This window comes from Lissotriton vulgaris, chromosome 12 (assembly GCF_964263255.1).
Source record: "Lissotriton vulgaris chromosome 12, aLisVul1.2, whole genome shotgun sequence".
In the NCBI taxonomy this organism is placed as follows: domain Eukaryota; kingdom Metazoa; phylum Chordata; class Amphibia; order Caudata; family Salamandridae; genus Lissotriton; species Lissotriton vulgaris.
Genome location: NC_141700.1, coordinates 192,053,470 through 192,125,558, shown reverse-complemented (window position 1 = coordinate 192,125,558; position 72,089 = coordinate 192,053,470).

The following is a 72,089-nucleotide window of genomic DNA, read 5'->3' as shown; positions in this document are numbered from 1 at the left end:
GCTAGAAAGATCTGTGGCAACTTGAACTAAGTAATTTGGAACCGATATTTGAAAGTCGTTAACTGTATTCACAAGCCTGCTTAAAACCTATATAAAGATATATATTTTTACAGAATACAGTTTGGTCTCGTTGTGTGGTGGGTTGGTTGTGAAGGTGTAATATTGCAAGTGTTTAACCCTATGTGCCCCAAAGATTAGCCTACGACTGCTTAAGCCACACTACCTAGAGGGTAAGCAGAGGTTGTCTGGAAGGTAACCCTCAGCCCTGACGAGGAAGAGGAGAGTCCCTGCTTGTCGCTAGTGTTGCACTGCGCCAACTAGAGACTCCCCCTTCCTACATTGGACGCAGCGGTGAGGATTTTCGAATTTACACTTGCGATATCTATACCTGAGCTTCTGACCACTGCACAGTGATTACAGTCCAGTTACTTAGCCACAGACTTTGCTTTTGAATTTTGCCGAAAAGAAGATTCCGAGTGTGGAAGCCATGCCGGGCACGAAGAGCCTGGATGGAGCGGAGTCCACGACCTCTGAGGTGTTGGAGGTGGAGTGGGACGCCGCAAAGCTGGACAAATACTCCAAAACTGAACTGAAGTTTTTCTGTGAGAAACTCAAGGTTCCGCACGCTGGTTGCCGGAATAAGCCAGAATTCTACAAGGCCCTGAAAGCCTGGGTAGAGTCCAGAAAGACCCCAGAGGATCAAGACGCCCTCGCGGAGCAAGATGCGACTGAGGAGCAGAATGCGCTTGGGGATCTGATTGACCTCGAAAGGCAGGACAGCGTGCACAGCTTTGGTAAAGGCCTGTCGCCAGAGGAGCTGGCGGACAGAAAGGAAACGAGGAATCATGAAAGGAAGCTGGCAGAATTGAAAATCCAACTGGAGCTTGAAACAAAAAGAATGGCGCTGGAAGAGCGAAAGCACCAAATGGATTACGAAGTGAAAATGAGGGAGATAAGCCTGAAAGAAAGAGGCTTGGATCATCCTCCCTCTGGTGGCAGCACATCGCCAGTGCAGGTAGAGTCAAGAGTGCACATCCCGAAGGACGTAGTTAAGGAGTTCTTTAAGGGGGATGACATAGGACAGTGGTTTAGGGCATACGAGGTAGCCATGTCCTCCCACCGGGTCCCTGACAAGGATTGGGGAGCGGGGTTGTGGGGAAGGTTCCTTAGCGAAGGGCGAGATACCTTGCTAGATTTGCCCGTTGAAAATCAGAGATCCTATTCCCACATGAAAGAAGCTTTAATGAACAGGTACAGGCTTACCCCTGAGATGTATAGACAGAAGTTTAGGGGATGTACTAAGCAGCCTGGGAATACGTATGTGGAGTATGTGACTTACTTTTGCAGAGCACTGGATGGTTGGGTGAAGGGTAACAAAGTGAATGATTTTCAAGGTCTCTTTGATTTGATTGCATGGGAGCACTTGTCTGATCACTGTTTTCCTGAGTTACGCCAACACCTGATCGATAGCAAGCTGTCCAACCCGAGGAAGCTTGCTGAGGAGGCGGACCGCTGGCTCAGCACCAGGGTCCACAAGGGTCCCGTGGGAGACTCCGCCAAGAGTGGGCAGGGTCCCCAGCAGAAGAGTGGGGGGGACAAGGGGGGACAAGGGGGGAAAACAGAAAGGGTTCCAAAAAGGCCCCCAAAGTAATTCCCAAGGGAACCAGCAGCAAGGTTCTCAGCCTCCCCCACCCCCGAAGCAGAATGGGGACCCGACAGGTAAGCCTGTTCCAAAGGGGCCCTTCAATTGTTACAAATGTGGCGAGCCTGGGCACATATCCAGTGACCCCAAGTGTCGCCTGTTTGGAAAACCCGCACCCACTGGGGCTCCGCCCCGACAAGTGACTAGCGTTCACTTGGGAGAAGAAATGATGGTCCCGGGGGGTGGAGATCCCGTTCACATGACCCTGGTCTCGCTAGGAGACAGTGAGATGATCCCTACGAACTACCTGCCCTCTAACACTAAGAAATATGGGCAGGTGGTGATCATCAATGGCAAGGAAGCTGAGGCTCTTAGAGACACAGGAGCCAGTGTGACTGCAGTGAGGCAGCACCTGGTGTCTCGAGAGCAGGTTGTACCCCATGCCTACTGTAGGGTTATCAACGCTGATAATTCTGAGAGTCAGTGTCCGATGGCTCAAGTTCCCTTCGAGTGGGGGGGGGTCTCTGGTACTCTGCAGGTCTGTGTGAGAAAAACCATGCCTGTTGACTGTTTGCTAGGGAATGACTTGGAGCACTCCCGTTGGGAAAAGGTGGAGAAAACGACTCACCTACGGATGGTGGGTCTGCCTGACGGGGCGTGCGTGACCACCCGGTCAATGGCAGCCAGTAGGGGTGATCAAGAGGTCCTGGGGCCTGAAGGAGAGGCCCAGGAACCGGCCTTAGGGAGAAGGTGCAGGGGGCGCGGGAAACCGGTCCCTGAAGTTCCCACGGTCCAGGAGGAAGCAGACCTTGAGGGGGATGCCCTGGAGCCTACAGGGGAACAGATCGCCGAACTGGGGGACCTGCCTGAGCTGACCCATTGGCAGCAAGAAGGAGGACCCTCCAGGGAGGAATTCTGCAAGGAGCAGAAAGAATGCCCTTCTCTCGTGGGTATGCGGCAGCAGGCTGCAGACCAGGCCAATGGTGTTCAGGCCAAAACACATTATGTGTACTGGGAGAACAACCTCCTGTATTCGGAGCCTAAGGCTGCTGAACCTGGGTCAGCCCGTGTGCTGGTGGTACCCCAGAAGTTCAGAGCCTTCCTACTGGGTCTGGCTCATGATGTGCCTTTAGCAGGACATTTGGGGATGGACAAGACCTATGACAGGCTTGTCACCCACTTTTACTGGCCCCAAATGCACAAGAGCTCAGACGCTCATTGTAGAACTTGTCCGACTTGCCAGGCAAGTGGGAAGACCGGAGGGAAGAACAAGGCTCCCCTCCAACCCTTCCCTGTGGTCGGTACGCCATTCCAGCGAGTGGGTATTGACATCGTTGGGCCTCTGGACCCCAAGACAGCCATGGGCAACAGGTTCATCCTGGTCTTGGTGGACCATGCCACCCGGTACCCTGAAGCCATCCCTCTGAGGACAGTGACGGCCCCGTGGTGGGACGTGCACTGATGGGAATTTTCTCACGAGTAGGATTCCCTCTAGAGGTGGTGAGCGACAGGGGGACCAACTTCATATCCAAGTATATGAAGTCCCTTTGGCAAGAGTGTGGCGTAACGTATAAGTTCACCACGCCTTACCATCCCCAAGGTAACGGGTTGGTTGAGAGATTCAACCGAACCCTGAAAGGCATGATCATGGGCCTAGAAGGTCCAATGAGGCGTAAGTGGGACGTCCTCTTACCATGCCTGCTCTTTGCATATCGCGAGGTACCACAGAAGTCTCTAGGGTTCAGCCCCTTTGAACTGCTGTACGGTCACCCCGTGAGAGGACCGCTGAGTTTGGTAAAGGAAGGCTGGGAGCAATCTCCCAGGAAACCTCCCCAGAATGTATATAGCTACATGCTGGCCTTCAGAAATCAGACCAGACGCTTCAGACAACTTGCCGAGGCAAATCTGGAAGCGAGCCAGGAGGAAATGAAGCGGTGGTACGATCAGAATGCCACTCTGGTCGAGCTTCAGCCTGGACAAGAGGTGTATGTCCTGGCCCCAGTGGAGCCCTGTGCCCTTCAAGATAAGTGGACAGGCCCATTTGAGGTTGTGGAGCGCAAGAGCCCCGTGACATACTTGGTGGACATGAAGACGCCCAGGAACCCTTTGAGGGTCCTACATGTCAACCGCCTCAAGCCCCACTTACGAAGGTCCGAAGTGGGCATGTTGTTGGCAACTGATGACGGAATGGAAGAGGAGTCGGAGCCTCTTCCTGACCTCTTAGTGGCCTGTGAGAAGGACGGCTCAGTGGATGGAGTTAACCTCTCACCCACCCTGACCCCCGAACAACAGGAGGACTGCCGCCAGTTGCTGGGGCAGTTTCTAGACCTGTTCTCCCTGGTTCCGAGTGTCACGGATTGGTGCGTCCATGACGTAGACACTGGAGACAGCTTACCTGTGAAGCATAAGGCTTACAGGGTGACTGACAGGGTCCGGGCCTGCATCAAGGAGGAGGTCTCCAAGGTAAGCATGAGCGAATTTTGCGGATCTCGCGTTCGCGAATTTTGCGGATTTGCGGATTCGCAATCCGCAAAATCCGCGAATTCCCGCGAATTTGCGGATTTTTTTTTTTTTTGTGTTCGCCCGTGTTTCTGCCAGTTCGCGAGGGTTTTGTACACTTTCGCAAATTGCGAACTTACCTGTCGGGTCGCAAGTTTCGCGAACTTGTTGTTTCTACGTGTCCAGCCTGTTTGGGACACTCTTCTTCATCACTGCCACTCTCTGTCACCACTGCCACTCTCTGACTACTCATGCCACCCTCTGGCCCACCCATGCCACCCTCTGTTTCATCACCACACCCTCTGGTTGTCCAGTGTACATTATTTTCGGCAAAGCAAAGCACACCTTCCCTGCCTCAAGTGACCTGAATTAATTTGGGGCTGATTCATGTGTCACAGAATATTTTTTTAGCTGGCACCTGCTTCCTTAGTGCGCCCTGATTAGTGATCTTTTGCACTTGCTAAGTGCTTTCATTGTTGCAAAATTAGTTACAACACCTGCCCTGCCCCAACTGACAATAATGAATTAGGGGCTGATTAATGGATTTTAACTTCCAGCCTGGCTCCTGCTTGTCTCCCTTAGCTGTAATTCAGGACCTTTGTGGCATATGTGTAACTATTCTGAGGTTCAGAGCAGGGTCACATACTAGTTTCAACTGGCAACTGAACTCTGGAGGGGCCCCTCAGGAAGCACTCCATGAAATGGCTACTAATGATGAGCCTGAACTTTTGAACCTGGTAAGTAGTTACTTTCAGTTTTGCTAAGATCGTATTTCTGCAATTTTGCACTTATTCGCGGGGCGCGAACTCACGCGAACAGTGCGAGCAGTGCGAGCAAAATCCGCTGCTCGCGGATTTGCGGATTTTGCGGGAAATTCGCAAATCTCGCGGATTGCGGATTTCCCGAAAATCCGCAAAATCCGCGAGCGGAACGGATTTTCCGCCCACGCCTACTCCAAGATGCTTGCCCTCGGGGTGGTTGAGTCTTCCAGCAGTCCTTGGTCCAGCCCCGTGGTCTTGGTCCCAAAGGCTGCTGCGCCGGGAGCCACACCCGAACTACGGTTCTGTGTGGACTACAGAGGACTCAATTCAGTCACGAAGACTGATGCACACCCCATCCCCAGAGCTGATGAGCTCATTGATCGGCTAGGGGCTGCTCGGTTCCTCAGTACGTTTGATTTGACGTCTGGGTACTGGCAGATCGCCTTGACCGATAGGGCAAAGGAGAGGTCGGCATTCTCGACACCAGTTGGGCATTTCCAGTTCCGGGTTATGCCATTTGGGATGAAGAATGCCCCTGCCACCTTTCAGAGATTGGTCAACCAGGTGTTGGCTGGGCTGGACGAGTTCAGTGCCGCCTACCTGGATGACATTGCGGTGTTCAGTGGCACCTGGCCAGAACACCTGCAACACCTCTGGGAAGTGTTGATGGCCCTGTGCAGAGCAGGCCTCACAATCAAGGCAAGCAAGTGCCAGATTGGGCAGGGCTCAGTGGTGTACTTGGGACACCAAGTTGGGAGTGGCAAGGTAGCACCCTTGCAACCAAGATCGAAACCATCCTGGCTTGGGAACCCCCCAAGACCCAGACTGCAGTGAGAGCCTTCCTGGGGCTCACTGGGTATTACAGGAGGTTTGTCAAGGGCTATGGCACGATTGTGACCCCCTTGACAGAGCTGACTTTGAAAAAGCAGCCCAGGAATGTGATTTGGACTGACACCTGTCAGAAGGCTTTTGACACCCTGAAGACTGCCATGTGCACGGCGCCCGAGCTCCTGGCTCCTGATTTCTCCAAGGAATTCATAGTGCAAACAGACGCTTCAGAGCATGGTGTAGGGGCTGTTCTTTCACAGATGACTGAGGAGGGCTTTGACCAACCCGTAGCCTTCATAAGTAGGAGGTTACTTCCACGGGAATGTAGGTGGAGTGCAATAGAGCGTGAAGCATTTGCTGTGGTCTGGGCGCTGAAGAAGCTAAAACCCTACTTGTTTGGGTCTCACTTCCGAGTTCAGACGGACCACAGGCCCCTCAGATGGTTGATGCAAATGAGGGGTGAGAACCCGAAACTGTTGAGGTGGTCCATTTCTCTACAGAGTATGGACTTTACGGTGGAACACCGCCCTGGCACCGATCATGCCAACGCTGACGGTCTGTCCAGATTTTTCCGCCTTAGTGATGTGGAACTCCCTGGGGAAGGGTAGTTCCCCCCACATTTCAGCTGGAGGGGACACATGTTAGACCTGGCACCTTGGCGTGAGTTTCCCTTCCACTTTTTGCTGATGTGCCTTCGATGTTTTGCTGGTTTTCCGATACTCAGGGCACTGCGCCACGGCTGACCCGTGCCGCAGTGCAAGTGCTCCCTACTGTAAATTGTACATACGATTGGTATCCATGATTGGTGCATTGGATTTACTGTCAGTCCCTAGTAACGCGCACTAGAGAGTGCCGGGGCTTGTAGATGCCAATACTGCTGGTGGGCCTGCAGCGCTGGTTGCGCCATCCACCGTAGCAGCCGTAAAGATGTGTCTGGGAACTGCGCCTGCAGAACCCGCGTGCGGTCTCGTACTGTCACGCTAGCTGGACAAGTGCACCCACTTGCCAGCCTCCGAACCTTCCCTTGACTACATATTAGTCACCCCTATGGTAGGCCTGCGGGCAGGGTGCATTGTAAGTGTGAGGTAGGACAATCCCTGATGTGTGTGGCATGTCCTAGTAGTGACTTACACCCAAAACCGTAGCTCACTATTGAAGGCTACCTGCTCCATTAGGCCAGACTGAGCTGCTGGAATTATTACACGCTATAATCCCAGCAGGCTCACGGAGCATGGTAGCGAGTCATGTTTAGTATGTCTGAACTCAGGATGATAAAGTATTTCTTGTAGTCAAGTTTATTTTAGTATCCTGTGTTTGCAAATGCTACTTTTAGAAAGTTAGCATTTGCTTGCCTAACCATTTCAGCCCGCCTCTGCCGGTATGTGTATCTGACTGTCTGGGATGTGTGAGTGACAGGGCTGGAGGGAAGGCAGGTGGTGAATGCGCAGATTACACCTTAGTGGGAGGTAGGAGTGGCTCTTGACTCTGGATCTTGCTGTGCTCTGCCACCACAATGCTGGCTCCACCCTCCTGGGGAGCGACTGACGACTCAGCCGACATCTGGCCCAGGAAGGGCGAAGCCCCATCAACAAGGTACTCTGGCTGCCCCTGTCCGCACAATGCTGGCTCCACCTCCTGTGGGGCGTCTGATGCGCCTGCCCCTCACACTGAAAGCAGAAGCCGGAGTACACACGCCGGGGTACTCAAGGACCGAAAGTGGCTATGCAAAGGCCCCCCTGGCCTGGGGGAACAAAAGAAATGCCCTATAAAAGAAGGAGCCCTGCTCCTTGGAAGTTAGATCCAGTTTGGGCTACAGAAGGAACTCTGCCCGACGAGAAGGACCGTGAAGGACAAGGAAGGGTGCTGTCTCTTGCCTGTGTCTGGTGCCTTGCTGCCGAAGGAGAGGAGAAAGGAAAGACTACGAGAGACTTTTGCTTTACAAGACTTTGTGCCAAACTCTGCTGGGAGATCTCCAAGGGCTTGCTGTGAACTTGCCCCCTGACCAGCGCCCCAGGACCAGTGGGCGCTACACCCTGAAGAAAGCGACTGTGTGTGCTGCTTATCGCTGCAGTACCGACGGAGGAATCTCCTCCAAGGCAACGACATCCACCTGACCACTGTGACCGGGGCCCAAAGCAACAGCGAAAGCAAAGTGAGGTCCAGCCGCTGCTGGCCCGAACACCGTGACCGCAACTGCACCGGGAGCCCGAGAGCAAAGCGAAGGAGGACCCGTCCGGTCCGAGCTCTCGAGTTGACTGCGTCACGAGCAGCCAATCCACTTGCAAGGACGGAAAGTTGCCCTGTGAGAATCCACTAAGTCGGTATCTTGCCCGACAGCTCAGCTGTGAGCGCACAGCTGCACCTGCACCTGGCTGGGTACGTCCTGCACTTGAGGACCGTACTGCCACGTGCCGCCACCACCCAGCCACCGCCTCCAGGGTCGGAGCGAGCGACGAGGAAAGGACCCTGCCGCCACAGAACACCACTGCCCCGGATGACCCGTGACCTGCTCGGCTGAGAGCCGCAACGAACAGCGACCCCGGGAAAGCAACGCGATGTGGGACAGCTCCCCTGGAAGCCGCCCGCTCCACAAGAACTTTGTTGAACCGGCCTGAGGGCCCTAAAAGAACGCTTATTGCTAGAAAGAACTGTGGCAACTTGAACTAAGTAATTTGGAACCGATATTTGAAAGTCGTTAACTGTATTCACAAGCCTGCTTAAAACCTATATAAAGATATATATTTTTACAGAATACAGTTTGGTCTCGTTGTGTGGTGGGTTGGTTGTGAAGGTGTAATATTGCAAGTGTTTAACCCTATGTGCCCCAAAGATTAGCCTACGACTGCTTAAGCCACACTACCTAGAGGGTAAGCAGAGGTTGTCTGGAAGGTAACCCTCAGCCCTGACGAGGAAGAGGAGAGTCCCTGCTTGTCGCTAGTGTTGCACTGCGCCAACTAGAGACTCCCCCTTCCTACAATGCCTTAAATCCTTCTTAGATGTTCACAAGCTGATCGAATACTGTGACAGGCCAACACATAATAAAGGAGAAATCCTGGATCTCATTATCTCCAAAGGAAACACCATATCTCTGGATAACATCTTCCCTTGTGACTGGTCTAGCCATCACATCATTCTCTTTCACATTAACAGGGAAGTGTCCGCAAAGAAGACTCAATCGAAGAAGCTATAGGTATGGAAAAGGGCCTTAGGCGTATCTATACAGCTGAGCTACCAACCCAATGTAAACTTGCCCTTTCTGCCCAAGTTGGCAATCCTGAGGTTCACTTACTCACAGACTTTTACAACTCTACTATTTCAAGAATCATGGACTCCGTTGCACCGATCCAACAAAAAAAATGTATCAACAAAATCTCGAAACCACGGTGTAAGGACAACTTATACTCCGAACAACGTAACCTAAGAGGAACTGAACAATCTTGGAAATCCAACCCTTCCTCAGAACTGCTAAAAGTCCTCAGAACAGTAAGGAGCTCCTATACCAAACAAATTAAAAGCGCCAAGGCTGCCTACCTCAGTTCTCAACTTAACCAAGCCTCTAGTCGTCCCAGGAAACTTTTTGAAATTGTTAAACAACAATTGTGTGACGCACCCACTCAGTCTGACCCAGGTTACAGCCCACCCTCTTGCGACGCTTTGGCTAGGTTTTTCCCTGAGAAATCGTGACTCATCAATATCAAACTGGAATCTAAAATGGCCTCTCTACCATTCTATTGCCTTGCGCCCCTATCATCCCCCGCTGAACAGACTGATCCCGTTAGTCTGAGCACCAAAAACAATGCCTCCTGGGACACTTTCACCCCTTTTAGCGAAAGGGACATCACCAAAATTCTTCAGAATTTCAACCCATTCAGTCACTTCAATGACCCTCTACTACCCTCCGACTTCAAAAAAATGATAGGAGTCCTCATGCCCCTCTTGACAAAGATTGTCAATGCCTCTCTGTCTCAAGGTATGATCTCTGACTGGCTAAAAGCAGCTCAGGTTTCCCCTATCTTAAAAAACCTAATGCTGATAGTACAGACCTTAACAACTTCCAAAATAACTCCAACATCTCTACTCTGGCAAAACTCCTTGAAAAATGTGTCCAATCTCAACTTTTTTGCTCACATTGAAATTTTCCAACTCCTAGAACATCACCAATCTGGTTTTCGGAGCGCTCACAGCACTGAATCAGCTCTTATTCATATTTTTTATGACATTCTAAAAATGGTCGACCACAACTAAACCTGCCTTCTGATCGTCTTTGACCTTTCCTCTGCATTTGACACTGTAAATCACGACAATCTATTATCAGTTCTGGAACACAGGATGGGCCTCTCTGGTCTGGTGCTGCAATGGTTCTCGTCCTTCTTGCGCCACAGATCCCAAAGAATAAAGGCGATCCACTCCCTATCCCAGCCCTCCCCTGTGTCCATGGGTGTCCCACAAGGGGCCGCCTTATCCCCCATACTATTCAACCTATTCTTGGAACCACTTGCAAATGCACTAAACTCAATTAACATTCTCTTCCACATGTACTTAGATGATACGCAACTTTGCATACAAATCTCCTCCCCTGACAATCTCACAACACTGAACACTACCCTCATGAAAACTCAAAACTGGCTAACAGAAAATCACCTCCTACTCAACACTTCCAAACCGAATTCTTGCTCATTTCTCTTCCGAATCATGCCCTCAAGGTAGACCTATGGTTGAACCATCTCACAGCTTTTAACTCCCCCTATCATTGATTCAGCCAAATCGCTTGGAATACACCCTGGACAAACACTTAAATCTGAAGAACCACATTAGTTGGGTTCGCAAGGGAGCGAATCACCAGATGAGATTACTCAGGAATCTCAAACCTTTCCTCCCACAAGCTGACTTCAAGAAGTTCCTTAAAGCGCTGGTTCTGCAGAGACTAGATTATGGCAGTGCTACACTATGTGGCCCCACTTAACGCTGTATTGAATGCGGCGGACAGACTGAACACAGGCATTAAAAGATCTGATCACATCTCCCCAGTCCAAAAATCTTTAAATTGGATGCCTTTTGAAGCAAGAATACAGTTAAAGATTGACTACCTGACTCACAAAGTTCTCCATCTCAAAACCCATAAGTACCTATGCCAAAAGCTAGAACTATTTGGAGGTGGTAGACCTTCAAGAAGCTCTAACACCTTCCTTCTGAAACCACAGATATTTCGAAAAAAGAGAACTTGTCAAAGAGCTTTCTCTGGCCACGCTCCATGGATCTGGAACTCTCTCTCTCCTGAAATTCGCAGTCTCACCTCCACGCTTGCCTTCAAAATCGAAGTAAAACGATTCCTTATGTGCAAGTTCTTACCTTAATTGGGCTCTGATCTTGTGCTTAAAGATACTGGACTTACTCCCTCATTCATTGTACTTGCTGTGATGATGTTTTTGCACTCTTTGTAATTGTTTCCTTTATTATGTATTTGATGCCTGCCTAACCCTGACCAGCCATAATTGTGAAGCGCTCTGATATCCCTCGGGATCATGTTCGTGCTATATAAAACTTTATAAATAAATAAATAAGCATAGTGTGAAGGGGTCTTATTTACAAGGCAGCGTTAAGCCACGTTAAGTGGCTTAACACTACCTTGTAAATAAGGGAATGCCGATATCGCCATGGAAATGCCACAAAAAAGTGACGTTCTCATGGCGATAGGCGCTTGTGCATATGCTTCTCAGTTTGTAAAGGAATCAACAAGTCTGGCACTGGACTGCAAGAACAATAATTGATGACGGTCTGAAAAGTAGAGGAATCATGCAGGATCCTGGTTACAGCCGCTATTTGTGGATCAGCTTTAACGGCTAGAGGTCAACCTCAAAGTTCTGGAACTGGGTTCGAGCTTTGGCAGAGACCCTCAACATCCTATTATTATGGTCAAATAAGTGAATCTCCATGTGCCTAACAAAAATTAAAGTGTCCATCTGTAAGGCAACTGGTGCTCATGCAAAGCACTCTGATATCTTTAGGTCGAGTTCACGCCATATAAAACGTGAAAAAAAGTAAAAAATGCCAAATATGTCACCTTGCGACATTCAGCAGCGCTTGGACTTTATCTGCAATTCGTTTTAAGCAGCACCATGTAGGCAGCAAGGAGGCGTTTTTCATTTTAGATTCCATCTGGGCCCAAAACAGTCCTGATTTGAAGGGCTATCTGGCCTCATTTTGTTTTTGTTCACATATCATCCTGGTTGAAAGCCATCAGGAGCCTAACAGTTAGGCTCCAATGCAATTGAAGGAAACAAAGTCACTCATCTTATTACTACTTCACAAATACTTATGACATACTTAGAGACAGGTTTTTAACTTTGTTCAATTCCCTATGTAAGACATGTGCTTTCACTGTAAGATTGCAAGACTTATCTTTCTGTATGAGTAATTAAACACATTTTTATTTAAATTATTCCTACTCATTTTTTAATTTAATTTTTAAAGCATTACCCATTCCAGTGTATGGTGTAGAGTGCTTGACATCAAACATAGAGCCACAATAGAAGTCTGCAAATTAATGTACATAAAGGGGCCGATTCCGATTCGGGAAAAAAAGCGTCCGTCCGAATCGTATCCGGAGCCCTCTCCGGACGAACCGTACACGTCCGTCTGACTCGCGAAGTACGATCCGTATCTCGTCAATCCGTCCGAATCGGGCGAAACCGTACGGATTGCAAGGGTGAAACTGTACGACACGGACCCTCACAGTTAACTGTACTATTCGTAAACATGCTGTACGACCTGACGAGTATGATCCGGACCGGGGTATGAGGACGCGATTCGTATGGTCCACGTCAGGTTAGGGCTATACGTATGGATAACCACACAATCACATACACACCGTATGGTGCGTACACCCCATGATCGCATGGGTACGGTGTGTACCCCTGCGATTATGGGGTGTACGCACTGTACCCCATGATCGCAAGGTGTACGCACCGTACACCCTGCGATCATGGAGTACGGTGCGTACACCCTGCAATCAGGGGTATTGTGCGTACACCCCATGATTGCAGGGGTACGCACCCTACCCCTGACAGACATGGGGTGTACGCACCGTACCCGGGGGTGGTGTTCCGTACCTGTTTCGAGGCGAACTCTGCTTTTCCGGACGTTTTGGGCTCCTGTAAGAAAAGTGTTGTATGGTGCATACCCGACACAAATCGTACTTGCTGGGTCAGGAAAACCTGCTTCGAACCGTACGGATGTCGTGTACAGCGGGTTCCGAGGGAGAATCGTGCAGAGATTAGAGTTGTACTGTCTTTGTATGATTCGTACGGAGTCCTGCTCCGAATCGTACTTCATCGTACATACGGAGACGTTGCAGGGTACGATTTGGACGGGATAAAAGCTCCGTACGGTTATTTAGAGTGGTTTTTCCCGAATCGGAATCGGCCCCAAAATATTACATAAGAAGAGAATGAGTGTTGTAAGGTGTAGGAATCACATATCATTCATACTTATAGACACAGTTGGAAATGGCCCTTTTTGCTTCTTTCTCCTATTTTATTTCCTGACCTGTTATTGTTGGCTATAGGACTCTGGGCACTTTACCACTACTGATCAGCGCTAAAGTGCATATGCTCCCTGTGTAAATTGATATTGTGATTGATTCTGCCTGATTGGCTTATGTGTTTTACCAGTAGGTCCCTAGTAAAGTGCACTGTGTGCCAGGGCTGGTAAACAAAATGCTACTAGCAGGCTTGCAGCACTGATTGTGCCACCACATCAGTAGCCCTGAAAAGATGTCTCATGCCTGCCACTGCAGTGCCTCTGCTCAGTTTCTTAACTGCCATGTTGACTTGGCAAGTGCACCCACTTGCCAGGCCCTACCCTTCCTTTTTCTTACACATAGGACACCCCTATGGTAGGCCCATGGTACCTCCCTGAGCAGGATGCAGTGTATGTGAAATATAGGACATGTTCTGGTGTGTGCAACATATCCTGATAGTGAAATACTGCCAATTTTGTTTTTCACTATTGAAGGTCTACTTTGCCCCATAGGACAGAATGGGAATTGCTTTATGACATTTACAAACATATCTTCCCATAGGGTAAGATAGAAAAATGGAGTTTGGTATCTCTGAACTCAGAATTTGATAACACATCTTTTAGTAAAGATGGTTTTTAAATTGTGTGTTTGAAAATACCACTTTTAGAAAGTGGCTATTTTCTTGTTCAACAATCCTGTATGCCTCTGCCTCTTTGTGGATTGACTCTCTGGCTTTAGAGTGACAGGAGCTGGGGAGGTGCAGTGGCTCCAGGAGTCTGGATGAGTCAGCACTAATCTGAATAGGCCTGATTTGCATTTGGAGTGGTGATAGGAGTAGCACTTGTACCTGAATAGGGCTGTGCCTGCCTTCCACAATGCTGGCCCTGCCCCCCTGTGGTGTGTCTGGAGCTAAGGCTCACACTGACAATGGATGTTGTTGTGAACTTGCAGAGTGCCTCCCAGAACTGGTTTGAACAGGGCTCAGAGCCCCTTGCACAAAGAGAACGAAGACATTTTGGGTTATAATTATCAGACCCAAAACCCCAGACTTAAGATCATTCTTGGAAATCAAGAGGAATTTTTGCTGAGGGGAAGACCTGAAGAGACTGAGGATAAGTAATGCCCTTGCTGTGTGTCCTGGGTTGGCCTTCAGTTTCTGTTTCTGCCAGGGAAAAGAGAAGGAGTTTGCTGTGTGATGTGTCGCCTGCTTGAAGGAGATCTCCCAGGGCCAGAAGTGATTTGGCCTCCTGTTCAGAAGTAACAGGGACACAAAGACTTCACCCCCAGCTCCCCTGAACTCTGCTGTCGTGAGTTCTGACCTGTCTTTAGGTGCCTGTGCCAGTTTTGGGACTCTGGTGGTTGTTGCTGCTGTTTGGGAGTTGGAAGATAAAAGAATCTCAAAGAACTACAAAAGCCAATGCATGTCTATTCTTGCGGGTGTTTTTCCGATTCATCTTAACGGCACAAGCAGAATTTCCATGCATTGCTGCGCCGCTGCAAAAACCGTTGCAGCCCCTATCATGGCTGCAAGTATCAACACATTGAGGGATCGTGACTGAAGGGGACCAACGCATCACGAAGATCGACACATCGTACCTGTGTGACATGCTTCCCCGAAACGTCACCTGCAGACCAGAACCGTCACGAAGAGTCCGTACTTCACTCCCCATACAGACCAGAATCGACACAACCCTTCCTCTACATGCAGCGGGACTGTCGCAACACCTCCTCAGGGTCTCCGGAGTGTTGCACATCTTTGTTTTCGGACGCGGTGACTGTTTGGCTTGATGAACTTTGACGCAACTCTAGGTACTTTGGTGAAAAGTCACGCGTCCATAGATTTCTATGGTACAAGTTCTTGAAACTATTTGAAAGTCATATTTTTAACTCTGTATGTTGGATTATTGTTGTTTTGGTCTTGTCTTTTTTAGATAAAGATACTTTATTTTTCTAAACCAGTGTGGTGGCCATTTATGGTGTTATCACTGTGTTACTGTGAGTGTTGGGGCAAATACTTTCTACATTGCCTTTGGGATAAGCCTGTCTGCTCGTGCCAAGCTACTGAGGGGGTGACCAGGGGTTATCTAAAGTGTGTATCCCCCTTACCCTGACTAGAAGCAAGGTTCCTATTTGGACAAAGGTACCTACCTCTGCCAACTAGAGACCCCCATTTCCAACAGACATTAGGGCTTATTTATGAGCCCTTGTGTCATTTTTGCGCCGCCGGGATGTCACTTTTCATGACGCACCAGCAGCATAAAAAATGACCCTTTTTGCACCATATTTACAAAGTGACACATCTACCTAGATGCGTCACTTTGTAAACCCCTGTGGCATATTATACCTAAGCCAGGTATAATCACTGTGCCACTTCTAGGATGCAAATGTGTCAATATCTTACGCCTGCCTCATGGCAGGCGTAAGACTGACTCGGGAACGTTTCACATGGGACTTGCCCATGTGTAATGACCCATTGCTGGAGTTGTGTCACTTTTGTGACACACTCCAGCAATGCGTCATTTTTGCGCCTACAGATACGTCAGAAATACTGACGAATCTGTAACTCCTTGCAACATGATGCGTCATACTGTAAATATGATGCATCATTGGTGCCGCAAGGAGGGCGCAATGAAAAGTGACGCATCGCTCTTTTCTCGCAGCGATGCGTCACTTTTCATAAATGAGGCCCCTAATATGTTAAGAGTGAATTGTCAAGGGAAAAACAAAGTCAGGATATAAAATGTAACTAAGTCATTTTGTTTGTATGTACTAACAAGACTTTATCTCTTCCCAAAGGAACCCTTCCTGGCAATCTTAGAATAACAACAGATTTAGCAAAAGGCAATAAGTAACTAAACCCATGACTTACAATTTACATGTAGGTCCTTGATGCTAATACATAGCTCACTGTGCTACATTAGAAGGCTTGCAACTTATAAACTGGAAGTAACAAAATGATTTCAGCATTGAAAACAGTAGCCCACTTACCTCTTTAAAACAAAATACCAATCTGTGATCTGCATGTTACACAATGCATAGGCACATTAGTCCTCTTTGCTGCTTTATGAGTCAAAACTGTGAGTGGACAAAGCACAGAACACACCCATAACTGTGTTAACCACTAGAGTTTTTGACACCCTTGTCAGAGCCATAGGGCATGCATGGATTATGGGCCCAACCGTGTGAGTTGAGACTTTTATTACTCATGTTCCGGGGCACGACTTACTAAGGATCCCAAGCAAGTGGACCATGTACCTCCTTTGCACTTGACTCTCAGTAGTAGAGGTGGATGAGTAGTCAAAGGCCAATGAACACAACTCATAACTCAAAGTGAGGACGGCAATGTCAATAAATCAATATCCAGTCAAATATGTATTTTTATATTAAAAAGAAGTATTTTTTTTAAACTCTACATATTCAAAGAAGTATTACTACATTCATAAGTAATAACACACTACCCTTGAGGTCGGGGGTCTAATGTTTCACTGGCAAATCTCTGTCCTACCTGCATCTCATAATGTGGTAGGAGTTATTCCCCATTCACTATTGACTACATCCAGGGAATGCTCACCAGTAGGCCTCACTCAAGAGTCCACTCAGGTGCTTACAAAACAGTCAAAAGAGTCTATGGAGCGGCAGCCCCTTTAGCAATGAGTTCCCTGGTGCCCTGTCGGCCCATAACAAGTCTTACCTGCCCCAGCAGCAAGGAAGCATTTATCATCTCAAAGACCACCTGACTGCTGGCACTTTCAATGCTCCAGTTATTTTTGGTTGAGGCAGTTTACATGTAGGACTCGTGGCAACATCTAGCAGGTGCAGGGTCTTCCTGAACTGTGCGGCTGGCTTGAACAGCGATTGGGGCTGCTCCTGCGCTTCTGTCGGTATGGTAAGTTCAGCAGTTCCCCAAACAGGGGAGTGACCCTGGTACTCCAAATCTGGTCCCAGTGATGTGGCAATGTACTCTTGGTGTCCTCCTGAGTCCATGGAACTTGTCAGGGGAAGGTCTCAATATTTATTCTTGAACCGCGGGTTACAACATCCAGTTCTCTGGGCAGTGTGTCGAAATTTTCAGTATGTGGTACCAGCAGATGATTCTGGCCATGGAATTGCTACAGTACCTGCTGGTAAGGTGTATGTCTTCATTGTACAGCCACCTATTCCCCAATGGCCCTTTTTGGTATATTGGGTCACTGCTAAGTTCGCACATGTTGCAGCGCTTTGATGGCAACAATTACTTCCACTGCAGCCGCGCCTGACATATGGGGTTGCTGAAACGAGGCAGTACTGGTTTCACACTCCTCGCACGGCACTCAATTCAATCTGATTTCTCGGCAGCCCTCTCCTGACATATGGGTTTCAAAAGCCATCTCCTGCAAATGGGCACTGAAGCGTTTGGTGCATAGCATGTGTCCTCTGGGCAGGGCTCCCCACTGGACTCACTCCCATCAATGCTATCCTTTACCTCACAAGCACACTTGTGTTGGCAAGCAGACTAGTGCTCCAGGATCCAGTGCAGGTCCTGAGAATTTGCAGACTGCACTTATCACCCAAGGGGGATGCAGGTGCTGGAGTCGTGAGTAGGTAATTCGGGGTCCGAGTGGCATAACCAAGACTTCAGTTTCTTGATGAATTCTAAAAAAGGATGGGCATGCACTGTTGTAGTAAGGAGGGTCTCTCCAGTATTTGGCAGCAATGTAGAAAAAGGAGTGAGGCTGAAGAAAGTTGCTTGGTGGGTTGGCGGAAGGTGAGGGGGCAGTTGAGGTAGGAAAATCCAACATTGTGGATACCTTTGTATGCATATGGGGAGCAGTTTGAATAGGCATTTCATCTGGATTGGTAGCCAGGGTAGCTCTCTGAGGTGGGGCATGATGTGCACATTGCTAGGGATGTTGAGGATGAGTTTGGCAGTGGCATTCAAGATGGTCTGGAGTCATTGTAAGCATTTATTTGTGATGCTGGCACAGGTGTGTTGCTGTGATCCAATCTGCTGGTGATGAGGACCTGGGTGATCGTGCATCTGATGTTGGTAGGGACTGGGGCTAGTGGAATATTTTGTGGAGCATGCAGACTTGTCATAATATAAGCTGAATAAAGCTTTGGCGCCTTCGAATTAATGGTCTAAGTAGTCCATCAAAATACCGGTGAACAGTCTCTCTGGACATACACTTTGTTTCTCTTTATTTTATTCCAGCATTGTCTGTGGTTGTAGGTAGTTTTGCAGATGGGTGTTGGGCACGTCGATGCAAAAGTGAATGATGGAGTGGTCAGTCCAGGAGAGCAGAGTGAGGTAGCTGAACTTGATCTCGTTGCTGGCTGTGAAAATGGGGCTGAGGGTGTCCCTCACATTGCGGGTGTGGCCTTGGGTGATCAGGGTGAGTCCTAGGATTTCAAACCTCTCAAGTAGATCCTTGAAGTAGGGATCTTTCCAGTCATCTAGATGGAAGTTGATTGTCTTCGATGGAGGTGTGGCTGTCGCTCTGAAGTCAGAAGTGTATGTGTTCCATGAAGGCTGTGTTCTCATCGGTGGAGATGGTGTATGTGAAAGAGTCCTGATGGATAACAGATAACAGATAACACCTCCAGGTTTGCAAGGTTTGTCCAGGCAGGAAATCTTGAAGCAAAGTAGGATGGCTGTGACGATGGTGTGTGCTGTGGTGTGATTTTAGCAAGGTCTCTGTCAGGAAGTGCCTGTGGAGTGTGGGAAGTGTGTGTTAGTGTAGATAAAATAGCAGTGAGTACATGAGAAAAGTCCTACCATGAAGCAAGGTAAGGTGCGGAGGCAGCTGGTTTGGCAGTGTCCAGTTTAGGCTGAAGGCTGTAATGTGGTGGCGTTCCATCGAACCAGGGTTCATGCTGCTGGACATGGTCCGGGCATGAATAGCACAGATGGACTGGCATTTGGTGTGGGCACAAAGAGGCACACAGAAGGAATAAAGCATGGTTCAAAGAAGCGCACAGCAGGAAAAAGCAGGACACAAAGAGGAATTAAGATGGAAAAAGAGTGACACACAGAAGGAAAATGTGGGGCACAGAGATGCACAAGGATATGAAAATCGGGGCATAAATAGGTACAAAGAAGGAAAAAGGAGGGCACAAAGAAGGAAAAAGAGGGCACCAGAGGCAACTAGAAAAATTGGAGAGTGGAAAACAGGCCCAAAGAGGCCCAAACGAGAGAGCGGAAAGTAGAAAACCGGCACCAAGAGGCCAGAGAGAGAGAGTGGAAAACGCGCACAAAGAGGCAGAAGAAAGGGAGTGGAAAGTAGAAAATGGGCATAGAAAGAGAGAAGAGGACGAAGAGAAGGGAGAGCGAAAAGGAGGAGCGTTAGATTGAGACGGGGCCTCAAGGCATTGAGATCGGGTCTGAATTAGCCTTAGACTTGTCGGTGGACCAGTCTAGGTAAGTCGGAGCTTGGGCCTCGGCACCTGCTCACTGGGGTTGTGCAGTGACTGTCATTAGGTTGGTAATGGCGGTATCGCGTATGTGTAGGGGAAGGCTAAGGAAGGGAGGGGTGGAAGAGGCAGGAGAAGGTACACTAGTGGCCTTGGTTTCCCTGGGTGATGTCCTCTCAGCCAGCAAGGAGACTATCAGGCTTTGACCTGCAGTCCTGGTCACAGGCTGAAGTCTTGCAGAGCTTCCCCTTCTCACACAGCCCATCTGGCAACTTGGCAGATGACAATTTTTGGGGTCTCTCCGCCCAGACACCAAATTTGATCTAGGATCTGGATATTTTAAGTTTATATGTTGGGGTTTTGCTACATTTGAAGTACGCCCTACTCTTCTCTCTGCTCCTCTTGAAAGGCTGTCTGTCACAGCAGGAGAGACGCTGAAGTTAAAGTCCCACAACACCAGCCATGGGAGTGACTAGAGCTCACACTGGGATGTGAGCCATAGTGATATGTGCATTATACGATTAACCCAGGCTTCTGGCTCTACTCTTTGGGATTCCTTTATCCCCAGTCTCTTTCTGAGCTTTGTTCAGCCCCCTTATTTGTAATCTCTCACTGAATCAAAGTGCAACCTTTGAAGTGTACATGGAGAGTCTCTCTCTCCCCTCTGAGTGTGCTTCTTCCAGCTAGCAAAAATACAGCAATACACAAATATGTCTGTGGGAATTCCTCTGGTCCTCATGTCTACACTAATGCAAAAAGAACAATTGATGGGCAGAATGCTGAACAATGTCATGCATTCACCCCAGTACAGAGATATGGGCTTAAATCCATTGGTTTTTTTTGCTCCCCAAGCCATTCCAGTTGAGACCAAGCCATATGCAAATCAGTCTTGATCATGTTTCCCCCGAGAACAGTCCATCCTGAACAGCCAAGCCAGGTCCTCCCTGGACTGGAAACAAGCATCCTAGGACTGTTTTTTCTGGTTTTACCCCTCATCAACTAGGGTGGCTTGGTGAGCAAAAGAATGATGGATTAAACCCAGATCTTTGTGACTGGAGGTTAATGTTTGCATTGTTCAGCATTCCGGTCATCATTTGTTCATTTTGCCCTCATGTCTGCCCTAGGCAGGCCTGGGCTTCCCAAAATGGAACCCGGATCCTCCATGTAATGTACCACTGCAGGCACACTTGCACTCATTGTATTGGCACAGAACCCACACAATTCAGTTTTGTATACCCCCATGTATTGTGCCCTCACAGGCGCACATACATTCTGCAAACTGTTTACCTCTGAACTCACTGTTCAGTACTGTAGCCTTTCTGTTTTGTGCCAGAGTGTGCTACTTGCAAATACACACACTGCCAGCACCCATATCAACAATGTGCATGCTACACAACACTTGCACACACAGCACAGCGCAGCCCTACATCTCTTATGTGATGTTTCCCTCACATGTATACATGCACCCAATACACACACTCACCATGCACACACTGCACAGCACTTCTCTATCCCTGTATTGTACCCTTCCCAAGCACATATACAACCTGTGCAGAGTCACCAGTCATAAACCTGCACAGCCGGTAGGCCGCACTCCAGTGACAGAGGTTAAAAAGGACCTGTTCGCTCCTACTGATCACTACACAGTAAGCTGCCACTCTCATGCTCATGGCCCGTAACTCCTGTTGAAGGCAGTAGCCTTCCACCACTATGAGGGTAGTGCTTTGGGCACCCCGCCCAGTCCAACAAGACTGCAATCTGTGAGACAGGCCTACGTCATGACGCACATGCATGATCCTTATTTGTATATGACAACAAAACTCAGCATTTGGGATCCAACCAACAGCACAGTTGGGCACTCAGGGCTGGGGTACATGTTAATTACCATGCAGAGGGACTATCCCTCCCAACACTGCTATTGTAATCTACTCAAAATTTCCGGGCACACAATAATCTCTGCAGCAAGTGTCCTAACACAGGAAGGTATTTTAAAATGCAGCCTCTTTGCGACCAATTGAGTAAGGTAGAGCAAGTTTACTATCACATATGCTCTTGTTGTCAGTTTCATTGAAGAAGATTAAAAAAAAATGTATGTCCGCTGTCAGACCCTGTTTTTCAAGCTCTGCTTCTCATGTTTACACCCCCTTTCCAATGTCATGCCTTTATCCCAAATCTTAGGTTCCTGGAGAAAATTGTTTTGAATTTTAGCACTCATCATAGCAATGTTTTGCAATTAACACTTCATCTCTCTATTGAAATGAAAACACTGGTTGGCAATGACGAACTAGGAGGAGAGCAAAGTAGTAGAGAATAAGGCCTAGATGTATCAAGCCTTTTGCGATTCCTTAAGGCCGAAATTCTGCGAATTTCGGCCTTAAGGAATCGCAAACGGACATTTAGCATCTTTTGGGATGTATCACACATTAGCAAAATAAGGAATCGCAAAAAATTGCGATTCCTTATTTTGCTTATGCATTTAAGGAATCGCAATTTTGCGATTCCTTAAATGGCATGTATGAAACTTTTTTAAATTGCGAATTTGGGTTAAGGAATCGCAAATTAACACCAATTTGAGGTTCGTGTTAATTTGCGAAATCCTTTTAAAAAACAAAATATGACTATTTTGAAGGTGGCATGTGACACACATACATGCCCATAGGGCATGTATGTGTGCCATATGCACACACATGTAAGTTTCAGGGGTGCAGCAGGGTGTCCATGAGACACCCCTGCACCCTTGAAATATTTCTCAAATTGCGATTAGCAAATTGCGAATCGCAATTTGAGAATTACTGCACAATCATTCCTATGGGCCTCCTGGCCCATAGAAATGAATGGGAAAAGTATTCCTTAATTGCGATTAGCAATTTGCTAATCGCAGTTAAGGAATTTTAAGGAATCGCTAAAAAATAGCGAGATTCTACATACATACCATTTTGCACTTCTCAAATAGCGATTCCTTAACAATCGCTATTAGAGAAGTGCAAAATGGTTTCTTGATACATCTGCCCCATAGTGAAAGGTTTGATTAGGAGACTCAGAATTTCCTTTCGAGAGGAAAGATAGGACATGGCTAGATTTTTAAGTGTGAAGTTTCTGCCATGAGTGCATGTGGTGTCTCTAGAGTCGCAAAATTGCTATTAGTAAAATTAAACTTGTAGTTTGTGAATACAATAAAAAGTAAATATACTCAACATTTTAAGTTTACCTTTGTAAATCAGACCCTATGTGCGCTGATATTGTGTGGCTAGCTATGCTTATAATGTCGAAAAAAATCAAACATGTTGGGTTTGCCAATGCATATTAGAAAAACGGAAATCTCTGATTTTTTCCAAGTGCAAGGTGATCAATTAATTTATTTTACATAGGCCACTGAACATGCTTCCCAAATGCAAATCCTAAGAAACTGTGAGAAACACCTCATAAGCAAGTGGTTTTACTGGACGCTCAATCACTCCTCTGAGATGAAAGAGTCCTTCATGGTAGAGTGATAACTGCAATTGATTCCTAGGAAAACAATAGCTTTTGGTGATAAATGATTGTACATGTTTCAATTAAAATGTTTTATTTGCTTTTATGATAATGTACGCCCAGATTTAACATTATGGAAAACAGCTGAAAAGGAGATCACATCAAATTTCTTCAGTATTGTGTGCATTTTAGTGGCAGTGCAATGTGCAAAAAATGATTAGCTATAACGTTACAATGACTTAAAAAAACAAAAATGTTAATTTATATAAATTGTTCCTTAGTGCTATAACCCTTACAATAGAAATGTATAAAAAGTTTCCACCACAGGTTCAAGGTACAGACAAAGAAAGGAAAAAGAAACCTACATAGTCCTGGAAACAAGCAACGATATATATGAGTTAGTCTAATAAAGGTACCAGATAATGCTTTGCTTGGCTTTGCTTGCAGCAAACTCTGCTGGGTATCTATCTATCTATCTATCTATCTACTTATCTATCTATCTATCTATCTATCTATCTATCTATCTATCTATCTATCTATCTATCTATCTATCTATCTATCTATCTATCTATCTATCTATCTATCTATCTATCTATCTATCTATTAGACCCAGCGGTTTCCGGCTGGCTCAGACACATCAAAGCCAGACAGAATCCACTGTTCTAGATAGGATGAGTACTATTCATGTGTCTGATAATCTGTGCTCACTCTTGGGTACCTTGGCAGCGAGCAGTCAGGCTTATCCTTAGGGCCCAAAATGTAAAGTATTGGCACAACACAACCTTACAACACACTGTTTAATCCACAAAAAAACTTCTCACTATATGTATAAAACACTGGTCTTTGTATTACACACACATTGCAATCAAAATGAGATGCACATTGTATATACATGTTACAGTTATACGCAATTTTCGAATGTTCCCATTAGCAGCAGATCAGAATGAACATATATGCCCTAATCAGAGGTATTCATCAAATGAGACAGTACCCAATATCGCATATCCCCAACATTTACAATGGTCAAGCAATCACAGGTCTTTAACTGCACTTTGTGACCCAGCCCCTCGGTCACTTTACTAAACCAGCCAATGATACCTCTTGCCCTGGCTGGTGCCACGTTGATTAGACAGAAATAAACAGTTACTTAGTTTCAACCATCTGGCTTAGAGCTCCAGGTGCCCAGTGGAACCTGCACAAGTGCGGGATTGCTATCCCCCTGTAGACTAAATATTGTCATCCAAAAAGCTGGTGCACTCCCAATTATGGAGAAATGTGTCCCTTCAAGGTGAGGTGTGAGCTGCCATAGCTCCTTTTAGCCAGCCGTAGGTGTTTACAAGGGAAAATGAAATCCCTTGGGCCCTGTTACGATGTTTTCCACAAAGTACCTTTTCACATGGATCCACGGAGACGCAGCCAGCGCCCTCAGATGGAGGCCCCAGTGCCTTGGACACCACATGCTCTGAAGTAAAAGCTAGCTCAGGTCCCCTGGTTGCAAGCATAGGACCCTCAGACTCTGCAAGCTTCCCCTGCACTCCTGAAACTCCTCATGTCCCTGTGCATAAGGTGGGCTGCTAATCTTTATGAGCACACTACTTTCTCTGCACAGTGTGATGACAGTGTATGTCAGGACAGTCCTTGTCCCAACCGACAATCACTTCGTCCCGTTTCCACCACACCCTGCATGGTCCTTACGATCTTGTGGAAACAGGAAGATCCTTTGCCTCCCTGGCATCTTGTGGACAGGACGACAACCAAATTGCCCTTGGAGATTACTTAGGTACCCAGGCCCGACAGTTGGAATTAAGCTGCATGCCAGGAACGTCCAGGAAAAATCCACCAAGAGGTAGTCCCCTTCCTGGAGCATGACAAGCTCTGGCTACCACCAGTCTGTGGATAATCCAGTTGCAGTCCCTCCTTCCCTAATGATCCTCTTGTCGATGTCCCAGAGTCGAACCAGCGTAGTATGGTTCCAAATCCAAAAGCGTCTCTACTTTTGGAAGCCCGGGTCCCAGGAGTTATACCCACCATGGCCTTTGAAGATGCGATCAGTTCAAAAGGCCACCTTTGAAATGCAGACTCTCTCTAAATTATGTCCTGTCTGCCATCCTACCACAGGGAGTTTGATCACTATCTTCAGTGGGACCAAGAGCTTGCCTCTTCGAACGCTGGTGCCAATTCCACCTCCACATCACCTTCCTAGGGAGGCCCCTCAGAGTCAGAGGTCTGCAGTTTCCTTTGAGCCCTTAGTTTATGGCCTTCAGCAATACACATAGGTAGCTGTCCTCCCAGCACCCAGATGTGAATTGGAGACAACAGGCACACAGAGCCATAAGCATTGAAATGCCCACTTTTCCAAAGTGACATTTCCACATATGTAATGTTGAATCCACTTGCATTACCGGAGAAGATTCGCTAGTACAACTCATCAATATCAAACAGTATACTACTACTATTCTGCAAGTAGGAAACACTTCTCAATAGACTTTACCTACTTCCCCATGCTGATCGAATGTGAGAAGCAGGCCCTGTCATACCAAACACACCATCTAGTGTCATTCACGTCCCTTGCATGGAACGCACACACGCACATGCCCCACATCTTCCCAACAGTGCACCCTGTCCCCAGGGCAACCCCCGATATAGCAAGAGACAGACAGAACCTTGATACGTAGCTTTTTAGATGCTAAGGCCAGTAACAGTATCCTGCGCACACAAGCCTCACCAACGCAAACCTGTGGTACGATCGATGACCAAGCTCAGTGGATGGCAAAACCAGTGCTTCAGGGCCATGAAGGAGCATTAGAGGGACATGCTGTGGGTATATGTCTTACCCTGAGACAAGGGTCTTACAGCTAATTTGAATCAACCAATCATGTATTCACCAATCACCAGTATGCATATGGCAAGCACAGCACTTTGGCACTGAATGCCAGTATCAAAAGCGGTCAAAGTCTACCTAAACCAGTTGAAAAACGCGACAGAGAAAAGCAAACAGTTGAGGCAAAGCATCCTAGAAAGAGCGGTAACCAACACTAACCAACACTATCTATCAATCTATATGATAATATGAGCACTACTGACAATTGATTTAGATATGTTGAGAAACCATAAGATATTTATATGGGGTTACGTCGTGCTCTTGGGAAATTCCTTGCTCCCTGCACTCTGCAGTGATATTGTATACAAAAAAATTGGTTGAATCTGTTTCGCAGCTTATTTCTCAACTCTTCCAAAATAAGGTGTTTAAAACAGGTAAACAACTTCTATTTCCTTCTAGTAACTGCATTAGAGATATATTTTTATAATAAAATATTGCCTTTGGAGAACACAAGCCAGAAATAAACTACCATTTTGCTGGTTTTATTCTGTCCAGTGTTATGGAGATGTATTCTGAGCGTCATCAAGTAACTGCCAAGGTTGGGATCACTGGGTGCCTTCCCCTCAATGAGAAGAAACCACGTTGTTCCCTTGTGCTTTAGGATTTATAAAGGATTTATAAAGCGCGTAGCTGCCACAGCGACGAGGACATTTCTGCTTAGCAGTCGACTGAAACACCAGTTAGAAATTGCCTGGAAAGTGGTAAGATGGTCGATTCAACCTTTTTGCTTCATTGCTGAGGCAGAGGGATTACTTATTGTATCCCTCTTTACTCAGGCAATACATCCTAACATCCCAAGCGTAATGTTTACCATCAGTGAGTGAGCAATGGTCTGTATTGTGAGGGGGGAGCAGATGTTTTTCTGCTCATTTTGACAAAAATAGCTTTTTTTCTAACTAATGCAGCATTCTCCCCCTTTATAAACATTTTTGCACATTCGCAAGAGTAGACAAACAGACCTCCCTTTCAATTGTTTGAAGCATGAATCCTGGGCAATGATAATATCTAAGGCCACCATCCACTGAAGGGACCATGCTGAAATATACGCTCATGGAGATGAATGTCTACTCTGCATTTGTTGCCAAACAAATGATATTCATAAAGAATTAATGTAGAATTAGCCTTGTTTTTAACTTACTGCAATCCACATCAATATATGTATTTCTTTATGTAAGGTTTTACATAGAGTTCTACTAACTGCCCAATGGAGGCCACGGAATACTATGAGTCTCATAGTGGTGGAGCATGGCAAGTGGCCATGCGGTGAGCACACACCTGGACATCAGTGGTAGATATAAAAAAAATGAATAAGATAGTAGGGATAACTGCAGAGGAAAGAAACCTCAGATGGTAGAGCCTTTAAGGAACAAGCTAAGGATCAATGGGAGGTGTGACAGTTTTGATGAGTAACTGACACAGCTATGAACTTTTGGATGAGGAGGGATCATTAACTGGAAGCCACAAAAGAAAGCTGAGACTTCAGATGGTTACTGAACTTAACATAGTTACCCTATCGGCATAGATCTAAGGGCATGATTTCTACAGGGGGAATTTGTACGTCAGTGCCAAAAATGAGGTAATTTTAAAGGAAGTATTAGATGGCCAACAAAATTATTTGACAAACAAAATGCCTAATAAGAACAAGAGAGAAGACATCCACTAAAATAATGGCCTTTTTTTCAAATTCGCCAATGTTTTGACAATATGGCATGTGCTGATTTCATTCGAATCTTTTATATCTTTGAAGGCAAAGCTTTAAATACACTTATGATATTGCTAGAAATCAATGTATTTCGCCATTACTATAAATACATTCGTTTCTTTCTTGCTTCAAATTAAAAATGCATACATCTCAGCCAGTCAGTCCCACAGCTTTCTTTGATCTTTTGTAAATGTACCATAAAAGCACAACAGCTCATTTAGAATAATTTCAAGTTATTAAATACATATTTACATTGGTTAAAATAAGTATTAAACAAGTTTGCTGTGATCAGAAATAGTACCTTTAAAATCATTTGTATAAAAGGAGAGAACGGTTCATGATTAAAAATTACACACTGCTATCAACAAGTGGTCCCAACTTTTTCCTCTTCCTAAAACAGGCCCATAGAAATGAAGCAACACAAAACATACAAATAGGAATGGTAAAGCCTTTTGAAAATACATGGTGACCTGGCATTGCCTAAATTTATGTTGCCTAAGGATTGGAAGTATAAATATTTTCCTTTCCTCAAAGTTGTTTTTACAAAATAGTATAATATGCAAGTCCGACTGGACAGCATGGTTGTTACAATGGCAGGGAGCGAGATCTGTTAATCTATATTTATTTTGTGGGTAGCCCAAGAGTATCGGGATCATATTTAATCTGAAGAGTAATATTATGAATCTATGCTAAGAATTGTTTATGCAAGATAAATAAAGAAAACCCTCTCCTGATAATGGTGGAACCAGGTCATATGCAATAGAAGACTGATAGATCTGTTTTTTTCCCTACGGGCTTGCTCTGCTCTTTATGAATATAGATCTGTTAACTATTTCTTCTTGACTTCTTTGCAAGTGTCAGGGTCCTGAAAATGTTTTGCCATCCCTAAGGCTTTCAGTACTATTTCTACATAATTTAGCCACCCAATCCTTTTATAATGATCTAGATTACAGCATTCTCTTATAATGGTTTGTGTCAGGTCGACCGTAGTTCTCTGCCATATTGACAACCACAGGCGGACTGTGGCCATCCTTATGGAGTCACTCAAATACGGAAGCCCCAGCTCAAGATGTAATATGTGGTTTGGGGCTGATTGGGGTAAAGACACACGATTTTTAAAAAAGGAGTCTTCCATTTGCTGTAACGTACCAACGTTAACCATCCCCCAAACACTTGCTCCATATGTAACAGCTGATTTTACTTTAGCTAAATATATGTTTTTAAATGCATCCAATGGGCTTCCGCCCAACTTTTTTGCAAATCTCTTAACAGCGTTGAGGCTTCTTTGCATGCCCTGGCCTCTTATTTTTACTAATTTAGACCAGGAGTGATCCTTGTCAAAGAGCACTCCTAGATATGAAAAGGAGTCCATCACCTTAATTTCCTTGCCCTCCATCTGGAAGTGGGGATGTTTCTCACCTCTAGCTTCTTCGGCCCCAATTATAAATGATTTTGTTTAATTGACTTTCAGGTCAAGGGAAGCTATAAAGATGGAGTAAGCTTTGATTAGTTTTTGTAAGGCCAACTCAGTTCTTGCCATCAGTACCGCATCATCGGCGTATGCCAGAATCGGGAGGGGGGTTTAATCAAATTTTGGCACATCCAATGAAAGAGCAGACAGGGAGGACTCAACTCCGTTCGTATAGATTGAAAATAGAAATGGGGTGAGGAAACACCCCTGTCTAACTCCCTTTTTGATTTTGAAATGATGAGTGCACTCCCCTTTTCTACCATACCTTACACAGGTAGTGCATTGGCATATAGTTGGCGGATAAATTCAATGATCGGGGTGTCTATGCCCATACCCTCCATCATGGACCATAGCCTAGAATGTGACATGCAGTCAAAGGCTGATGTTAAGTCCATGAAAGCCATATATAGCTTCCCGTTTCTAGCCTTCGAGTATTTCCCTATGGTTAGGGAGAGGTTAAGGCACTGATCAATTGTCCCCATACCTCTACGGAACCCATACTGTGCCTTCATGGTTATGTTTTGCGAGTCTGCCCAATCCTCCAATCTAGCCAGTAGGACCCGCCCCATTAGTTTAGTGGTGGTATCAAGCAAGGATATGGGGCGATAATTCTTCAGGGAGCCCCTATCCCCTTTTTTGTAAATTGGAACAATTACACTCTGGTTCCATGATGGTGGTGGACCTACAATCAGAATGCTGTTGAAGCTGTTTGGGAGTAAGGGCGGCCACATATCATAATCGTATTGAAAGAGGTCAATTGGTCCGATGTCCAACCCCGGAGCCTTACTAGGGGTACAGGATTCTAATGCCTTTCGAACCTCAGATACAGTAAAGGTTAATCCTTCCTGAGGTGGAATTTCTGGGGGGGACACTAATATAAGTGGAGTAGTGGGTAGCTCAAAGATTCCTTTGAAATGTCTCACCCATGCCTCTTCATCTATGTGTACATCTAGTGCGGGGTCGCCAATGTCTTTAAAATAAGTCACGTTTACAACTTCCCAGGAGTCTTTGCTGCTGCCTGAACTGGCTGCTTGCTCATGGTCTTCCCACGCCTGTGCTCTCAGATCTTTCTCTCTACGCCTTCTGGATGATTTATACTCATTACGTAGTGAAAGGATTTTGAGATAATCTCTAGGGGGAGTTTTTTAAGGCACTTATGAGGGCTGTTTTCACTTTGGTGTAGGCTGAATCAAGCCAGTCTTTTTTTGCTGTGGAGTTTGATGACTTCACCCGCGTAATTAACATTTTTATTTTTGCCAAAAGGGTGATAAAATTAGTGACCAGATTTACTGGCGCTTCCCCTTCTCTCAAGCAATCTATGATATCTTTTTTTACCAGCAGTAGAATTTCGGGGACCAGATCTGATTTTATTACCACTGACCATTTTAGTTGGTAGCCATTTTTCCTGGAAAGGATCACATCCTCTACAATCTGGTTATGTTCTTTGGGTGTGGGTAAGACTTTTAAATAGGTCAAAAGCATGGCATGATCACTATGGGAAGTAAACCGGATATTCCTGAGGGCCATTTTTGAAAGTAGCTGACCAGACACCAAAACAAAATCAATAGTGGATTCCTGTGTGCCCCTTCTAAAGGTTGTCCCTTGCCCTCTCTCAATCGTCACAGCTAGCATAGAGAGATTCCACTGAAATAACAGACTATTTAGAGACTCTCCATACCCATTATATGAAAAATGATAGAAGGGATTACCGAGAACGTCTTCTATGCCACAAACCCTGGTCCCATTGAGCTTACATGGGTGGGTATTAAAATACCCCACCCATATAAGATTCATGTTGCCCCCTTTGTACAATTTCTCCATCTCCACCACTAAGGCATACACCACAGCCTTCGAATTCCTCCCAAACTCATTGGTATAAAAATTAATGAGAGTACAGATGGTCTGTTTCTTGACGGTCAGCTCTAGGATCTGGAAATGGGTGTGTGAGGGCCCAACTTGTCTGACTTGGAGTGGAGTAGTATTTGAAATTAGAGTAAGTAAACCCCCTTTGCCCTTCCAGATACTGAGTGGACTGCTGGAGAGTGGAAAGTACGAAACCCCAGGAAAAAGGGAGGGTCTATTGCCCAGGTTTTCTGGAAAAGTATTATCTCCATAGCTTGCCACTCATTGAGCCAGTCTGAATACGCAATTTTGGAGGCTAAGCCTGCCACATTGCATCATAACATATTTACTCTAGTGCCCTCAGTTTTGTTCCCTGCAGGTAGTAAGATCTGCCTATGGCCCTAAATACCTTGCGTTAAAGTTACGGCTGTATGATGGGTGGAAGTGTCAGTGGGCTAAATTCTACTGGCGTCACAGTGGGTGGGCTAATGGATAATTGGGGTGGTAACAGGGTTAGTCAATCACAACCCTCTAGATTCGACAAAGCGGCATACCTATTTTGTAATGTAATTCCAGGATTGGTAATGAGACCCCTATTCTGGGCGATAATTGGAATCCCATTACTGTCAGTGGGCACCCTCCCCATAGAAACATACTGACCAGTGTAGAAAAATGTCAATGCTAAAGTTATTATCTGGGTATTCCTTACAGCGGGACTGTGAAAATTAGCCAGAAGTGAAGCACTTGCATATACTTTATTAAAATTGATTATCACACAATCGCCACCAAAAGCTTTCCTTTGTCCCCTCACCCAGGCACCTCTCCTGGCCATAATTAGTTCGTGGGCCAACAGCCTCCCCCCCGGTCAGTCACATTAATACTATTCACTAACCAATGCAAGCATTTGTCCGCCAACTCTCCAGCAGATTCACTTTGGTTTTCACGGAGAGGGGGGGCATTTGCCAGAACCAGAACCAGAGGGGCGGAAGATAAAGAGTGTGTTGCACAAAATACTCTTGCGCTCCATTACTATTATCTTGATGTGTTGCCGTATGTGCTGCTCCTGTTTGCCCCTTCTGTAGTAGTGGTGGCTGAGTGGTGGAGTATCCTTCATTCGAACCTGTAAGAGGTTGTGTATCTTGTATCAAATTAAAAATGTTGGGAATATTAGAAGGTTGTGTTGCTTTGTTAATAGGGCCACCAGAAGGTATAAGTAATGGTAAAGGCTGCGCCATTTTTGCCGCTAGAATTGGCCTCCATATTTTGCTTGGTGGTACTTGAATTGTAGATGTTATCTGGACGGGATTGTGCAAAGCTGACATTCTGGCAAGTAGGGTACGATTCTGTAAATCTAAATCCACCAGACATATTTATATTTGAGATACTCTGACAAGAATGGGAGCCATTATTTAATTCAAGTTTCCTATAACCTCCAACCCCATCTCTAACCCGATGGGGACTGGTTGCAGTACCTGAGAGGATGAGATATTTTCTGGCTCCGTTGGTGCTATTACTTTAGGGTTCGTGTAGTGCAACCTTGTTTGGACAAATTTAGGTTTAAGAGGACAAGTGTTTTTTGTTTTTTTGAGTATTGCACCTTTAGTAGCCCCCACTCCTCTGGTTCGTTTGGCAGATGGCAGCGGTGAGGAGTAATCCAGTAGAGACATCTCTTTTTAAATGTCCATGTGCTCCAGGCATTAGTAGTAAGTTGGACATTTCAATATGGCCCTGAAAATGTGCAGCCTATGTCGAGTTGAGTGGCTGAGCAGTCTAGAAATCTCACCCGTAGCAGCTCATTCCACTTTTAAATGGTGTTGGAAAAGGCCCTTTCTGCCTGGTTACACCAAACCGTTTGGCTTTCTGATCCTCTCTTTCTGACATTGTTTTTACTGCATTTAAAAATCTGGCATTTTACTACTGCTAACCAGTGCTAAAGTGCAAATGCTGTATGCTTAAAACATTGTAACATTGGCTTATCCACAACTGGCATATTTAATTTACCCATAAGGTCCCAAGTAAAGTGTAATACATGTGCCCAGAGCCTATAAATTAAATGCTACTAGTGGGCCTGCTGCACTGATTGTGCCACCCATGTGAGTAGCCCTTCAAACATGTCTCAGGCTTGCCACTGCAGACCCTGTGTATGCATCTCGACTTGGCAAGTTAACCCACTTGAAAATCCCAAACCTTCCTTTTTATTACACATAGGTCACCCCTAAGGTAAGCGCTGCACAGCCCACGAGCAGAGTGCAGTGTATAGACTCATAATGTTACGTTTTACATGTGCTAGTGGTGAAATACTCTTAAATTCATTTTTCACTACTGCAAGGCCTATCTTTCCCAAAGATTGCCTTATCATATTTATAAGTGCAATTTCCAATTTGGAAAAGTTGGGGCCCACAAATTTGGTGTTTCTTGAATCACAAGTTAAAAACACAGCTTATGGGGATGTTGCATTTTAAATTGCCATTCTGAAAATGCAACTTTTAGAAAGTTAGCATTTTCTTACTCTATCCATTTAGTGCCTGCTGCCTCTTGCCTGGAAGTAATAATGACTGAACCTTAATCAAGGGGGTAGGTCACTGATGCTGGTCCAGCATAATTGAGGGCTTTGTAGGTGTGCGTGAGGAGCTTTATGGTGACTCTTTTGTTGACTTGGAGCCAGTGGAGTTCTCCTAGATGTTTGGAAATGTGGCTGCGGCGGAGGATGTTGAGTACCAGTGTGGCTGCGGTGTTTCGAATGTTCTGTAGTTTCCTGAGGAATTTCTTGGTGAGGCTTGCGTAGAGTAAATTGCCGTAGTCGGTCTGCTGCTAATGAGTGCATGGGCAACTGTGTTTCTGACCTCAGAGGAGATCCATCTAAAGGTCTTTTGAAGCTGGCAAAGAGTGTGGAAGCATGATGAGGTGACTGCACTGATCTGGCTATTCGTAGCGAGCGGGGAGTCTAGTATGATGCCGTGGTTTTGTGCATGATCATTGGATGTGGGGGTTTCCTAATGTGGTAGGCCACCAGAATTCTTCCCAAGTGGAGGTGTTGGGCCCCAGCATGAGGTCTTGTCTGAGTTGAGCTTGAGACAGCTGTCTCTCCAGGTGGTGACATTCTTCATCCAGTCGTGAAAGTTGTTTCTGGTGAATGCAGGCTCTGTGGTGAGGGAGAGGATCAGCTGGGTGTCAGTGGCGTGGGAGATGATGTGGAGTCCGTGGTTCCTGAGCATGGCAGCGAGTGGGACATGTAGATGTTGAAGAGGGTGGGGCTTAGGGAAGAGTCCTGGGGGACCTGCATCTCTACATCCGAGAACCAAAGTATCTCCAAGAGCTTGTTGGCTTGCCTCCATTTTTCTGACGTCTCAGGGATATCAGAGACTTCAACCTGCAAACAGCACCTAGAATCTGTCTGTTGTGAGTCCTGCTACGCCAAGTGGTGCCAATACAGTCCTGGGCCCTCTGAAGGGAGTAGAAAGTGCTGCATCTGCCAGAACCCATGCATCATCGTTGTTGTGCCAATCGGAACCAATGCATCTCCGCCATTGTGGAACCAGATTGATGCATCGCATTTGGAACCGCCGCATCACCTCAGGAACTGCCATATTGGAACCAATGCACCACTACCACTGGATGGTGAAGATCAACACATCGCCTCTACAACATGGGGAAACCCAGCACATCGCACTTGGAACTGCCAAACCCCAGAACAGGTGCATCACTCACGAAACCAACACAACACCACCACTGCGTAGAGAAATCTGGTACATCACCACAAATGCATGGGGATCACTGACGGATCTTGTTATGTGCCACCATGATTAAGGTACTTTTGCTACGTGGGCCCTGCATGGGTCCTGTATCCTGCACGTACTCCATCACAGTCGACCTGAACTCGTGACTTTGTCTCTGTCCAGAGCTACCAATTAACTCTTTAAGCGCTTACTGCTTCTATGCGCTTTTTTTGCATTTAATCTTTAAAATATCATATCTTAACTTATACATATTGGAATTTTGTTGTTTTCATCTTTTGTTGTATTTATAAAATATGTTCTAGGTGGATTATTTTTATGGTGTTTTCACTGTTTTACTGTTTGATGTATTGCACAAATACTTTATACATTGCCTCCTAAATTAGGCTTGTCTGCTCTGTGCAAGCTACCAGAGGGTGAGCACAGGTTAATTTAAAGTGTGTTACAGACTTAACCTGCCTAGGATTCTGGTTCTTGCTTGGACAGGGTGCATACCTCTGCCAACTAAAAACCCAATTTGTAACAAATGGTATTTAAAGGATGAGAATGGGATCCTTGGTTTCTTCATTGTTTTGAAGAACTATGGGCAGTATTGACACTTAAGTTCTATGAGAGAAGCTCTTTTATCTTGATTAGACGGATAAATGATCCGGACGCGATGGTCAAAATGGCCGCCGCTTGAGGAGCTCCTTCGCGTTTTTGCCCGTTTTGTCTTAAAAATGACGATTTTGTTTCAGCAATCAATACCTGGTGGGGTCGCTGTGCAGGTGAAGCGTTTTCGTGCATTCTGGTGAAGTTTCAGCCTCTGCTCTGCGCCGAAAGTCAGATTTTCAGCTCCCTGGTTCTTGCTCCCTGCATTGCTTGAAGGTACTGCCTGGATTCTCTGTCAGGGGGGCGGAGTATACTTCAGGAAAGGGCCTGGCTTGGGCCTAGCCACTCCCATACTACAGTTTAGCTGCTGCACTTGTTATTTGGAGGATTACTTCACTTCTTTTAATATATTGGTTTAGAATTTCTTCATTTATATTCAAATTGAATTGTTTTTTGCGCAAACACGGAAAATAAAACTCCTATTCACAATAAAAGGAGACAACAGGTTTTACCACCTCCACTAAAATCGAAAGTGGTAGAATCATCTGAACCTTCACTTTCCTTAATTTTTGAAGAAATTCAGGCACTTCGTGCTAATACAGACACTATTGCGACAGAGATTAAAAATGTGCGAAAAGAAATGGCATGTTTATCAATGAAAATAATTGACAATTCCATTAAAATTCAAGATAATAAAGTCAAAGTGGACGCTTTTACCCCACTTGTGGCGAAAATATCTCCAATGTGCTCACATCTTTTGGATATGGAAAATCGCAATAGGAAATATAACATTTGCATATTTAATTTGCCAGAAGAGGTTGAGGGATCTAATTGTCGATTATACTTGGAGAACTTAATTTCTGATCTTTTAAATCTCAAATTCCATGAAAAATTTGAAATTGATAAGGCTCACAGAATTCCTTCCCATAGTAACCCTCCTCATACCAAGCCTAGACAAATGATATTTAAGGTGTTTCGTCATCATCACTTGGTTATGATCAGGAAAAGCAGCAAGAGAAATTCCCTCATTGATGATTAATGGCGACAAAATCTTTATTCATCAGGATTTTGCAAAAGAAACTGTCGCAATACGTAAGGAATGTACTGCTCTTGCCCTCAACTAAGAAGTCTTGGATGTAAGTACGGTCTTTTTGATCTCTCTACGATGCACATATAGAAGTATTACTTCTCAAAATCTTTTCAACGGCCTGAAGAACTGCGCCATTTTCTTGATCAACAACTTCCACATTCAATGGACACTCATGATCCTACTACTTGAACTCTTTCCGATATGTTTTCAGCTGACATACTTCTGATTATTCCTTCATAATTCAGGGCTCCAACGGTTTTGGTCATGCTTGTAGAGCGTGTGTGCGTTTCACTGTTTATATGGGTTATATTTATGTTTGTTGTTTTGTTTGTGTGTTTTTTTGTCTTTTTTACCTTTTCCTGTCCCTTTACTTATTCTGGAGTTACTAATTTCTCTTTTTCATTTCTTATTATAGGTACTGTTTCTGACTGCCTTCTTCTTTCCTCTGTTTCTCTTTATCTATTATGGCTAATATCAAAATAATTTCCTTAAATGTTAAAGGTTTGCGCCATCCAGTTAAGCGTACTAACATTTTAGGTTATTTGGGCAATTCCAAAGCAGATTTTTGTTTTCTACTAGAAACTCATGTTGATGACAAAATTTTAAATTATATGAATAGAAAATGGGGTTACGGTATTGTTTATTCTCCTGCTAATGGCAAGAAAAATGGGGTAGCTATACTTTTTTCAAAGAAATCTCAATGCCAAATTTTGAGTAAAATTACGGATACAGATGGGAAAAATGTAATTGTTAAAGTTAAAGTTTATGATTCTATTCTATTTTTATTGAATGTGTTTGGGCCTATGGCGGACGAACCTGGTTTTTGGAATAATCTTGCAGAGGTGTTAAAAATTGGAAATGTTACTTTAATTGTTGCTGGTGATTTTAATGTTATTTATGATCCTTTATTGGATAGACTATATTGTTCGACATTCCATCCCCCTAAGGTTTTTTTGGCTTTTAGGACGTTTCTACAAACTACTAAATTGGTTGATATCTGGCGTCTCCATTTTCCGATGGAAACATTTTATACTTTCTTTTCAAATCCACTCAATTTCCATTCTAGAATTGATTTTATCTTAGTTACAAGACAGCTTATTAATTCTATCAAGACCTCTTCAATAGGTAATATTGATGTTTCTGATCACACTATGATTTCTTGTATTTTAAATCCAAATCCGTCCTTCACCAAACAATCTAGATGGAGAATGAATTCTAGCATAACCCTCAATGACCTTAATAAGCCAAAACTTTTATCTTCAATTAATGAATATTTTCAACTGAACCCTGAAGGTTCTACTTCTCTGGTTAATAGATTGGGATGCATTTAAAGCTTATGTTCGAGGTGCTACCATTTCTATTATGGCTCACGAAAATAAGACCTTCAATGCTAATATTAAAAATTTTGAAAAACAAATTGCAAAATATGAACATCTCTTTATTATGTCCAATGATTCACAATATGGGAATACATTACAAAAACTCTGTTATGAGTTTAATACAATTCTAAGTAAAAGAGCTGGTAGCCAGATTTCTAAAGCTAAAGCTAAATTTAGTTTCAATGCAAATACATCCGGAAAACCTATTTCCGTATTAAAAAATATAAAACTCAAATCACTTCTATTCATGGCCACAATGGTAAGATTGCCCTATCTCATAATAATACTGTTAATTAATTTTTGGAATTTTACTCTAAATTCTATAATAAACCTGATTTTAATGATACTTCTTTGGTAGAGACTTTCCTTTCCTTCTGTGATCTCCCTAAGATTTCACAGTCAGATAAACTAGGACTTGAATTACCCATTACTATGGATGAAATTCACTCTGCGATAAAATCCCTCAAATAAATAAATCTCCCGGTCCTGATGGTATCCCTGCAGAATTTTATAAGGAATTTCATGCCCAACTTCCCCCTGAATTACTTCAACTTTTCACAGCGTATAGTTCATCAGGAAGTACATCTGGGTCTTTTACTGAGGCTTTAACCCCTTCGCTGCGGCAGCTATTCTGCCGCAGAGCTAAGGGGGAGGCGGGGCCGTGCGGCGGTCCCGTACTCATGACGGAACCGCTCCGTCACGGCCCGCGTCCGTCCGCCACCCCCGAGGTGGAGGGATTGTCCGCAGGGGCAGCGGCGGTCCCTCCGTGCAAATTAGGATGTGACCGCCAGCCTGGCGGGTACATCCCGTATCTGTAACTTTGCGGCGGGTGCTGCTTGAAGCAGCACCTGCCGCAAGGTTAAAATTGCATGCTTTGCTTATGCATGCACAAAGCGGCAGGCACAGCGCGGTGCCTGCCGCATTGTACCCCCCATGTGCACCCCCACCCCACAACACCCTGGGGGCCCACAAGGAGCCCCCAGAAGCATTGGTCCACATGCTTTTCCACGGCAGAAAATCCACGGCGGAAAAGCATGTTTCCTCACCCTTCGTAATTTGGCTGGCGGTGTCTTGCAGACACCGCCAACAAATTGTGGACAACATCCCGTGGATCAGCGGCGGACGGACTTGCCACCCCCCGCTGATCCCGCAGCCATCCTAATGTTTCTGGTGGTGTTTTGGAGGTCATATAGGTAAACAACAACCTAGGCAGACAAAATACTAGTCACATAGATATTACAGGCGCAAGGGACCATTATCAAATTGAGGTAAAAACAGAAATAATTGGCAAAATACATCAAAAATTCATAAAATATTTCAAAATAATTACAATAAGACACACATTTAATAAAAATAGTTCGGAGAACTATAAGTAAATACAAGGCATGAAAGACAATCACTATAAATAAAGCACAATTAAAAAACAAGAACCAAGATACAGACGAAATGTTCGTGGCACAAAAGTAGTGAATCTCGACGTGCTTTTCAGCGACCAGCGCCTTCTTCAGGACAAGCCTAAGTAATAATGAACATTATACATTAAAACAAAATGAATACATTACATAATAAGTAAAGATAAAAAACACAAATGACATGTACTAACTACTAAATGACACATACTGTTATATTATAGCCAACATTTGTAAAGCACCTCAAAGAAACAACATGGTAAATTTGGTCCAAAGCTTATCTATCGACAAGTTCATTATACAAATAAATACGATAAAACATCATATATTTCTGTGCTCATTTCTCTTAAAACCATGGTGACCATAATTATGGACACTAAAATAAGAGATTTCCATATGACCACATAAGGTCAATTTAGTTACTAATGAGTCCAGGGTAGTCTGGAAATTAACGGATGGAAAAAATTAAATTTAACATAATGTGGAAGTGCTGATTAAAATTGGTATTTGAAAAGACTAATTGTCAGTATGTCTATATCTAGAAGGTTACTTACTTAAGTCTGTAAAAAGTTGCCAAATCGTATTATTTTCAAGAAGGGAAAAGGGGATCTAGATGAATTCTATTAGAGGTGAGGATAATCCTGACTTCTTTGTTACACTGTAGTAAAGAAATTGATACATTTTGGATATTTGGACTGTTAGATAGGCACCACAAACTCATACATAGCTCATCAATATTATCGATTGTTATATGGCTATGGAGATATCCGACCTAGTTATTCTACCTATTTCATTGAAATAGGTGTTCCACATAGATAGTAAGGCATCTAATAGGCCTATAGCACCGTAACCTAGGATGGTCTTAATAATACAAGAGAAAGAGATGGAAATATATTTACCAATATTTTGTGTAGAGTCATCTACAGCAGGATATTGATAATGTTCTCGTCCGAAAACATAATCTATAAATAATAATGTCCCAGGATTACAATAGGAAATTCTACAGCAAAAACATGGTTACTATTCAACAATAACTGATGACATCATGTTACATACCTAAGGAAAAATGATGTTCTTTGAAATGCGAATAACGGCTGTGAATCGTTAAGGTGTCTGTATTAGATTAGTTAGCAACACATGATAATCTGGTTAAGACGTGAGTCTATTGGTGATCTGAGAAAAGAAGAAATGGCAAGAACTCATTGCCTACTTTTTAAGATAACAGAAGTTACGTAGTTCATTAATACTCGAAAACGTTCTAATCTGAGGTTTAGTACGCTAAAACTTTGTGTATTTTCATATGGTCAAAATTACCTGGTTAGAGGGATAAATGGATAGTTCCACTGCGCTGTTTCTTAAAGCAAAGTCTTACTGTGCTGTGGTGGAGATAGAAAACGGGCACACCATTATCTATATTCCTCCGAAATGAAAGAGGAAACAGAAGCTGAACAGTATTATAAAAATAAAGGCTATCTAAGTGGCCAATATCAAACTACTACTAGCGATATCTAGACACGGTGGGTTTAGAACTACGCCATTCTAAAGTAGGTTGGAAAATGCTTCTTGCACAAAAGCGGCTTCGTGAAATCAGCCTATCTACTGGCTCAACGGTAAGATGTTGGCAAATATACTTATGTGCAAACCAAGAGTAGAAGCAAAACACTGATTATAGGTAAAATAAACCTAAATCGGGATAAACGACTTATATGGAAAAATCTAAACTACTGGCTCAACTGTAGAATAATTATCAATTCAAAGACCCTTATCTGCGGACAAAGGATAACATATCAGCGTTTCCAAGATTTGACATACCCGAAAATGCAGTGTACGTCACATCAGCGCGGCGGCCTCACGTTTGGTAATTCGAAAAAGTGGATTCGATATCAGTTAGCGTGAGGTTGCCTTGAAGTTAAAATGTAATTCGATGGCGAATCACGTCATCTGATTTAAGTCACGTGTAGCTATGTGTGTTTAGAAACATAGTGCAAAGCGTCGAAATAGAAACAAGACTTGAAGAAGAGGGACTGAAAGTCACACAGGGGCAAACAGGGCATTGAAATAATGATAAGACTTGTTCAGTCACTTTGTAAGAACTTATATACACACAGTAAAAATGGTCCTAAAAATAAAAGAAATATATATTTCTCAATGATAAATGAATATGAATATTCTATCACAGATAGAAACGTAGTTCAAAGTGTTGAAATAGAATTGGGGCTTCTAGAAGAGGGACTGAAAGTCACACAGGGGCGAACAGGGCATGGAAATAATGGTAGGACTTAATCAGTCGCAACGCAAGTTCTTATAAATGTACAGTAAAAGTGGTCCTAAAAATAAAGGGAATATATATTTCTCAATGATAAACGGATATTACTATTCTATCACGGATGGAAGGATAAACATATATATATTCACTGAAAAAACCATAGGTTTCACACCAGTTATAGTTAGGAATTAGCATTTAAAAAACCTATTATATGAGTGATGTCACTGACCATGTCTGAGTGATGTAATATGTAACGTCATCAGCAGTGCATTGCAGGCGCGCAAGTTATAGTGAGTCCAACTAACTATAACGTGGGAATTTCAATGGTTTTATGTCAGTAAAATTTCCAGCTAACTATAACTGGTATGAAACCTATGGTTTTTTCAGTGAATTTAATAGGTTTTTTAAATGCTAATTCCTAACTATAACTGATGTGAAACCTATGTTTTTTTCAGTGAATTTCAAAGGTTTTTTAAATGCTAATTCCTAACTGTAACTGGTGTGAAACCTATGGTTTTTTCAGTGAATTTCATAGGTTTTTTAAATGCTAATTTCTAACTTTAACTGGTGTGAAACCTTTGGTTTTTTCAGTGAATTTCAAAGGTTTTTTAATAGCAAATTTCTATAGCTATGAAATGTAATATTTTTTATAATGAATCCTATAATGTATATTTATGTAATACTATTTTTTTTATGTATATTGTTCATGCTTTTTTGCCCTGGAGCGCTCCCGGTGCGCGTCCCGGTGAGCGCACCGGAAAGCATAATCTTGCGGCGCGCCCCAGGGCGTGTACCGGTAAGCGTCCCGTTAGCGCTTTTGCCGCGAACAAAAACATCATCGTGACGTATCGCGTAGCCGCGTCCGCATGATACGCGTGGCGTAAATGCACCCGGCAGCACTCGAGCACATACGATCGCGCAACGTAAGCATCCGACGCGCTTACGCGACGCACCCCTGGGCGCACCCCGGGGGCGCATAGCGTAAGCGCGTCGGGTCATGTGACCTAAAAATAACACTTTTTATTGGTGCAGGACAGTTTTGGTTTCCAAATGATGAAATCCCTAGTCACGTGACCTGAAATTAACACTTTTCATTGGTTCAGGATAGTTTTTTTTCCTAATGATGAAAGCCCCCACCTTTTTTCCTCATTCTCACTTCGTACTTTGAGTGAAGAAGACCTGTTGAAAGACCTCTCTGTACTTTTTTGGACTGAAAAATGGCTTCAGTAGCAGCAGCAGCAGGAGCATCTCAGCCACCACCACCACCACCACCACCAAGAGAACCACCACAACACCACACTGGTGGAGATGAAGAAGAGGAACAGGAGGAGGAGGAGGAGTAGGGGAGGAGGACATTCCTGCCAGAAGACAATACCCCATATAGGCCAAAGCCGCACATTCTATGGGAGTTTTTTTCCATCCCAAGTGGCCTTAAAAAGGTGAATGCGCCAAAGGTGACTTGCCTAATCTGTAACATGGAACTTTCAAGGGGGAACCCTAACAAAAAATACTTATTTGGCAATAACACCATGATTCGCCACATGCAGCGCAGGCATCCCAACAACTATGCTGCGGCAGAGGTCCGAGAACTGGCCACAAACCCTCCCCAATCTTCACCCAGCACCTCCAAAAGAAAGCAACCCACTTCATCGGTACCAGAGACAAGGGAGATGGTCCCAAACATACAACCCCAGTTTGGGGAATACAAAATCAGTTGTATTTTTTGTGGTAAGACCATCACCTATGGTGAGCAAAGCATAAAGCTGATCAACCATGCTGGTGACAACCACAATTGCCCCAAAAAACAATAATTTTTTCCTGATTTTTTTTTGCTCCAGTTGAGCCGTTTACAATTCCCTGTTTTTTGTTTCTCCCCATAAAAATAACCAAAAAAATATAAAATTGTTCATAAAAGCCAGAAAAAGTACAAAATGTTCCAAAAAACATTAAAAAAAATATAAAACAACAAAAAGAAGAAAAAAAACAGTTCTTTTTAGAACTACCTTCAATTTATAAAAAAAAGGCTACATTTTTTAAAAACTCTGTCATTCTTTTCCCCCCATGGTACCCGTGTACCGGGCGCTCCCCCCCGCGCAAATCGAAAAAAAAAAAATGTTTGCCCCGCGGGGCCCTTTTATGGCCCCCACATCAAACCTAGGGGGTAAGGTGGGGTCTACTCTGCCCCCTTTTGGTCCTTTCCCCCTTTGTTTTTGCCACCTCTTGTGTCTCGATCCTACCGAGACACAAGATGGCGGCCGCTCCGGACTGTTTGGAATGTTGACAGACACCCGAGAACCAATCAGGTTTCCGCGCGTGAACTAGCGTAGCGCGCTGGTTCGCGCCCTGGTGCGCGTACCGGGGCGCGCTTATAAATATATATATTTTTTTTAACCTAAAATCCACTGGAGCACGTATCTTGAGACATACCAAAGGCACATCGGGCTACCAGTCCCTACAATTTTGCCAAATTTGGTGGAAATCCATTCAGCCGTTCGGGCTAAAATTGAGGTCGACCGCCCTATGGAAATTAACATGGGGAAAACACGTTTTGGGACCCCTTTTTTTCTCGGACCCCGCTTTATGAATCCCCCCCAAACTTCCAGGGAAGGACCGGAGCGCCGCCAGGCAAATTTGAGAAAATTTTCAAGCAGATTCCTCAACCGGCGCCAAAGGTATTCACAATAGAATGTTGTGATTTCCCTTTTCAAAATAATCCTAACTATAACTACCTACTGGCGACCGCCAGTAGGTAATATACCAAAAAGAGAAACATCACTTATGGTATATAAGAAGCCCAATATTGAACTCGAATGCAGAATCAAAGGAGGCTCCTGCCGCTTTGTGCAGGTACCCCCCATGTGCACCCCACAACACCCTGGGGGCCCGCAACGAGCCCCCAGAAGCATTGGTCCACATGCTTTTCCACGGCGGAAAAATACACAGCGGAAAAGCATGTTTCCTCTCCCTTCGTAATTTGGCTGGCGGTGTGTTGCAGACACTGCCACCAAATTGTGGACAACATCCCGCGGATCAGCGGCGGACGGATTTGCCATCCCCCACTGATCCCGCAGCTATCTTAATGTGACTGGTGGTGTTTTAGAGGTCCGCAGCGGTGAATGCGCATCCTCTGGGCCGGCGGTGGCTTCCGCCGGCCCAGAGGATGCGGATTCACCGACATCCTACTCGACCCCTAAGTTTGGTTTGGTTAATTCTGATCTCATAAAATATGAATCTTTATGTAATTCGATCTTAGATGCTTCTGCGCAACCTATTCCTTCTAATAATCCAGCTGATTTATCCATATACCTCCAAACTGTATCAACAAATCGTCATGATGTTTCTATTCTATATAAGAAATTGTCTAATAATCTAAGTAGAAATATAAATTTGATTGCTACATTATGGAATACTTAGCTATCTCTTTCCTTATCTGATGATACATGGGAAAGGATTTAGCTTAGTAATATATCTGGATGGTTACCTGTTTCACTTTTCCAAACTAACTCTTATATTATTCTTAATTGTTTATGGACTCCACTGCATTTATTTAAAGCTAAACTTCTTCAATCTGATACTTGTTGGCATTGTAATTTACACTCTGGCTCGCTTCAACATATGTGTTTTTCTTGTCCTTTAATCTCCAAATTTTGGGAAGAAGTTTGGGTTATTATTAAAAAGATTCTCAATATTCAAGATGATTTATCATATAAAATGGTAATATGCAAAGATGTTATTTTATCGCTAGATTTAAGTGATCTTCAAATGTAAACTCTTTAATTTCTTAATATCAGCTGCGTTAAAATCTATTACTTTTTGTTGGAAAGATGTTTTCAAAGTTATCTGTTCATGCTTGGTGGTCATGGGTTATTTTTACAAGAAGAGGTGCTCAGTTATCTATGTCTGGGGTTTGTCATAACTCTATTGCTTATCATTCATTCTGGATTCCTGTTGATTTTTTTTATCAAATTAATACTATATTTCTCGTTTATTACTCATTTATTAATCTTATATTGTTTAATTGAAATTGATTAGTAACTCAATTTGTATTTTGCTATCAAATTGCTATTTTAATGTTCCCCTCCCTTTCTCCCCCTTTTTAGTTTTTCTATGAATATATTTTCATTATATCTATTGAAAAGTGTAAACAGATATTGTAAGTTAGATATTAGTATAGATTGTTGTTATTTACTATTATTTGTTTGTATGTCTTGCTTGTTTGTTTATTATGAAATAGTTTGCAATAAAATATTTTGAACTAGAGACAGATAAATGATCCATCTATGCCATTATTTTCAGTAAAAACAGTTTTGTGCATGTGTTCATTATCTCAGAAGGAGGCTAAGATAATGCACCTGTGATTGGATTTGGCTGCATATTTCGAAGGGATACTTGATGATCCATCAATTGTTTTCTTTCCTTAATGAAGATCACATTGGAGAATTGTAAGGTGTATTGTTCTGTCTATATACTAACATTGATTTAAATTATATTTGGTTTTCTAATAAGTGGGATACTCAGTTTGTGTTTTGTTTAACTCCTCTAGGGTGCTAAATATGTAGCACATCTGGGGAATATATTTGTGTGTAAGACCTATTACGCCTTTCCCATTTATATTTGGCTTATGATATGGTAGTATGTACCAATATATTTAGATATCATAATACGTTTTTTCTCACTAAAGAGTAGTGATCTGATCTTTGATGTTCTATTGATTTAACCCTACACCATAAGACAGGAGGGGATGCTTTACAATTATCATATTATCCATGATCAGGTAAGAATCAGTTTATTATTTACAAACTGAGATATTTTACCTTATTATTAGAAGATAAGGATTCTTTTATTGTAGTAACCCCATTGCCAAATTCTTTATGGTATAGGCTATTGTTAGAATAAGAAGTTTATTTATAAAGCCAAAACATGTAAACAACAAAATGTTATCCATTTCTGAATTCAGTCACATGTTTTAATACAATAGTGATATGCTATTTGTCCATATCATGATTATGAAGTATTTGTAATGTAATTGATGGTACAAAGTATATTCTACTATAATATATTACTACATGATATATTTGTAAATTGTACAGTAATTAATGAGGCATATCAGATGGTGTTTTAAATTGTAATTTTTCCTTTTTAGTTACAAATGTAATAGAAGGTGTTCACGACTCACACTTTGTTCTGATTATGATCCTGATGGCTGGATAAATGGGGTTGAAATTTCGGCTTCATCCTCGAAAAGGGAGATTTCTGGAAACTTCCTAGCTTCTTTCTATGATGCATTTGGAGAGACAGCTTTAGCTCCTGTCATTTGCTGTTTCTTCTTCTCCCTGCTATAGTTGCTCCTTTAGTCATTTCTTTAAAAAAATATTTGTTAAATATATGTTATATAGTAGTGGGGTCTTTTGTTTTACTAGCCAGACGATTTATTAATTGTGTCATCGCAGCTCATACCTTTGTCCTGGTGACCACTTTTGACACATCCCACTGGGCATGTGATATATGAACTTGTCTTCTTATGATGTTCACATTGTAAACCTCAAACATTACAATGCTGTGTGAGATTATTGAAAGTGTTATTGCTATCAATCCCTTCAACCCTGCATTGTACAAATATCTTGTCACAAACTGTGAATAACTGGTAAATAGACATGATCAACATCTATATTGGTGTATCTATATGTATTTGGCATGCTATAGTACTGTACTTTCCATTGACACTCTAAGTGCCATGCCATCAAATGGGTCTCTTTCAAAAGCCTCACTCATCAAAGCAATAAAAGGAAACAGCATTATTGTACCTTCACCAGCCATTCCAGACCGCTATACTAAAATTTACACTTATGTGACGTTGCTCATTCATTGAGATTAGGGCTCCATTAAAAGTCTTGCAGAAATCCCACCAGTAATTTTAAGTGAGAAATTACTGATATTGTGGGTATCAGTAATTTCGAGACATGCAAATACCTGACAGAGACCATAATGGTCCCTTGAGAAATTGACATTTCCTACCGAAATGGGAATTCATGAACTCAATTCCCATGGTTATTTCCCATTTTATCTGTTGTTTTTCCACCAGGAGGCTTTACCTATTAAACTGTTTTTGGGTAGTGATGGGCTGCATTGTGAGTGCAGTATTCCTCAGTCTCCTGTAAATCCCGAATCAATTGGAAACTCCATTTCAAGCCAAAATAGGAATTTCACAAAACCTGGAATTAAGCAAATTTTAACTTCAAGTAAACCCCTTCTACAAAGGTCAAAACAATGTGCCTGTTTCTGGTTCTAAAAAAAGAGAGGGGAAAAGAGAGAGCTATGAAGGGGAAAAGGGAGGAGAGCGAGGAAGAGAGAGACAACGAGTTTACTCTAGCAAACTGGATACCATTCATAAGGCAGCTAAGGTGTGTTATTAAAAAAAAAGATACAATTCTACCACATTGACTGGTCACTGACTCAACTGGCCTTTTTGTGGCCAATGACCACACAACACAGGGTGGGGTAACCAAGGCTGAAATAGATAAGATAAGAATTGGCAGCAATTCTGTTAAACTATAACAACTGAATATTTATTGCAAATTATTCCAAAGTTCTTCACATGGTCTGACCTATGCCCAATTGTTTACTGCATCCAGACTTGATATTTATCAACCCCTGAAAGTGGAATTCATATAGTAGTATTTACAGGGGTGTCACTAGCCCCAGTGCCAGCAAAGAAATTGACTCTTCTAACCTTCTTCACAATGGGTAGTTGTAGACAGCCATCATTTGTGTATCCCCTAACATTTCTGGGCCCTGGTGCCACTGCACTTGCTGCACCAATGAAGATGACGTTCCAGAAGCCACACCTGTAAATGTGAGGTACTTCCAGGTTAGTAGAGTGTCCACCAGTAGCAATTACAGTGGCAAAGAAAAAAATTGTAGTGACTTATAATTTCAACCATTTAAAAAAGAAAATAAATACTGACTGATGACAATGATGCAATCTCAGCAGCCTCCAATGGGATGGTAAACCAGCTGAAGGCCCTGTGGTCTAAACCCATTAGCCCTAAAACCGTTAGGTTGGATGGAGTGAAGTGGAGTGCAGGGGCTAATTGGTATGACAAAGAATGCTTTAGAATGAAGGGAGCTGTCTCATCTACCTTAGTACAATGATATTGTAGCACACAGAGCAAACTATTATTTCGAGAGTGTAGGGTTGAGAATAAACATCTTTTAAAAACAAGAAATCGCTGCGCCAATTGACTCTTTGAGAGGAATGGAGGGAGGCCTCTCATGATACAAATACCAGAAGGTTCTGAGAACTGGTTTCACAGGTGGAGAAGGAGACAGTAATTCTATGGAAACCTATCTGTCCATCTGTATGGATCAGTCAATTTAGCACTTTATACAGTTCCAATCCCATAGAGCCGGCCGGCGCTGACCCAGCTCATAATGGTCCTCGCATTGGGCCTTTTGTCGTGGACATCTTAGTACTGAGGTGGAAAGAACTTAAAATTACATCAAAAAACATAAGACACCAGGCCCAGATCTAGTGCCTATAGATATTTACCGTGAGGAGCTTCACTTGTGGGCCAGCATTCGTACCAAAGTGTTTCATTCAGTGCTTGCTGGCAGTGCAGTACACCCCCCTCATTGCTTTCAGCCATTATTGTGCTGATCCACAAAAATGGCGACCGGACTAGTCCATCTAACACACAATCTTGCTCCTAGAAGTCGCACACAACATTTTAGGAAAAGTCCATTGACAAGGCTCTCCTACTATATATGACCTCCTACAAATTTACAGTGGTTAGGAGGTTATCACTTTATTTAATATTCATAGACCTGAAGCAGCTTTCCATTTAGTTGATAGAAAGAAGCTGTTGAGATCCCTGGTTGATTAAGAGCTGATATCTACCGAATAATGGCCATAAGGACTTTTCACACCAGTAACATGGCCTGAGTTAGGTACGGCCCAGGTGGGGACTGTACAGAACCCTTCTCGGTCTGAAAGGAGGTCCGGCAAGGGGGGGGAGCTGGCACCCCTACTTTTTAGCCTCTTTATAAATGATGTGGCTCACTATTTGATCAAAGATCCTTTAGACATTCCCACCACAGCCAGGAAGAGGGTGCTGATATTACTGTATGTGTAAGATGCAGTGCTGATGGCGTGATCAGAAAATGCCACCCACAGGTTATTAAAATGCTTTGAGAAATACTACAACAAGAAGTCACTGACCATTAACAGAAGCAAACTGAAGAGCATGGTAGTAAGGCTCTCCTCCAACTATAAGCAGAAGCCTACAGTTAAAGGTGTACCCTTGGAAACTCAAAAAACAAAAAAGGGAGTGAAGAGATATTTCAGTGATGGACTCAATCTCCTCTGAGAGTTATGAAAAAACAAAAAGAGTCCACTCTGAGTTGACAAAAGAAAGTATTAACCTTCCAAAAAGTGACTAAATCCAAGTAAACGATTTGGTTACTAGCATGGGAAAGCAATAACGTTTTTTAAAATAACTCTCACCCACCAAAAGATCCCTTGGTGGCATGCTTCATCGTTAAAGCTTTTTTTCCTCCTTCTTTCCCTGTTTTTATAATACCAGCTATAAGGAACATTAAAGTTTAGTTTGTCCAAAAAGCCAGGTATTATTTAAACTCACTCTTTACCGACCCTTCCACTCTCACACTAATACACATAGTTTACTTCACTCTAAAGTGCTCCCATGTATTCGTCGGTTGTAGCATGCCCCGTCCCTCAGTGGAGTGAGAAGAACCCGATGATGAAGCATGCCACCAATGGACCTTTGGTGGGTGAGGGGTATTTTAAAAAAACGTTATTGCTTTCCCATGCTAGTAACCAAATGGTTCACTTGGGTTTAGTCACTTTTTAGAAGGTTAGCACTATATGTTGTAAATTCTGAGTGGACTCTTTTGGTTTTTCGTACCCATGGAAACTGCCAAGCAGTTTGATTACTTGGGAATACAATTTTCAGAGGATCTACACTGGGTTAGTCAAATACAGAAGACAACTTTAGTACTGAGACAAATTGCAGGTGCAGTTTAAAAGTTCAGGCTTAAGCCCAGTGCCAGAAATATTAGTGGCATTTTGCAAATATATAAGCAAAGGTCAGTGGTGGCTGCACTATATGGGGCAGAGCTCTGGGGGCATGCAAATGTTCGATCACTCCTAGTAGCAGAGACTATTTTTTTTTAAGAGCTCTGCTCGAGTTGGGACCAGACAGCCCTTTAGTGACACTCTACTTGGAGCTAAATTTTACCTTAGCATATTAAAATTATTGCCCTCAGGCCTATCCTTTATTGAATTTGGTGGGTAAGAAACCCTCAGGCAGCAATATACCTGAAAACCCTAGAAGAAGTTACCATCAGTGCTGTCTTCAGGGGTCGCACATGGTAGTCATATGTACAGATTATTTGAAACGAGCTGCAGATGGAGTCTTCATGGGCTGCCCACGGCAGAGGCAAGCAGGATACCACAGATTTGATTAAAGATCGGTATTACCAATACATGCAGATAAAAAACACCTGGCACTAAGGCCTGGTTCTGTTGCGCACAATTATTTCTGAAACACTTATGGCCCCCCTTGCCCTGAATATCTGGATGTGTTATGTCCTAAACTGAAGCAAAAACAGTATGTAAAATACAGGTTGGGAATCCTGCCGACCGGGGATTATCGCACTCTAATTCATATGCTCGCTGTTGCATTTGACCTCAGTGATTATAGCTTCGGAGAAACAGATAACTTGACCCACTTTATTCTTTTCTGTATTAATATGATTCTGCACTGCACGGATGGCTCTTTCCCTCTTTTTAACACTATAGGGTTATTTATCTAGAAAGTTGTGTATAGCGCGAACGTGACCCTCGAGGGTATCAGAGCGCTTTACATGGAGAGAACACTTGGTCTGATCCACAGGCAAACATATGCGTGAGAGCCGAACGTATAATCAATTAAAAATAGGCTAACAGTGGTTGGACTGGACTAAAGCCAGAACTAGGGAGGACAGTCTACATAGGAGTTTGATATCTGTATCTTTTCAATGTCATTGATATGTTGACTTAGGGTAAGAACTTAGTCAGTAGATAAGATTAGGCATCTCTTTTGAAGGTGGAGGTGGAGGAAATTAGGCCAAGGTACGTTGGTAAAGAGTTCCATATCTTGGGTGCGATAGCCGAGAATGCTGTAGCCCCATTTTTCTTTTTGTGGGTTTGTTGGGGTTTCAGCAGCAAGGTGAGCGCACTTGGTGAGGATCTGCTGCCCCCTGATTTTTCTAGCTTTGGGCCAGGTAACTGGGGGTGTTGAAGTGTAACTCTTTGTGCATCATGCAAGCAATTTTCAGTTGGATTCTTGATTCGTATGGTAGCCAGTTTAGGGTTTTTAGGGCTTGTGAGATGTGTGCATTTCTTTTAGTTCGGAGGACAAGTCTTGCTGCTGCATTGAGGGAGGCTCTTAGTGGGGCTAGTTTGTAGTTAGGTAGGCCACATAGTTTGGGACTATCATTATCCAGTCTGGATAAAACTAGGGCTTGGTCTGCCAGTTTTAGATCTTCATGAGGGAGGTATGGTTTCAGTTTCTGCAGAATGCTCAGTTTGCTCATTTGGTGGCTGCACTAATGTGGTCCTGCATATTTAGGTGTTTGTCTAATGTAATACTTAAGGATCTGACACAGTCTGTGATGTGGGGGTGAGCATTTCAGGGCTGTTGGATTATTCAGCCACAGATCAATCTCGGGGTTGTTATTCGGCAGAGAGATGAGAAGAAATTCAGTTTTATCAGCTTTGAGTTTGAGGTGGTTAACCGTGAGCCAGAGATGTGTATTTTGTTGAATAGAATTGAGGGATATAATGTCATCTGGAGAGGTGATTTTGAGATATAGCTGAGTGTCATCTGCATACATATGGTAGTGGATGTTAGAGGATTTTAGGAGGTTTGCTAGTGGTTCCAGGAATAGGTTAAAGAGAATGGTGGATAGAGAGGATCCTTGAAAAACACCAAGAGTTATTGAGTGGGACTTACAGAGAGAGTGATTCATTTTGACTCTTAAGGATCTATTTTGGAGGAAAGAAGAGAACCATTGTAATACAACCCCTGCTAAGCCCATTCTTTGTTCCAGTAGTTTTAGTAGGTTGTTGTGTTTGATGGTGTCAAAGGCAGCAGATAAATCAAGCAATATTAGAAGACCTGGTTCATTATGATCCAGCATTTTTAGTATGTCATCTACAATAAGAGTAAGGGCAGATTCTGTGCTATGATCTTGACAGAAGCCTGATTGGATTTGATCGAGTAGTTGAAAGTGTTCTAGGTGATTGCAGAGTTGGTTCTGTACACATTTTTCTAAGTGCTTTGCCAGCGTGGGCATATTGGAGATGGGCCGGAGGTTTTTAGGGTCAGAGCAGTCTGCCATAGTTTTTTTTAGAATGGATGTTACTTGACCGATTTTTAGGCAGTCTGGGATAGTGCCTTGGCGTAGAGAGGCATTTACAATCTTTGACCATAATCGGAGGAAACAGGTTTTGATCTCTTTGAATATGCTTGGAGGTAGAGGGTCCGTGAAGTGGTTAGATGGGTTTAAAGAATGTTGTACATTTCCTTTTCACTGATTGGGGAGAAGATGTTCCAAGTGGCATTGTTTTTGGAAGGGGGCCTGGCTGGTTTCTTCCCTTCCATAGATTGTTAGATGGTTAGATGTGTTCAATCAGCAATGGCACTGTGGATTAAACCAGATGACACATATGTGGTCAATTCTGTAGCTTCATTCCTGTGAGGTACGTGGCCTAGCCTGAGAGAGCTACCTACTGTGCTAGTTATCATCTTAGCTAAATAACCTATTTGTGCATATTCCATCACTTATTGTGCTGCTAGCCCTTATTCAAATTGCACTCCTCCTAAATACTCCCATGCACTTGCAGTTTTACGTACTCGGTGAATTGGTTGATTGTTTTTCCTGGGATGGAATATAGCTCCTAAATGTTTTTATGCTATTTAGTTGTAGTTTAGATTCTTAGGCAGTAGGACTGCGATTTGAAATGTATACTGTTTAACGTATCCTTGCACTTGCACTTTAATATATTTGATTAATTTGTTGACTGATTTTTTTGTTTTTTAAGATGTAAGTTTTCTACCTTAAGTTTTTTTAAACCGCAGTTTTAATTATTGTAAGGCTGACAGCTGAAACAATAAATAAATAATTAAAATAATACGTTCTAAGATAGTTTTGCTGTTTGCGTGTATCATCTTTTGTGGATACTCTCAAGACAAGTCTGTCTAGGCTTGCACTAGATTTGTTCATGAAACAGTGGGTAAAACTTCAATTTTAACTACAGATATTATCACCCTTATCCCTTTGTGACACTCAACAAGCAATTATAACACGTAATACGTGGTGTACTGCAAACCGAGACACTAATTTCGTTTTTATTTCTAGCGTTTAAACAGAAACCAACACCAATTTCCACTGATTCAAGAAAATCCTTTTTATCCTGTCGAGATATTGGTATAATTGAGAACACCAGGTCTGATCTTGGCTTCCTCCCACTCTTTGAATGAAAAGAGGCTACACAAAAAGAAAGAAATGGGCCCAGAAAAGGGATTTTGTCTCGTAAGCCACCAGGATCCTTACAAAAGCTTTGAAAAGCTTTTTAACACAGGAAAGACATTTCATTTCCATTGTGTAAGCCACAACCTTCTGATAGAATACGAAGACCCTTCTTTTCAGTCACTTTGTGCAGTCTGAAATGCCAATGCAGTTCACCTTTGTAACAAGTCTGATATGGACCCGGCCTGGCTATGAAAGCTGTTTGTTGGCTTTTAATACCCCTTCATCTCATTTTCTGGCTAAATGTATTTTTTTTAAACTCTTTTTGCCTGCCTCGCTGAAATTCCTACAGGTTTTTCAGTTAATCGAAGACATTTTCCACGTCGTGGTACAATGTCTACGTATCAAATACATTTTTGGCGAAAATTTGCAAATTATTTAAAATGCTTCACCTGAACACAATGGTTTTTGCTACAATGTGGGAACTTGCCAAATGCTCACAATCCCTTTGCTTTGCCAGGTTTGTAAATGTTTCATGCCAGAAAATTACAGCCATTACATTCTTTAATCTGCATTTTTACTATGTACTAATAAGTGAAATCGGTAGATATCAAACATTTCTACTTCCAGCACAGTTTGTCGAATGAATTTGGCTCCACACTTCGGACCTTATTTATGAAGCCCTGCGTCACATTTACGTAGCTGTTGCGTCACTTTTTGTGACGCTGCGGCAGCGTAAATAATGCGCCACGTTGCTCCATATTTACGAAGTGACGCATCTAGGCAGATGTGTCACTTTGTAAACCCCTGCGCTACACTATACCTGCGTCAGGTATAATGTATGCAGGGTGGCCATTCCACTGCATCAAAGCCTCATAGAAGTGGTGCATTCTAATCTGTAAAATTTCAGTGCGCCACTTCTAGGACGCCATTGAGCCAAAACCTTACGCCTGCCTCATGGCAGGCGTAAGGGTGACACAGGCCCTTTCACATGGGGCTTATCCCATGTGAAAGGACACATTGCTGTAGTTCCATCTGTTTTCAGACATACCCCAGCAATGTGTCACTTTTGTGCCTACAGATACGTCAGTAATACTGACGTATCTGAAACTCCTTGCCACATGATACGCCCTACTGTAAGTATGGCACATCCATGGTGTCGCAAGGAGGGCGCACTGAGAAGTCTTGCATCGCTGCTTTGTCACAGAGATGCAACACTTCTCATAAATAAGGCCCTTCATCTTTAGCCTGGTCGTAGCCACACGCAGGTCTACTGCTCTGCAATCGGTTCTATGACCAGTAGCGGAACATTCCACCCGCTATGGATAGGATGTTGTAATGAAAGAAGGAGAAAGGCGAACATTGGAATATTGAAGGACTATAGCACGCATTTTAGGACCTCTAACAATCCATTGCCTTCAATGGCACTATCAACATTCCAATATTCTAGTACGTTTTAGGTCTCTTACACTACACAAAGGGTAACATCTGCACAGTACTGGCATTCTTAATAGGTTCTTCACAGAAACCAAGCCAAGCATTTCCACCTTCAACCAATTCATCACTTCCACAGCGACTTGTTTCCAGTCCTCAGCTGCATGGGAATTATGGCAGGAAATTACAGAGGAATTTGGTACAAAATGTACATCTGGCATTGTCACTCCTGTCTGTCAAAGTTGTAGCAGGATTTTAGCGTTAGCAGCTCTGTATATGGGGTGGCTAAGCACCTTTAACAAGTTTAGGAATGTCTGCAAGACAAGAAATAGGCCTAAGCACCAAGCCAACGTTTATTTTACTAGGAAGGAAAATAAAGGGGCAATTTGACCGGATGTTAGCTCTTCAGGATTATCTTCCTATCAGCGAGTGTTTAGTCAGCAGGGCGTTCAGTTCTTCTGGTTCTATTCTGAGTAACAGGAAGCTGTGTCTGTCAGCAGCAAGTGTACAGAGACACGTTTGCAATTTCCATCAATTTCAAACTAGTTATGCGTTTTGATATGTACAGTGTCAAGAGCATAGTGCAGAGGATGAGAAGAAAAGGGCATGATACACGGGTCGAAATAAGGTTGATTCTGATTCTTCGTGAACATTTGATTCCTAAAAGATGATACAGTGTTGGCTGTCAATAAAAACTGCTTGCCCTGATATGTTTGTGAATGATAACAGGCCCACGCACATAAAGGGTATACAACAACAATACGTTTTTTGAGCAATTAATGTATGTATGTAGCAGGTGAAAAACCTCAGCTCACAACAAGATGAGCTATACCATGTACCTTCCCAGCGCGGATCCACCTTTCACTGGAGGTGTTGGGGCATGGGAATGTGATAGGAAAGTGACTGAAGATCTATTCAGTGAGTGCCTGTGCATTTGTTGGGTGATTCTGGGCTCTCATGCTTCTGGTGGTTCCTCCCAGTTTGTCCATTGGTGTTCATTCCAAGATACCAGCATGGGACCCATATGTTCAACTTGTGAATTTGCACCTATGGCATTTACTTTCTGTTTATTGTGAAGTTCATTTATTAAGATGCAAATATTTAGAATAACAGCTGTATGTGCCATGGTTAACCTAAAAATGAAAACTGTAATAAGATTCATTTTAAACGTGCAAACTGCACTTGTCAGACATTTATAAAATGCGCTATTAAACAGTATTTTTAAAAGTTGATGTTTCTCTTCTTTAGCATAGTTCGTTGTCTACGCAATGAAACTTTAACATTAGAAAATTAAACTGTGCTTGATGCCTATGGATATGAAAGCTGAATAATAAAGAAGGTACCTAAGATAACTGTCGCAAACTTTGTGATAAAACTTTACAAGCTGCATGTTATTTCGTGGGAAAGGAAGACTTAAACTCACTCTGAGACAACGCTGTTGCCCTATGTGATCCCGTCGAAGAGAGACCTGCTACACACTTTGCAACAATATGTTGGCCTTTATATTAGTGTGCCTTCCTTCTGTAGTGTCAAGACTCATTCCACATAGAGGTTCCCAGACACCCAATCCATTTTCCCATCTCCCTTTTTGACAGATTTTGGCTACCACTGATTCTTTTGTTTCCTTTGACGTATTGTTGATCCTTGCTTATGCAACTGTTTGCTTTTGCTTGACTTATCGACACTCGGCTTAGTTTCATGATCTACTACTCTAATGGGAAATTCAACTGCTTTAACTGGAGTTCAAGCTTTATGCTCTCTTTATCTCATTCTTTTCCTTTGAATTCAAACTCTTCATGAGTTCTGCTAACTAAATTTTGGTCCTGTCCTTTAGAATAGAGTAATTTCCCATTATGGAACATGCTTGATGCATTATTTGATGATTTGGTCTAACCATAGAGTTTTGGGTTTTCTGTAAATTTATTTGAATATATAAACTAATCTGGATAAAAAGAATAATAAGAATCTTACTAAACTCGTAATGAGAAACAACATTTTAAAATTAATTTAAACCTCATCATTGACTCGACTTACAGCTGCCATTGTGATTTAATTTACGATGATGAAATAGCTCCTGGTTCAGAACACAGTGACAAAGATCGTCACCTGAAGCAAGTTGTATGTTGAAGTCACTGCAGGAATGGGATTGACCCCCTGAAATTGAAGCTAAGAAAAGGTTGGAGCATATTTTTTAACTTTTTCCCCAACTTCGCACCATCATTTGTTTAAAGTTCCTTTCCGTCAGTCTTCTTTTCCTCTCCACAAGGGCATTTACACTACGGCAACACTAGAGACATGAAAGCTATCTTTTCCTTGTGACTTTTGATGACTCAGGCTAATAGATTTTGAGTAGATTGTCCTCCCCGGGCCTCTGTACTGTTGTATGTAATTGCTTATTTTTTTAATACTATTGAAGGAATATAGGATGCATTTAAAAATATAAAACCAGCTGACAACATGCTAAGGAGGATATGGCTCTTCACTTATGTGAGAATAGTGACTGATGAATGAAGTCTTTAGGCACAGCATTTAAAGAGATACATGTAGAGAATATTGAAGAGCTCTTACAAATATACAGCAGTCTTTTGCCCGATAAATATAGTTTGAACAATGCAAATTAGATTTATTAATTGTCTTTAAGAAAAGTGGATACATACTAAAATGTCCCAATTCAAAAGCTGATGGAGGCAATTTAAATTGTCATTAGTGCAAGAGATAGTGCTGCTTTATGGAGCATGGTCTCCTGTGCAAGAAATAAATGTTGCTTTAAGGAACATAGTCACCTAGGAGCCAAATATTGAAGGACATTAAACTTCCAGTATCTACACAAAGGTGCGCTTAGAGTGTGTTGGACTGGAGTAAGGAATGAGGATTGGTGAAATGAATGTCAAAACCAATCATTCACTTAGTGATGTAATTTAAACCTATGAAAGAGTAGGTACTTTAATTACCCCCAGGTCCCTCCTGACCCCGTCCCATTCCTTAACCCCTTCCATGCTCATGACGGAACGGTTCCGTCATGAGCGTCGGTTGAGCTGTGCTCATGACGGAACCGTTCCGTCATGAGCCGATAGGCTCATTAGAACCTTCAGCACAGCGCGAAAATTCGCGCCGCGCTGAAGGGGTTAATATATGGAGATGACCATCTCCACGACAGAAAAAAGCAAAGGAGCATGCTGGGATACACTACCTGCTCCCTCCCACTGGGAGTACTTAAGCAGTACCAACCCAGCATGCAGCCTGTTCTTTTTTCTGTCTTCCGACAGATTGGATTGGAGTTTTTGCTTTCTCTTACCTGCGGTGACTTCGGGGTCGTCTCGTCGGGCTGCTGGGCTGTCCTCTCCGTCCCTGAAGTCCTCCTCTGTGTCACGTCATGCTGCTGGGCTTCTCGATGTCCTGCTCCGCGTTCTCCTGGCCTGCCGGGCTTGTCGGGAGCCGCGTTGGATTCCGCCCGGCCCTTTGCGGCTGGGGCGCTGGTTCTCCCGGTCCACTTCCAGGTTGGAGGCGCGTCTCCCTGCGGCTTGGCTGGTGGTGGGAGCCGCGCTGCTGTAGATGTCGGCCGGGCCTGGGGGCTCTGCCGGGCTTTGCTCCTCGGATCTCGTGCCTCCATGGTGTGTGCTATCCTGCTGTGCGGAACCGTTGCAGGTCGGATTGGTGCATGGATCTTCGCTGCTGGCAGCCCTGGTTCGTGTCTTGGCGCCTTCATTGCTGCATCTGGTGCTTCTGCCTCGGATCCCACCTTGTGCCTCCCTATGTTCGGTGGTCGGCCCCTCTGGGTCTCCCGGGTGAGTGTTTCAGGCCTGTGTGCTACTCTTGTGAGTCTCGCCTTTTCGAGCCTGCTCGGGCGCTGTGCGGGCGTGTTTGGTTCTGTATCTCACGACCCCTCTTTCTCTGGCATGTGGAATTCTACGGAGCTGGGGTCCTGGACTTCCTGGGGTGTTCAAGTGCCTGGAAGTGCTTGCTGTTCTCCTACTCCCGAAAAGGCGTCTCCGGGCGTTTGCCATGGATTGTGATTTCTGGCTGGCTGACTCTCAGGTTTGGGGTGGAGTTGTGCCTTGGTCCTGGTTTGCGATCCCCGCTTGCTGTGGGGCCAATGGAGGTGTGGTCTGCTGTGTTTGGCGCTGTTGTCCTGGAGGGCGCCTGGGCAGTGTCTTGGGGGGCGGTGAGCTGTTGGAGCGCTCCTCCTGCCCTCCTGGCGAGTACCGCATAGCGGTCCCTCTTTATGGGTTTTTTATTGCCCGCATTTTCCTGCTGTCTTTCTTTTGCAGGTTTCCTCCTGGCCTGGTCCTTGGCTCCCTGCCTGTGGCCTCTGTGGATCTTGCTGTGGCCTCGGCGGGACGGACTTCTCTGACCGGCGCTGGGTTCTGGTGGGCGCCTGGCCAGTCTGTTGGGGGTAGGGGGGGTGCTGTTGTGGCCCTCTTCCTGCCCTCCTGGTGTGTACCGCGTAGCGGTTCCTGTTTATTTCTTTTTTACTGTGTCCCGTGTTTCCTGCTGTCTTTCTTTTGCAGGTTCCTCCTGGGCCTGGCCTAGGCTCCCTCCCTGCGGCCGGTGTGGTTCTTGCTGTGGCCTCTGCAGGGGGAGGGGGGGACTTCTCTGCCCTGCGCTGGTGTTCTGGTGGGCCCCTAGGCTCCCTGTTGGGGGTAGGAGGGGGGTGCTTTTGGGGCCCTCTTCCTGCCCTCCTGGTGAGTACCATGTGTGGTGCGTCCCTGTTTCCTTCCTGTTCACTGTCCTTCTTTGCGGTGTGGCGGTTGGGCTGTGTATGGGTGGGTTGGCCTTGATGGTCTTGGTTCCGTCTCTTGGCCTGTTGTCCAAGGCTGTTGCTGGTGGGAGTCGTCCTTTGGGCGTCTCTCTGCCGGTCGTGTTGGGTGGGTGCTGTTTTCCTCAGTTTTCTCCTCTCGTTTCCGCCTTGGTCTGCCTTCCCCGTGCCTCCTCGGCTGGTTGAGTTCTGTTGGTCGAGGCGGTGGGCTGGGGGTGCGTTCTTCCTGCCTCCTTGCAGTCCTTTCTCCTCCTCTGGAGTTTCGGCTTTGGGGTGGCCCTGGGTTCGGGTGGGCCTCCTCCTTTTGGCTCTCTCGGGGGTTCTCCGGCCCTTCTTTCTTGCCGGGGGTGGGGGGGTCCACCTGTTGCTTGGACTCCCCTGCTCTGCGGTTGTTCTGACCCTGGTGGGGTGCGCTTGAGCCCTTGGTATGGTGGCCGTTCCCCCGTTTTTTTCTTTGGGTTTGGGCGGTTCTTCCTTCCTGCCTGCGCCCTGGTCCTCTGTCTTCCTGGGTTGCCTCTGTTTTCTCCTGTTTGCCGTTGGCGTGCCTCTTTGGTTGGCTTGCCCTTGCGGCGTGGCTTGTGTTTTTTTTTCTTCCTGTTCCCCTGGCCTGCGTGCTGTTTTGGGGGTTCGGGTTGGCCCTTGTCGGGCTCTTGTTTCTGGCCTTCTCCTGCTGCTGCGGTTCCCTGTGCTTTCTGGTTCCGGGGTTCTTGCTACTTTACTTTGCCGTTTCTGTCTGGCATGCTGGTGCTTGTCCCTTGGTGTTGGTCGTTTGCCGCTTGTCCTCTGCGGCTGTGTTGCCCTGTGGCTTTGGCTTCTGGTCCTCCTGCTGCTTGGCCGTCCCTGGTGGGGGGTCTCCCTGCGGGGCCGTGGCTCGCTTTCTGCGGCCTGCTGCCCTTTGGTTCCTGGCGTTCCTGTGGGTTCGGTCCTGGTGCGGCCTGTCGGGTTCCTGCGGTTTTCCGCTGCTGGTCGCTTCTTGCTCCCTCTGGGTTCCCTTGCTTGGGCTCTGCTCCGGGCTTCTGGCTTTCGGCAGGTTTCTGTGTCCTCCGCTGGTTTCCTTGTCGGGGAGCTGTTGGACCCTTCCTCTGTCCTGGGGGCGCCTTGTCCTTGTTCGGCTGTTGGCTCCGGACCGGGCGGGTTGGGCTCCTGTTGGGTCCTGTGGTTGGGGGTTTTTCTTCTCCCCTTCTGCTTGCTGGGGTTTGGTTTCCTGTTGTGGTTTCCTTCTCCCCTCTTGTCTCTCTGGCTGGTTTGTGCTTTGGGGCTTTGCTTGGCTGGCCGTTCTTGCCTCCGGTGGTGGCTGGGTCGTGGCTCTGCCTTGGGTGGACGCTTGTTCTTCGTCTGCCTGGCTCCTGTGCCCCGCTCTGTTTGCCGGTCCTGGCTGGGCTGTGCCCTTTCCCTGCTGGTGGGTTTTTGGGTGTTGGTCTCCCCGGGTGTGTGGCATTTTTGCTGCCTTCTGGTGGTGCCTCCCCCCCCTCGGGTTTCTGGGGGGGGTGGGTTTGTCAGGCCCTTCCTCGGTGCTGGTGGGCCTTGGCCTTTTTTAGTGGTGTTGGCTCGGGGTTCTCCTCGCCTGCCGTCCTGTTTCCCTCCGGTGGGGGCTGGGATTTGTTGGTCATCCTTGCCTTTTGCTTTGGGTGGCCTCTTGTTCTTGGGTTGTTCGGCTCTTGTGCCCTGACCTGTTGGCCGTGCCTTTTCCCTGCTTGTGGGGTTGGGTGTCTGCCTTTCCTGGTGTGTGGCCGGGTTTCTGCTTCCCGCCCCTCGCGCTCTGCCTTGGGTAGCGGTGGGTTTTTGCTTCGGGTCTGGGGCTTAGTGGCCCTGGCGTTTGGCCTTGTGCCGCGTGGGCTGTTTTCGGCCTTTGCTCTCTAGTCGGTGCTGGGGTGTTCCTTCGCGCTCCCTTATTGCGTGGTGCGCCTTGGACTTATTGGGGCTCCTCTCCTTTGCTTTCGGGTGCCGGGGTTTTTTCCCCGTGTGCTCTGGTTGCCGGGGTTCTGCCTCTGTGGTTTTGCCTCCCGGTCTCCGTTTTGACATCCTGTTCGCTTTGCGGTTGGGTCGCTGGTGCTCTTCCTTGGTGGTGTTGAGCTTTGTGCTGTGTGGCCCTTCTTTGCTTGGGGTCCTTTTTTGGTCCCTGCTGGGGTCCTTTCCTGGCTGCTCCTTCTCTTGGGCTTTATCACGGTCCTGGGGTGTTCTTCGGTCCATTCGGGGTCCGCTCCCTTCGGTTGGCTTTGGCTCTGGGTCCGTTTTGTAGGCTCTGGGCTCCCTCCTTCTGGTTCTGCTTTCTGGGGCGGTCTGGCTCTGGTTGGCTGTTGTGCTTTTCCTGGCCTCCTTCCTGGTTGGCGGTTCCTTTGTGGCTCTCCGTCTGGGTCCTGGTGGTCCGCTGTTGTGTGCCTCCTGGCTGGCTGGCCTGCCTCTTCTGCGGCTGGTTTCTTGGCGTTGGGCTGTGGGCCTTGTTTTTGGTCCTCTGCTTTTGGGGTTTCGCCTTCGGTGGTTCCGTGGTGCCCCCCTTTTCCTCCCGGGGGTCGGTGCCTCCTTTTCCGGTTCTCGGGTTTTGGTTTCCCTGGTTCCGTGTGGACCTTTGTTGTCTTTCTTGGTTGTGCCCTGGGTTTTTCCGGGTCTGTTTTTGGTTGGGCTTTTTGCTCTCCCTGTCCTCTGTTGTGGTGGTTGCTGGTTCTGCTGGGGTTGGCCTTTGGTCGGCCCTGCCCTGTGGCCTGGTTCCTTTGTGGTTCCTTGTTGCTGCCCTCTTTCGGTTCTGCTGGGGGCCTCCCCTGCTGTGTGGGGGTCGTCCTTCTGCTTTGTTCCTTCCTGGTCCTTCGGCTTCTCCGCCCTGTGCGGGCTGTTCTTTCTGCCTTTGTCCTTTGGGCTGGGTTGGCCTGTTGGTCTCTGGTTGTTTGGCAGCCTGGTGGGACCTGGTTCTGGGGGCTTCGCCCTTGGGGGTTTCTCGCGGGTTGGTTGCCCTTTCCTGGCTCCTTTCTCCGTTGGGCCGCGCACTCTTCTCCTGGCCTTCCTTTGGTCATGGGGGGGGGGGTCCTTGGTTTTGGCCCCCTCTGCTTGCTCCCTTGGGGGCTTGGCTCTGCTGCTGTGCCTCCCTTCCGGCTTGCGGGGTTGGTGGTTCTTGTTTTCCTGGCAGTCCCTTTCTGACTTTTGGAGGTCTTGGTTCGGGTCTGTGGGGTTCTGTTTTTTGGTCTGATGCCCTTGTTGTTGGTGGGGTTCCGGAAGGCCGGCTTCTCTGCTTTGGTATTCTCCATATATTAAGGAATGGGACGGGGTCAGGAGGGACCTGGGGGTAATGTCCTATTACTTACCGGTAATCTTCATTACTCCTGGTCCCGTTGACCCCGTCCCATTCCTTACTTCCCTCCCTCCCTTGCGGCCGGCCTTCCTGTTGTTGGCTTGGTGTTTTTCAGGCTACATGCTGGGTTGGTACTGCTTAAGTACTCCCAGTGGGAGGGAGCAGGTAGGGTATCCCAGCAAGCTCCTTTTCTTTTTTCTGTCGTCGAGATGGTCATCTCCATATATTAAGGAATGGGACGGGGTCAACGGGACCAGGAGTAATGAAGATTACCGGTAAGTAATAGGACATTAGTGATATGAAACTGTCTAATGTATCAGTCACAGAACAATGTGCCATTCTGGGTTGAAAAATCTTACATTTGTGTTTGATAGCATATGTTTGTGAACATTTATTTTTATTGAACTTACTAAGGTTTCAAAAGGATAATTTTTCCCCATGTTTTCGCAAAATGTCTCACAAATAATAATTCTAGACAATGTTAAGAATAATTGGTGAGAAAATTGCTATTCATTGGAGCTCTGAAGAAAATGAAAATCAACTGAAGTAGGGTCCCAGAATTTTCATATTGGCTTTCTTAGAATGCCTCTATATTGTACATCTGTGGCCTTTAAAACCAGGTTTGAAAAATTGCATCTTTGGACAACCTCCTTGGGCTATTAAATCAGAATGAGGCAATATTATGGGACATGAGCAATGATGAAACAGGTAAGTGGGTCTTCGATTAAAGAATTGCAGCTTAAGCAGAAGTTGAGCAGCAATGTGTTCTCTCACAATAATAATTAGATTATCTTTAATTAAGGACCACGTCTCTCTCTAATACAGATGATTTGCTCTGACATAAATCAGACTGTAAGGATCTATTTATGCATAAAAGTAAAACCAATGGGCTACATTTAAATTAAGTTAACATCAATGTTTTAATCTCCATCTAATAAAAGCAGAACAGTGGATTTTATTCACTAATCCTAGACAGAAAATGTCAACTCATACACTTGTCTAGATATAGATTCCAGTGCTAAGTAGATATGCAAGAACATTTTGGAAGAAGGAAGTTTTACTGGGGGAATAAGCCAGACACAGTATTGTTTCAGCTTCTATTAGGGAGGATACCGTAGCATTGCCTTTAATATCATGTTTTACAAAAATTACTTAAACATTTTTCAGTAGCTTGGATTTTCAGTGTGAGTTTAGAACTCAGTTGGTAATACAGAAAAAGAAAAATTCCTTTATATTAAGAAGTTCTACTCCTCTGTCTAATGTAACAAGAATAGATCTAGACTGGCTAAGTCTTATCCTGTTTAGTGCAGCAGTCAGCCAATGGCAGACAGCTGCACTTCCTCCCCAGTGAGTCTGTCGGGCATTGGCCAACACTTGGGATGGCTAATAAGGATCCTCCAGCACTTGCACTGGAGGAATCCTTTTTTCAAAACAAAGGGTGAGGGAGATACAGAATTGCTTCCTCGTCAGCCCCTTCCCCCCTGCCCTCCTGTCTCCCGCCTGCCCTCCTGCCCATCTGTGGCATTAGCATGGCACGAGGCATGCTGAGTTCACAGTTTCCCTACCAGAGCAGTAAGCAGAAGGAGGTGAGTGCACTCTCCTGCTCTGGTGTGGTTAAAAAGCCAAAAGGGCCTCCCCACATTTATGGGAGGCCTCATTGGAAACGGGAAAGTCTCCCCTTTCCAATGAGGCCTCCCTGATACAGTTTCCTGGCTGTCGATAGTGCCGCGATCCACAGCCAGGAAACCCACTAGGCCACCAGGGATTTATATTTGGGGGTCAGCCTTCATGGCAAGGGACTGACCCCCGCGGGCACAATTGGTTTTTAAAACAAAAAGGTGCTTTATTCCCCAGGGGGTGCAATCGCACCCCCAGGGAAATATTAAATTAATACCACAAAATATATATATAGTGAAATTGTCAGGGGGTAAGCCCTCCCTTCATACATGTTGAACCCCTGGAAGCACCCAGATTTTTGGGGGGTGGATTTATTTTTCCCAGGGAGCCAATTGCAGCCCCTAGGGAATCAGATCTTCCACCCACCAGAAATTCTAGAAATGTCTGTATTGGGCCGACCCTTAGCAAAAGGGTTGACCTCTTTTTGAAACCATTTATTTTTCAAATGTGTTTTCCTATTGGGGCAGACTGTGCCCCTCAGAGGAAAACTCACTTTTTTTAAAAACAATGTATACTGTATGTGCCACGTATAACAACCAACTGAAAGGTTAGGCAGCAGATGGCTGATTTATTTGTCATATGCTGTATACTGCAAAGGGATGAATGTGTTTCCACACAGTGGAAGGACCTCAGCAAAAGAAAAAAGTAATCCTTGAGAGATATATTTTTAAGGTGATAGCGCTACCAGAACATCATTTTTTAGTGACGTTCTTATGGCACTGTGCCCATCTCCATATTTACGTGATTCAACTGGGCTCGTATTCTGGCATGGAGAGACCTCAACAACCCTTCAAAATGTTTGTCTATCTAAACAAGGGTTTGGTCCAGTAAATGTAATGAACTGGGCCCGTTGTTCTCCATCAGATCTGGTCAGGCTGTCATTTTCCATTCTACCAACTCAGAGCTGCAGCTGCACAGACAACAAACAACATTTTGTGCAGTGCACCTAGTCCTTGTACAAAATGTTTCAAGGCCTGATATTGTGCCTATGAAAAAGTGTACGCAATCCATTTTCTGAGAACATTATCGTGAATGGGCACACAAGCAAATGTGTGTTAAAAGACACTATTTAAATTTGATGTGAACTTTAAACGTGAGCATGTAAATTGGAAGGGTTTATTCCCAGGCCTATGTAACGTCACAACAGTTCCATGTAGTTGTAGGTATATATTTGTTCACTCTCTGAGCACTGCATTGTCCGTACACATTTTGAATCATAATAAAATATATATTGTCACAAACAAATTGAAAATCATGATAATAAAAGATATTGTGTCCTGTACCCTTTTTCAATAACATTGATTATGATACAAGTTGCTAATTGACTTTTCACACTTTCAAAACAAAAGTAGTAGCATCGGTGAATGAGTTGCACAGAACATTTATCTGGCTTATTACTTCAGGAAACTTGGACAGTATTCCCCACCATGTTTGCCCTAGTTTGAAAGGTAGATATTCTCACTCAGTTCGAGCAATGTAGGTCTCGAAAGGGATTCTTGGGCACCTTCAAATTGTATCCACAAACTAGAAGGAGTTGGATTTAGCACAGTGAGCTAATGGCCCATAGAAAAAAGGATTTCTTGAGCTTCAAGTAGCTAGCAACTAAAGGCATTAGTATAGGTTCAATTGGCAAGTATACAGGATTATTCGGGGCTTTGATTAGTGAGGACATGAACAGGCAGGAAACGCTTAGTCTAGTTCTGCTTTCACAGAAGATATTGCATAGGTAGAAAGCAGCTAGTAAAGGTATTACAGATACACATGCCATCACTTTATCTTCACCTACGGGTTCAAACCCATTGGCGTTACACTCACCCCAATACTGAATAACTCCCTCCCTCAACTAAGCAGATGACTCCAAAGCACACAGAGCACTGCAGGCGTCCTATGCCCTCAAGAACCCAACATGAACACACCCTACACCTCAAATAGCTCTTTTCAAACTCCTGACACACATTAAAAGCCTTGCACAGCACTGGTCTAGCATACCTCAATTCCATCTAATTTCAGAAACCTTTCAGACACCTTTGCTCAGCTGGACTCATGGTTGCACACATTCTATGCATACATAGCACCAGAACAAGGTAAACTGACTTCTACTAAATGGCCCTAAAAGGGCAGAAATACCTGCTTGTACATATATGTGCCATCTCTAAAATTACTGCAATCTGCACAAAGCTGAACACTTGGCTCTTCAACTAGGTTAATACATGGTTCAGCCCTGACTGCTCTTGGTCAGTGACTTGATACCCTTTTGGGTGATAGCGTACTTTACAAAAAAAATCATAAAATTACAGATAACTCTGCACCCAACACTGCACATATGGGTAAAATGTTTGTCCTGCTTGCCATGCTTATCTTCTGTCAGAACTCAGTATATGTTCAGTTTACTGTATGACAAGTGCATTACAGTCACAGCCCTGCACATACCAGTGAATATGACAAATGCTTTGTTCTCACTGACTAATCTGTGTGTCAAAAACTAACGTCCGTCATAGATTATGACGTACACTTTAGGGAACTTAGGCAATATTCCCTAGGATGTTTGCCTTAGTTTCAAAAGTAGATATGCTCGATGGGGTACTGGCCGACTGCAGAGGAAGATGGCCACTTCCTAGAGTGGCTCCAGCAACCCGTCCAGTTAACCCCTGATTAATCTGGATTATTATCCGTCACCAATGGTGAGTGGTGTCTCCCCAAGCTCCCCTCGCTGTGTTGATACCAACATTGTGCTTCAGTGCCTGTTGGGGTAAGGCAGAGACCAGCACTGTGCAGTGGCCTACCCCAAGGGTTGATCCCTGGCCTACATTAGTGGTTGACTTAGTGCTGACGTCACACAAAGGGAGCCCACTGATGGTGGGGGCCTGGGGTGGTGCTCCCATATCAACGACCAGGAACGCAGTCCCAACAACAGTAATAGAGAAGGGCAACAGGGTGCAGCATATGTGGAGAGGCCTGCACTGGGATAGAGCAGTGAACCTTTAAGCGGCATGCACAGCTTTGGATTTACCGAATGGGGAGATGACAAAGGAAAGGCCGAACAGTGTGGACTTGCAGTGCGAAGTGGCTGAAGCAGAGAGATGTAGCCTTGCCTCAGTGGCATGTGGGAAATTCTAACTGCGGCTCACCAACAGAGGGCAATCCATGTTTTAGGGTCCATGGGAGCTGCCGGGGACCTGGTTAACTACCACCTGACTTGCAGGTTAGACCATTGCTGCAGGGCAAAGCTACATGTCCAACTTGGTAATGCCCCAAGGAGGCCTTTGTGCTGAGCTTTCATTATATTACTGAGGACCCTGCTGAGGCATAAACACGGTATGTGCTGATTGAGACTTGAGAGGGTGTTGCTAACAGGGGGAAAAGGAAGCTGGAAACCCAGCAGGCCATCTAGCACTCAGCATTTGCCCTCCGGACAGGCGGCAGTGAGTAATGCTGGAGGGCCCTCCCTCCACGTTCCCTATACACCGGAACATGTGGTAGATGTCTGGAGTACTCAACGACACCCCCGCAATGATGGGAGGAAAGGGGCCGCATGGAATACACCTGAGCTAGTGGCTTCACAGTCCCCACCTATACTTCACAACATCATGACTGCCATCCAAGGGGTTAAATCTGATTTGGCCGTCAGAATTGACTCTGTAATCACTGAAGTCTCACAACATGAGAGCATGAGTGAAGGAAGTGGAAGATTCCACTGATGTTCCCTAGACTGATACAACAGCACTGAAGTCCCAGGTCAGCGAATCACGCGGCACTACCAAGTCCAGAGGAGCCAAGCCATTAGGTTTCCTAAACCCAGAGTGCTCTGCAAACGTCAAACTCTGCCTGAAATTACATATTTTTGTGATTGAAACTCCCAGTATTTACTCTCTGCATTACCCCACTGGGGTGGTAAAAACACTGCCCACTTGTCTTGCTGGGCCCTGTGCTAGCTAGTGGAATGGTTCAAACCGAGGTCAATGAAAGCCCGCACCAAGGGACTCCCATTGACCTTGGTTTGATCTGTTTCTGTTGCCGCAGGCACAGGGCCCAGCCACACAACTGGCCACACAACTAGAGCTGCGTTTTTATTGGCACAAGTGGGATAAAGTAGGCTGGTAGGAATTTTGTGGATTTCTGCAGATTCCAGATGTTTCCATTAGAGAAATATAATAAAACGTGTCACTTCACGCAAAGTTTGAGGTTTGCAGAGCATCGTGGGTAAGAAAACCTCTTGAGATCCACACAAGGAACACTATCCTGGACTCCCCTGGTTGTCTAACTTTAAAAATTTCTGTGGTTTGTAGGTTTGCATGGGTGCGACAGCACGTCTGCAAATATAGAAGCTGCCCATATTGCTTACCTTTCAACAAAGCAATTTAGGGCCTTTTGTGTTGTTGACTCTTCGCCCCCCCCCACACAAGTGGTGTATTATTTTTATTGAGAGTTTTGTTGTAGTGTAGTTCCTATATTCCAAATAGGCTCTGCACATAGATGTGATGTAGGACTTAGGTCGACTAGGTCTCTATCGAATATATTAGACTTAATTGTGAGTGCCAGCTAGCTCAGAGGTCACTAGAAACTTCCTCGAATACACAAGAAGGGATTTGTTTCTGACAACCGCATAAATATGACAACTTTGTTTCCCCAACATAAAACGTATCTTCAGAGTCGTGGAAACAATAGATAGATATTTTACTCAGTCAATTGTGCATGCTTCGTTTCACCAGAGAGGCAGATTAAATAGATAGACAGGCGTTTTCAATAAAAGTATTTATTGAACAGTCCTCTTTCTCGTGCAGAAGAAATTAACTGCTACAATCGTAATACTGGCTGTAAAGTATGATGCGTACAGCAAGCAGAGTATTATTAAATATTACTGTAAAAACATGGTATGGTTTCTAAGCCATAAAATACATACATAAATAATAAAAGGTTAAAAAGTACTCAACTGGTACTTCTAAAATACACCTACCCGATGTACCTAACCTAAGTCTAGTACTAGGAAAAGAAGTAAGTGTGGTGTAGCATAAGTTTAGTATTCTTTTGCCATGAATCTATCCAAGATTTCTCTTAGGGTCTAATCAGCTCAGTACCTTGGTTTAGAATAAAGGAGGTCTGGTATCTCTCTGTCTCAGGACTCGATTTCCCAACAACCCGCAAGGGGAGCTTGGAAACACTGGAGCTGGATTTCTCGGCAAGAGAAAAGACAGCGTATCTCTAAGTGCGTCTGCTGGAGGGTCGGCTTCCTTCGGCACTTGCTGCAGCAGGATGTGTTGGGCAAGTAGATAGTCGAACTGCTCCAAACCACGGTGTGTTTGCTATGGCGAGTGTGGGCATATTTATACCTTGTAGAGGCCAAGTTTGACGTACAGTTGGACAAAATAAAGTCATCAAAGAGTCTCAGTTCTTTGAAAACTCCATGAGTTCTTGGATAAATCAATATTCAAGCAAGGGGAAGTACCTAAATGCTGAAGCCAAGTTTTCCAAGAAATTGTTGTGGATTTTCAGAACTAGTGGAAGTAGCCATGCTGTATTTGGACTGCATGAGCTGTGTCTAAATATGGTTATAATTTCTATGCCTATATAAGGATATGGTGATTTATACCTATATAAGGGCATGAATCGGGAAAGTTACACTAGGGTCCTAAAATGCTATACAACAGTGTGGAAACTCAGGATGGAAGGGATTTATGGGCTCCCTGACAATGCCAGAACTTTCCGTCACAGAAATAGGAGGAAAATGTGTGCTTTTACCAAAGTTTGACATTTGCAATGGCCTCTGGGTAAAATGACCTTATAAGAGCCATGCTCCCCTGGTTTTCTAGTTTTAAAAAATGTTCAGGTTTGCTTAGGTGATAGCTGAGCTAGTGCTCAAAATCGCTGCACCCCAACTTGCATAAAAGGGTCCTATTTTAGTTGACAAATGTGATGTATCCATGTTGAGTTTTGGCCCATTTTCTGTTGCGGGCACCAGACCTACCCACACAAGTCAGGTACCATTTTTATTGGGAGACTTGGGGTAATGCTGGGCAGAAGGAAGTTTGTGGCTCCCCACAGATTCCAGAACTTTTCATCACAAAAATGCAAGGAATTTGTGTTTTTTTAGTGATTTACAAGAGATTCTCGCTCACAACACAGGTGAGAGGCACCCAAGGTACCCCAGCCTGGATTCCACCATGTGTCTAGTTTCCAAAAATGTACTGGTGTGGTAGGTTTCATTATGTGCCAGCTGAGCTAATGCTCAAAATCTACAGCTTCCCACTTTGCAAAAAGGGCCAGTTTTGAGTGGAAAATGTGATGAATGAATCCATTTTGTGTTTTGGGCCATTTCCACAGGCACTAGCTCAACCACAATAGTGAGGTACCATTTTTATTGGGAGACTTGGGGGTAATGTTGGGTACAAGGAGGTTTGTGACTCCCCTCAGATTCTATACATTTCCATAACAGAAATGTGAGGAAAATGATTTTTTTTGTCAAAGTTTGAGGTATGCATGGGATTCTGGGTAAAATAAAACAGGTGGGAGCCATGCCAGTCACCCCACCCTGAATTACTCCAGATGCCAAGTTTTCAATGTGCAAGTTTGCTAAGTTTCCTTACATTCTGAGCTCAGGCCTAAAATCTCAGCTACCCACTTTGCAAAAAAAGGGTTAATTTTTTTAAATCGGAATGTGATTATTGCATTTTTGGTTAAGAACAACAGTGCCGCTTCATAAAAATCAGAGAAAAACAATTTGAATCACATTGGATCCAGGTCACATATACTTATGCAGCCATATATAGAAGCCTACATATGCAATCAAGAAAGGAGGGTGAGGAGGATGGGAGAAGAGCAGGGAAATTAACTTTAATCTGCGTAGGTAGTAATGGCGACCACAGGTTGATGTCTGAGGTGTTAATCCACTCAGATATTAGATGTGGGAGCATTATGTAGAGTGAGGCAAAAGCGAAT